The following is a 72,089-nucleotide window of genomic DNA, read 5'->3' on the forward strand; positions in this document are numbered from 1 at the left end:
GCTAGCTATTATCGTCGGTTTGTGAAAGGGTTTTCCTCTACTGCTTCTCATTTGACCCGTTTAACTCAGAAAGAGGTACCGTTTCAGTGGTTCGACGAGTGTGAGGAGAGCTTTCAAAAGCTCAAGACATTATTGACGACAGCACCTATTCTAGCATTGCCTGTGGAGGGCAAGGATTTTGTTGTGTATTGTGATGCTTCACGCTCTAGTTTAGGTGTTGTTTTGATACAGGAAAAGAAGATGATTGCTTACGCTTCTCGACAGTTGAAAGTGCATGAGAAGAACTATCCTACTCATGACTTAGAATTGGCAGTAGTGGAGTTCGCACTGAAAATCTGGAGACACTACTTGTATGATGTCCATTGTGAGGTGTACACTGACCATCGCAGCTTGCAGTATGTGTTCACTCAGAGGGATCTAAACTCCAGGCAAAGGAGATGGATGGAACTGCTTAAGGTTTATGACATCACCATTATGTATCATTCTGGTAAAGCAAATGTGGTGGCCGACGCGTTGAGCAGGAAGTCAGCTAGTATGGGAAGTCTGGCTCGTCTGATTTCTTCGGAGCGTCCGTTAGCTAGAGAGGTTCAGACTCTAGCTAACAGTTTTATGAGGTAGGAAATTTCTAACACGGGCAGGGTGTTGGCTTGTGTTAAGGCTCGATTATCATTTCTGAAGCATATTAAGGCTAAGAAGTTTGAGGATGCTAAGTTGTGTAAAATTCGTGACCAGATGTTGCGTGGTGAGGCCAAAGAGGTCGTGATTGACAAAGAGGGGGTGTTACCAATTAAGGGGTGAGTTTGCGTGCCATGTGTGGGTGATTTAATCAAGACTATTTTGATAAAGGCTCACAGGTCGTGGTATTCCATTCATCCTGGCGCTACTAAGATGTACCGCGATTTGAGACAACACTACTAGTGGACTAGGATGAAGCGTGATATAGTGGAGTTTGTTGCTTAGTGTTTGAATTGCCAGCAGGTGAAGTACGAACATCATGAACCTGGGGGTACACTTCAGAGGATGCCCATTCCTTAGTGAAAATGGGAAATAATAGCTATGGATTTCGTAGCTGGTCTTCCGAAGACATTGGGGAAGTTGGATTCTATCTCGGTTATTGTTGACAGGGTGACTAAGTCTGCCCACTTTATTCTGATGCAGATAACTTATGACGCGGATAAATTATCCAACATCTACATTCGTGAGGTGGTTAGGCTACATGGGATTCCTATCTCCATCGTATTAGATAGGGGAAAACGTTCACATCTCGATTTTGGGGGCATCTGCATGAGGAACTAAGTACTAGGTTGGACCTTAGTACAACTTTCCACCCTCAGACTAACGGGCAGTCCGAGCAGACTATTCAGGTTCTTGAAGATATGTTTCGGGCTTGTGTGATAGACTTTGGTGGTCATTGGGATCAGTTCTTACTCTTGGGAAAGTTCACATATAATAATAGCTACCATTGGAGCATCGACATAGCTCCATTTGAGGCATTGTATGGGAGGAGATGTAGGTCGCCCATTGGTTGGTTAGATGCGTTTGAGGTAAAACCTTGGAGTGCGGACCTTCTGAGAGAGTCTTTAGAGAAGGTGAAGGTGATTCAAGCTAAGCTTCTGGTAGCACAGAGCAGGAAAAAAGAGTATGCGGACCGTAAGGTCGGAGATGTTGAGATGGGGAGTGAGAGTAAGTGTTGTTGAAAGTCTCACCCATGAAGGGTGTGATGAGGTTTGGGAAGAAGGGCAAGCTTAGCCCGAGATTCATTGGGCCATTTGAGATTCTCAAGTGTGTGAGGGAGGTAGCTTATGAGTTGGCTTTACCTCCGGGCTTATCAGGCATTCATCTAGTATTTCACGTTTCGATGTTGAAGAGGTATCATGGTGATGGTTCGTACATAATCCGTTGGGATTCAATTTTGCTAGATGAGAACTTAACGTATGAGGAAGATCCTGTTGCTATCTTAGATAGAGATGTTCGTAAGTTGAGGTCAAAGGAAACAGCCTCTGTGAAGGTTCAATGGAAGAATCGCCCGGTTGAGGAAGATACTTGGGAAACAGAATCGGATATACGTAACAAGTATCCTCAGCTTTTCGCCGAGATAGATAACTTCTCCTAGATTCCTCATCCTTGTCCGTTTGGGGACGAACAGTGTTTTAATTGATATATGGTGTAACGACCCTCCCGATCGTTATGGAAAATCTAGGATCACCCTGCCAAATAGAACTCTTCTAGGGGTAGAACGAGCTAATAGAAACTCGAATGTGTAAGTCCAAGAACTGAAAACTTGACTTGTTTGTGATTATTGTTTGATTATGTTTAGGCCATTGGGGGTGACATAGGAAATTAGAATTTCGTTAGGAATTCCGAGGCCACGGGTAAGTCTGTATGGTGCTTTTATATCAATGTACATGTTTTGTTTGTATTTGTGAGGCCTCGGATGAAGTGTTAGGTGGTAGAGTTGAAAAACTGTGAAATTAGCGAGCTTTCTGGCTCAGTGGTACCGCTGCGGGCACTGCACCGCTGTAGCAATGGCGCTATAGAGGGATCAGGCCCGCCGCAGCGGGTGGAAGAAATTAGTGAGGTCCGCTACAGGGGGCACTTGCCCGCTTTAGCGGGACCACTGTAGCCACGGGTGGACCGCCACAGCGGTCGACAGGGACAAAATCTCAGCTTTTAAACACTTAGTTCTGAATTCTTTATTCATAAAACTCCAAAACAATTCCGAACAAGCACCTAGGGTGAAATTCCAAGCTAGGGCAAGAATATCCTTGAGAGGTAAGTCTCAACCATTCCTTCCATCATTACGCTTTCATCTCTATGATTATCATCCCTTTTATGGGTCTACAATGGTGAATTGGGAATAGTAACCCTAGAACTTAATAGACTTTCAATAGTTGATGGGTTATGATTGTTATTGTGTGTTTATCATCTAAGGGCTGGAGTTATCACTTTTTAATCAAGAATTGAACCATTAGAGACATGAACTAAGTGAATTGAGACTTAGGGTTTCATAAAAATGGTAGCTTGACCATGGAAACTGCTTGTAATAGATGATTTGATTAAATAGCCTTGTAAATTGATAGTTTGTAGTCGTAAGGCCAATGTTAGATTGATTTACACCTAGAAATCATTCACCCATTATAATGGGGGGAAAGGCAAGGGTGTTCATTGAATTGATTTTGTGACTAGAGTGATTGTGATTTATTTAGCATCTTAATTGCTAGACTTTGAGCGTTCAGAGGCTTTATGGAAGGGAAAGGCTATAGCAGAGTAATCTGCATTATTCCAGCGCTACAGTTGAGGTAGGTTATGGTCTACTTGAGTCAGACTTTAATTAGTTGATTGTATGCGTTGTGAAATTAATAGGAGAAAGCATGTCTAGCTTCAAGCATAATGTGTGTGATTGAAATTCCTATATGCTATTGATTAAGCGATTATGTGGGCTTTGTGCCACTATTCGATATGTTGGGACCTACATGTTGATGATGTTGTGGTGAGAAGTTAATATGATCTTCTTGGTGGAATTGAGGTACAAAATGATAAATCGACTATTGAAAGTGATGTAACAGTAAATATGAATATATATGAAAAGGTTCATTTGACCCGGGGTGAGGATAAGGCCTAGATATGAACAGGCACATTTGACCGAGGGTGAGGATGTGGCCTAGTTGTGTAGCTCGGGTCCGAGGAGTGAGTTCGGAACGAGTAGTACATGGACACCAGGGGTCCCCTGCAAGTCATGACTACTGAGCAATGACATCAGTTAGCATGTGTGTACAGCGTTTATTTGGTTGTTGTTGGTAGACTTATTTCTGTTGTTTGCTTCCGTTGACTTGATTTGACATCATCAAGTGGCTTGCTTGTTATTATCATTGGTGGACTTGTTGTTGAGCTATCTAATTTAGTGTTGTTGACTGGCTTGTCTATTTTATTGATTTTATGATTTATGCATGATACTAATCTTAGTCGACCTATGGTATCTGCCGGTGCATAGTGTTTGTACTGATACTACCTTGCTGCATTCTTTTGAGTGCAGATTGTGATCCAGAGACTACTACCCGACCTCATATTTAGCGTTAAGGCCGTTTCTGATAGATTTAGGGTGAGCTTCTAACCATGCCAGAAGGCCTGAAGATCTTCTTTTCTGATGTCTATTTCCATTCCAGACATTGATGGTTATTTATTTAGACAGTATACATTCCTTAGACATGTTTTGGATTAGAGTCCTTCTACGATGACTTTCGGATTTTGGGGTTGTAATAGTTAGGACTTCCGCATTTACGTTATTCTTCTATGGCATGACTATTTATTGCTTTATCTTGTGTTTAACTATTATGAATTGGTTAACTAAAAATGGACTTGAATGAGTAGATGGTTAGACGTATTGGTTCGCCCACTAGGAGTTAGTGTGGGTGCCAGTCATGGCGGGTTGGGTCGTGACAAATAGTAGGAGGATGATTTGGTAAAAATGGATCACGTTCATTAACTGATTGTTTAGACCCTCGTTTCTCAAAGAACCCTTATTCTTGAGCATTCAACTCTACTTTAAACTCTCTAAAAGTGTACTCTTTTATACTAGCCATGCCTTTAGTATTGATTTTCACTTGTGGGGAGAATAAATCAACTTTGATGATGATGTTACAATTTGTAGTGTATATATATATAGAAAAAAAATGTACGTGGGGGTGGGGAGGGGGTAGGGGGAGGGTCTTTGGAGGGTGGATGGGGGCACAAGAGGAATTTGTAGTTGAATTTTCTTTTTGTTTGTATATGGAGAGTGTATACTATGGTGAGTGGTTATTGAAGAGATATCAACCAATTAATTAATGAAGTTAATTTGATTAGCTTAACAAATTTAATTTACTAGAGTTGTGAATAATTTGAAGAAGGGACAAGTAACCATTTGCTAAAAGAAGCCTATAATATAACATGCATAGTAGTCTCCCTTTCTCTACTGAACGAGCTGTCTCATTCTTTTTTTACTTACAAAGAAATACAGAGAAACGAAAAAAGAAAAAAGGCAAATTCATTCATATTTGTTAAGCTTCAAATTTTCCTTAAGAATTTTCAAAGAAAAGTAGTCAAACCTAAAAAAGGCGTATAATAGTTACACTTTTGTAAAGGTGAATGGGTAAAGATTCCCGTGAAAGAGGAGTGTGTAGAGGGAATTTGGCACACAAGATCAGGAGATAAACTATGTATTAGGCCTTATTTTTATACTACTCAAGCAGTAAAATCAAAATTTTGCAAACGAAGTGAGTAGTATTATTTTAGTGAACATTTATATCTCCTCGAAACTTTAAACATTTAGACGAAACGAAGCATATAACTCAAGCATATATATTAAAATAAAATTTGACGACGTTCTAATCAAATTGTCATTCATTATTAATATAATGTTTTATCAAGGTGGACCAAGTAAATATCATCTAAAATGTATTGGCCTGAATATTCCGACTACGTGCTGCGTTGGGTCTATTAAGGGTGTAAATTTTCCTTGATAGGAATTTTTCATTCTAGAACTCGAATTTAAGACTTTTGATTAAGGGTGGAGGGATAACATCCATTCGACCAAACTCTCTAATGGTTTCAAAAAAAAAAAAAAATCTGACTCATATGCAAGTTATCGAAAGATAAAAATACATTAATATAATGTTTTCTTTCACTCATAAGTTTAAATTTTCAGATGAAACCGTTCACAAAATTTCTATCACCTAAACTAGCTAGTTTAGGAATTCAGTGTCTAATGTTGCAAAAATAATACTCAGCATGTAATAGTTATAAGGTTATGTGTGTGTCATATATATTATATTGTAACTATATTTTATATTCAATCCAAAGTTGAATAAAGAATATACTCGGGACCTTAAATCTAACATTACTAGAATGGACTAATATTTGACTTCCACCTTAAATTTAATTTCATTTTGTTCTATATATGGAGATCAAAAGATATTTATGAGATGAGATTTCATCATTCAACATAATTAATGTGATGTGGACTTTAACTTTTGGAGAATAGAGATTAATTAAGGAAGCATGAAGCCTTTATCTTCTGGACTCAAGCTAAGGCCTCAAATATAGTCTCCGTCGCTTCTATTTTATACATGATGATGGTCATCCTTGATTTTAGGCATAGAGTAGAAAATGTTAGTACTTCATCTGATTCAATTTCTATGATACTTTTTGGTTTTTTTGAATTCAAATCATGTAAATTTTGATCAATATCTTAAAATGTATTTTTCATCAAAGTCATGAGAAGAATTGCTTCTTGTAGTTGTTTTCGTACATTATTTTACTATCTAAATTCTTTACTTTAATATATTAAGTTAATTTAATCTAATTTAATATAAAAAATTAGTCAAATTAACTCTCGATAAGCGAAAAGTGTTACATAAATGGGGACAGAGGGAATTGTAACTAAAGAACCCATTAACAAAGAATTGATTGAGCAATTTGTTTCATAAAGAAAATAACCTGATTAAAATGAAAAGTGTGTCGCATAAAAAATATATATTAGAGAAAACAAAATGTTAGAGAATTCATTGGTGATATCTTACCAATGATAACACGTGGAGGTTATTTCAATTCATAAATCAGCTAGAACCCACTTTGTCTTCTAATTAGTTCCCTTCTGATTCCAAGTTCAATAATCTTGATAAGCTATCAATAGAGTTTTTTCATGTGGAAATTTAGTAGAAAATAAAAGTTCTATGTTACTCATCAAATTTATTGGACGTCTTCACTCACTTTTTAACTAGGAGTCTAGGAGTTATAGAATTAATGTTGATCAATTATACTCAACTTGTTCTATGAGAGAATGTGAGGCGGCAAACCTAAATTGGAGGAATAACGATCATAAAGATTCATATAGTTGTCTTCAATTTGCTTGAAATTAAAATTAATATACGTACTTATTATTATTATTATAAAGAATGCGAGGAAAATATGTACTCTCATTCTTCCAATATAATTAGGTCTTTGCCATCTCTTGTGTCTCATGGGCAAGACAAGTTATATTTAGTTAGTCGCATAATTATTTTTGATAAATCGTGAAAATAATATTCCACTAGTATAATATACCACTAGTATATGATAAGCAGATGGCTAACATTCTTTTGGATCAAGATCAAACTTCTTCCTTTTTTTTTAAAGTATGATTGAGCGGTATAACAAGGTGAACTCAATAAGGAGTATATATTTTTAACCTTTTGTAAACTTTACTTCTTCTTTTTTTCTTTTTTTTTTGTGTGGAACAAACATATTTTACTAACACTAAGCAAAAATAGCATACAACAGAGAAGACAAAACTTGCCAAAGTACAACAACCAACCTTAAACTATTGCCTACCAGCCCTTGATCCCTATACAAAGTTCTTTACACTATACTTCTATTCATATAATTTCTATCCACTCTCTATAGTTACACTTTTGTCTTCTCTGTATCATGTCAAAAATCCTATACTTGCTTGCTGATCGTGGAACTAATTGGTTCCACAAAGCATCATTCCTCGCCTTCCAGATAAAGTAAATGAGTGTTGCAAACACTGATCATATTAATGCCATGCTAATCTTCCCTTGAGATCTTCTTGCCAGTTTGCTCCGATCCGTAGCCACTTTAGATCAGTATGCCATGTCTGGATCTTCAAGGCTACTTTAGATCAGTATGTGATGTCTGGATCTTCATATAATTGCTCTGCACACATCTCTACCAAGGCCAGTGTTCACCAATCACCAGACCCTCTTATCCATTGATAGCCACTTCGAATGGTATACTTGCCATACACTTGTAGCCACACATTTTGTCTATATCCATCACCAAATTTCTCCTTGTTATTGCATTTTTTTTTTCAGTACCAACAGCTGTCTTGAGGTGGTGAATACTGCCACCCATCAGAGCCCCTCAAGTATATATTATTCACCCATTTTACCCATAGATTGTCAGTCTTACTTGCAATATTCCACACATAGCCACTAATGCTACATTCCATAATAGGCAATCAGTAACTCCTAGACCCCTTTCATTTTTTGGTGATAGTCGGGATTTCTGGTTGAGATTGTGAAACTTGGGGATTTTCTGGTGTCTGGTGCCCTGCTGTGGCGGCACCAAAACCGCAATGGTGGCACCGCTATAGCGATGGCCATGCCGCAAAAGCGGCCTACTGCATCCACTAGCTGACCGCCGCAGCGGTCTAAGGGAACGCTAAAGTTGGACCGCCGCAGCGATCTCGTTATCGCAAAATCGGATATCGGGCAAATAGGTTCATTAAATGAGTGTTAAAAGTCCTAAGTTTCTCATTCATTACTATTCCAAAAACTGAGTTATTGGGAGCATTTCAGGGCATTTCTTGAGGGAAACTCATTGTGGTAAGTCCCTTCACTCTCCTTTTCATTCCATGATTACATTATCACCTTAGAGATCCATCATCATGCTAGATTCATTAAGAGCTTGAGGATTAAAAGAGGGGTTAATGGGCTCTTCATTTTAGGCTATTAAATCTTGATTTATTGATTCGATTAGATTCATTAAGCATGAAATTGATGATTAGAATCTATTATTGCATGATTCCTTCCTAATTAGTGGCTAATTTATGGAATTGGAAGTTAGGGTTCATATCCAAATTTGGGGGTTTTGCCTAGAATCTGAATTTAAGTGATTTATTAGTTCTCCTAGCCTATAGATTCCTAATTTCATCTTTCTAGTTCACAAAACCCATTCCATAAGTTGGGGATTTGGGTCTTGAATAGAATTAGGGTTTGAATAATGTTCTTCTTGATTCTAATTTCATGATTCGGTTATGTTTAGACTTCCATTATCTCGAAGCTCAAAGGAAGGGAAATACTAAGGTTTGATTATTGGAGACTTTGTTCTTCGGCTCTCCAGGTAGGTTATGGTTTACCTTATGGTGAGACTTCAATTAGCGAAACGTATGTTTAGATGATATTGTCGGAGAATGCATGTAAACCTTCGGGTGTGAAGTTGGGTTGGATATTGTCTTAGGTTGAGCCTTGTTGTATGATTTGGGGGCTAGCCACACCGTTGTGTTGATTTACTTATCTTGTTCTATTTACTTGTTGGCTCGTTGCCACATTGAGACATTGTGTAATTGTGACTAGTGATATCTTATGACTATGGTATTGCGGTCTTTACTTGATCGGTATTAAGAGGAGATTGTGATCCATTGTGGCTTATTGTGTAGCCTTGTTATTGATACTACTTGCGTGCCCTCGGTGGTACTGTTTGGGATTGAATTGGTTGTTGATATTACATTGCATCGTAATCATACTCATTTCCATGATTCATTGATATTGCATGGTTATGGTACTGATGATGGCAAGCAAGAGAGTGTAGCCTCAGAGGTCTTTACCGGAGAGCGTAAAACAGAGATAAGTGAACTTTGCCCGAGGTTTCTTGCCAGGAACGATTGAGTGTCCGATACCCGAGGTCTTTGCGGGGATCGTGAGAGTGGTATATGAACTTTGCAGGTCCCCCATGGGTCATGATCGCCGAAACGTGGAGATATTCCATCCGGAACATGTTGTATAAAGGTGCATACGCATTTCATTCATCATTCATACATTATTGCATTGCATTGTACTTCTGTTTCTGGAAATGTTGTGATACTATCGTGATATACCAGTTCTGATTGATTAGCTGAGACATGGCACAGTTGGGCTTAGATGCTATAACATAAGTGATGACTTGTTATGATATGATTGTGATACACTGGTTCGGATCGATTATACTGAGACTTGGCACAGTTGGGTTTAGATGCTATAACATAGGTGATGACTGGTACTTGTTGGTTTATGTGTTTGTCTTGCTTTGTTGCCTTTATATACGTTAGCTAATCTTAGTCGACCTATGATACCTACCAGTACTTGTTATTTGTACTGACCTGCACTTGCTGCATTCTTTTATGAATGCAGAGTACCAGGTGGGATCGACGTCTACTCCTCATGGCTGGTATTTGAAGATTGCTTATTCGAGTCTTGCAGGGTGAGCACGAAGACGTTCGCTGCCTGGAAGACTCTTCTTTTATTATGTCTTTATTTCTATCTTAAGACATGATTTTTGAGACTATTGATGATTTACTATTATTCCGACTTGTAGTATTTAGTTAGATGCTCTTGTATGACCAAACCAGATACTGAGGTGTATTTCATTTACTTCCGCATTTTCTTATATTATTATCCTAAGACTTACGTTATTCTAACTTCTTCTGCTTTATTTATGTTTATATGATTTTTGGGATAAGAGTTCGCCTACCGAGGTGGAAAAGGTAGGTGTCCGCATGACTTAGTGAAAATGGGTCATGACATAATACTTGTATGCTATGTAGTTTTCACTTTTCACTTTTTATTATCGCTTGGTACACTTTGCCATCTTAAGCGATTTTAATTTGAACAAATGACAATATAAAACAAACTAAGATTAAGAGATGCTCTAAGGTTGAAAATATCATAAAAATCTTAAAAAGAAGAGTCCCTTAAATACATAATTCTAAAATAGAAATCGGGAATTGAATTCATTATAACATCTACTTTCTAATTAATTTAAAACATAAGATAAAACTAAATAGATCCACTTCATTTATCACAATGAATTTTATTTGTTTGAAACATTGTGGTCAATATAAATATTGAATATTGAAAAAAAAAATCAATCGAAAACAATAAAAAGTATTTTTATTTTTTTTTTAAAAAAGGGGTTGTGTTAGATTGGCGCTACAAATCTAATCCAAATAGTAAATGAGTACTTAATCTATAATAGGCAATCAGTAACTCGCAGACCCCCTTCATTTTTTGGTTTGCATACAGTTTCCCATGCAATCAGATATGGCTTTGAAGTGTTTACTTTGCTATTCCATATAAAGCTCCTACATATTGTTGTAATACAATATCATCACCTTCCTGAGCTTTGTGAACTTTGCTCTTGTGAATTTCTTTAGTTAAGTGATTACGGTAGTAAGAAAATTGATACTCTGGCTAGTTAACTAATTCATTGTGGATCGCATTTATTATAGTGATAAATCACACGTAATTTCTCTCCCCAACATGTACTCTGCGTTTGTTATAGTAATTAATCAAACGTAATTTCTCTTCCTATAACATGTATTCACTTGTGAAATGTGTTCGTTATAGTAAAAATCTAATATAATTTTTCTCCTCCCAACTTGAACTTGATCGGGAGAATTTATTTTCCAACCTTCTGTGAACTTTATTTTCTCTTTATGGTTCTTGTGACTTTCTTTAATTAGGTGATTGGTGTAATAAGAAGGTCAGTACTCTAATTAGTTAGTCAACCAATCTACTCGTAAGAATGCGTTTGTTATAATACTTGTATGCTATGTAGTTTTCACTTTTCACTTTTTATTGTATGCTTGGTACAGTTTGCCATCTTAAGCGGTTTTAATTTGAACAAAAGACAATTTAAAACAAACTAAGATTAAAAGATACTCTAAGGTTGAAAATATCATAAAAATCTTAAAAAAGAAGAGTCCCTTAAATACATAATTCTAAAATAGAAATCGGGAATTCATTATAACATCTACTTTCTAATTAATTTAAAACATAAAACAAAACTAAATAGATCCACTTCATTTCTCACAACGAATTTTATTTGTTCGATACACTGTTGTCAATATAAATATTGAATATTGAAGAAAAAAAATCAATTGAAAACAATAAAAAGTATTTTTTTAAGAAGGAGTTGTGTTAGATTGGCGCTACAAATCTAATCCAAATAGTAAATGAGTACTTAATCTATATATGGATTTCAGTAAATTCCCTCCGAGATTCAGTTCATTAATATCTGAACTAAACTTAACCCTTAAGCAATTGAGTTTTAAAAAAAGAAAAGGCAGGAAGTGTAACGAACTAAACACCCATAGAGAAAGAGAAAGGTGAAGAAGATAAATGGATGCTATCGGAGGGATGTATCGCCAATATCTTATATCCTTAACGATCCCTCCGAAAAATTTGCCGTCTCTCTATCTTTCCGATCGATTGCTGATTCCGATTCCGTTTGGGCGAAATTCCTGCCATCCGATTATCGGTCCATCATTTTCATATCACTGACTCCGATCCCCTATTTCCGATCACTCAAGTATTTATATATTTATCTCTCCCATTATCCCCTCTTAATTGATGAAGGTCGCAAGGAAAAAATGAAAAAAACCAAAAAACATAACTAACTTGTGTGTTGTTTTTCGATTTTTTTATTTAGTTAATGGTCAAAAACATATCTGAACTCTAATTTCTTTTGCGAGTTTCATACCCCAACTATCCGTTGTTCTTTTTTACCACCGAAGTATCACTATATATGTATTAAAACACAACTCGAAATTGACTAGGCCAACTATCAATTGTTCCCTTTTCCTACCTGAAATATCATCATCTACTAAACTAAGTGTGTTTTAATACATAGATGGTGATAGTTCATGTAGAAAATGGGAATAACTGATAGTTGACGTGTGAAACTTGCCAAAAAGTAATAGTTCAGATGCATTTTTACCATTATCTTTTTATTATTATTATTTCTTCTTGGACGTAGATCTGAATATTAACATTTCTATCCTCTTCTAGAAAATAATTGACTTTATTATGTGAAGTCATTTTGTTAAGTTGAATCCAAGAAATATATTTTATATCTCAGCTGTAATTGGAGGCACCATTATTTCTTGTACAAAACTTCCTATAAAGCTGAAAAATGCCCTCTCGAATGTCCAACTAATTCTCTATAACATACATTATTATTTTCTGACAAATAAGCTAGCAGTTGTTAACGTTTTCCTAAAATTTTCTTTTACGTGATTATTTCTGTACAAAGGTGATGATCATTAGTTAGCTCTGCTATATTTGTTGATACATTATGAGCAGTATTGTCGTTAGGGGTGGGCATAACAACCAAAAACCAAAAATTGGACCGAACCGAACTAATTCAGTTATTCGGTTCGGTTTCGAATTTTATTTTTTAAAAGCTTCGGTGCTTGATACGGTTCTCAGTTTTATGGTCCCAGTTCTTCGGTCAAATCGAAATTTTATAATATAAGCAAAAAAAATTAAAATATTGAACACTGCTACTTCCTTGGCCCAAACATTTTCTGCAACCCAGGCCCAATTCTCACTCAGTCTTTAGACAATTAGATTTGAGTTTCCTAATTTCTATTTCCTAACCCTAGCCGCTAGCATCTGAGACTGAGGACTGAGCGTGGAGCACCGAAGCAAGCTCTGTGACTGTAATGTTTATGGCTGTAAGTTGTATGGCTTAGAGCATTTGTGGTGCTTGCGGTAAGGCGTATGGTGTAATGAATTTTAATGGGAAAAAAGGTCAAATGTACTTCTCTAATTTATTTTATTAGTTAAATATACCCTTCGTTAGTGAAAGTTAACAAAAATACTCATGTTGTCTTCAAACTTCACACTTATGCCGTCTTCAAAAAAATTACCCACTTTCTTCTATGGAGAAAAAATGAAAAAAGCAAAAACACACCCAAATGATAAAATACCAAATTACATCAAGAATTAAATTTTTTTTATAAAAAATAAAAATAAATAAAAAAGGACAGTGGCAATAGCAGCAGTAATATAATGTCCCAATTCACGAGGAAAAGGAAGAAGTTGTAAAAGCTGCTGATATCTCATCAAACATAGACAAACTTCCTTTTTTTAAAAAAAAAAAAAATTGATGTAATTTGGTATTCACTGTCTGTGTTAATTTTTAAGAACAGGTTGTTTGTATGATTCAAAGATTTATACTTTGTTAATTACTCTGACTTCAAGTATTGACTGCATTAAGATTTGGAGTTGGATTTAAAGATGAAATTTGAGGTGAGTTTTGAGATTTTATCATTTGGATGTATTCTTGCTTTTTTTTTTTTTTTTCTCCGTGGAAGAAGATGAAGCTAGAGCTTGATGATGATGAAAGGCGGGGCGGGTAAAAAAAACAAGTGAGTAATTTTTTTGAAATTGGATAATTTGAGAGAATTTGAGGATTTCCATCCAAATAGGAGCATAAGTGTGAAGTTTGAAGACGGCAGGAGTATTTTTATTAACTTTCACTAATGGAGATATATTTAACTAATAAAACAAAGTAGAGGGGTATATTTGACCCTTTTCCCAATTTTAATACATGTGTGTTGCTTGCTGAGTTGTTGGCTGCACGCTCATGAATCGGATTCTTGCCAGTGTGTGTGGCTTCTAGTTGTGTCCCATTACGATCATTATCATTGCCTTCAAGTGAAATGTTATGAGATGGTTGAATCCTTCAAGTGAAATGTGTAAAGTGAAGGTTTAGTTTACACAACTTCAAACCGAAAAAATTGAACTTGAAAAAAATCGAACCGAGTGCACACTTTTGAAAAACCAAAAATCTTAGAATTGGACTGAAATTTGAAAAAACTTAATTGAAGAAATCGAACGCCTATCCCTAGTTGTTGTTGTACTTTTTTAGACGAGACTCACTTACACCTAGCTAATGAATATAAGACATATATATGCACTTTTTAAATTTAACTACATTTAACTGATATGCATTTGTGATTTTTAAGGCTAGTTGTTTAGTCAGGTGTAAACAACCGATGCGGTTAAGTATAGAGGTAGATGGAGAGTGTTATGAGGGTTCACGGAAGTCTAATAACTTTTGTTCAAACCTTGTATATTTATTAAAATGTTTATGAAATATCTATAGAAATCTGAATGTGAATTCAATCATTATTTTATATTAAATGAGATCATTATGTAATATGTTGGTCATAGCTAACATCTCCAAAGTTATCTAGGCTAAAGTTTATGTCCTCCTCCGTGTAATTATGATTTTTGGTAAATATACAGGTTAGAGTCATGTCCAACTTCTCCATCGTAAAGATGGAAATCTTGAAAAGAAAAAAGGAAAAAAGATCATTGTAGAAACCCATAAACTTTAGATTCTGGATTCGTCTTTAATAAGTATTTACCGATTTCATCTTTGGGTGGGGGGCTTTGAAGATAAATGTTCTTAAAATATATTTTTTCGAAGAATTGAAATTCGTAGTATTTTTCTTATAGTTTCATCGATCTACTTACTATATATTCATTTGTACAACAGAATTTCTCACTAGAAAAATGGAGTGGAAAGAAATGCTTCTTAGATGTGAGGCGTCTTAATATTGCATGGGCTGATCACTACCATAGTCCAGGTTTGCCATTTTTCAGCGAAGAGACTATCCTTTTCTTGAGATAAATGTAGTACATATGCGCGCATTAATCGAATATATGACCATTGTCGTCCCACCACCCACCCACCCCCCCCCCCCAAATTTAGGTTTCGAGAGGTGGCTCAGCTCAACGTTGTTTGGCGGCTTAAAATTTGGGGCACGATAAGGGCCGGGATTCTATGGCTACTGACATTCTACACAGCTTACAAGTTTAAAGATGGATACAGGTTCGATCATCAACCCTTAGAGGTTTCATTTGAAATTTTTGGTGTTGAATCCGGAACGGTTTGCTATTTTGCACCAAATGGTGACCTGAAGATTATGAGCTAACTGGGCGATACCTTGGTCTCCGCCCTCTAGTGCGGATTCCGAAGGGCCTGGGCGATCTTACGGTGATCCTAGTATCATGCAGGTTGATAAACGACTTCCTAAATTTAGAGATGATGGATGGTTTGAGTTAGAATTGAATTATTTTTTTAACTGAAAATAAAGATGATTGCATAGATATGAGAATGCACGATCCGCAACGTGAATTTTGAAAGCGAGGCCTTATTTTGAAGGAATTGAGATAAGACCAATAGTTTATTAATTATTTTTAAGTTCATTTTGGTTAACAATTTAGTTTTACCTCCCAATCGACTTTGTTTTTTTTAAAAAAGTTTATTTTATTGTACAAATTTTGAACTTTATGATACAAGTTGTTCAAAGCTACGTCGTTCGGACTCTTTAAAACTGCTGATGGGTGCGTGTTGGATCCTCTAAAGTAGTGCATTTTTAGAAGATCAATACGAGCAGGACTATTTTTGAATAGTCTAGACAACATAGGTCCCAAAAAAACCTATCCATCTTACCACAATCCTTGATGTTCAATAATATATCCTAGCTAGCATCTCTAACTTTCCTAGCACAAAGAAAATAAAACACAGAAGAGGCAAAATGGGAAAGAATCGAAATATCAAACTAGTTAATTTTAAAAATAAGTATATCATTACTATAATATTTTTGTTGCCATAATTGTTGATTATCCTTTTTTTCCTTTTTGGAGTTCTTATAAAAATAATTATTTTTATCAAGGTCATTTAAGATCGATGTGTTAATGTGCTGCTTTAGCTGAAAACTCAATAGAAATCACTTAAATAATAACGAACGAATTCATTTGTTAAGAGCAATAGTATAAGGACTTCAGTTTGTAGAAGATCCAGTACTGTAGTTGGTGAAATATTAAGTTTATTTAGTACTTGTGTAAGTGTTAGAAAATATAGTATCTCTAAATTTTAAATACTTCTTATATATGATACAATACAATACTTCTAAATATTAAAAGTTTTATTTAGTAGTACTTGTGTAAGCGTTGGAACAAGATCAGTGATCATGTGGATTAGGAGAGTTGGTTTTGGTGGTAGTTTGAAATGCTGTATGAATGATCTTTGAGTTTGTTTAATCCTTCAGATGGATGTTTAGAGATATAAAAATAGAATATTTATGATTATCAATAATAATTGTAGAAATTTTGAACAAACATTTAATTTGATAATTTAATATACTATATTTATGATAGAATATTACACATGAATACCTATTTGTAATCTAAAAAAATCACTATCTTCTATTTTTATTTATAAATCATTTTTAAAAGGAAAAAAATGTGAATAAAGAGTGTGAATCCAATTCTTTAGGGCAAGCAAACAAACAAATTTCTGATTCCTTCTAATCTTTTTAAAATGGAAAAAAATCCGACTCTTTTCTTTGTTATTGTCTATAACATTAAAAAATAAATATATAATCTCTTTGAGGTGGATACATACACACATACACATTCATATACATAGATATATATACGCACATATATACACACACGCACGCATATATACATACATAATATGTAGGGATTTGAACTTATGTTATTTTTCAATTAGAATTTATTTACTTTAGTTTGTATTGACTTCTTTTTTTTCACATTGCAAGACGCTCATTTTTTCGTTAGAAAAGATAAATTATATTTTATCAAATATTTAAATAATGTTATTGCATTATATTTGTAAATATCATTTTCTTTTTTCAAACTTGCAATCCATGTTGTTCATACAAAATGAGGTTTTTAATTTTTATTAATTGATTAAATTAAAATATTATTAATATGAAAACTATATATAAGTGTGTTTACAATATAATAGTTAAATATTATACTATCAAGAAAACATATAAATCTTAAATGACTTCACATACTTGTCAAACATTAACTTTTAATGTATGATAATTAAATTTTAATTTTAAAATATAAAGATCTACTGTGTAATTACATTTATGCAATCAAACAATACGTTGGTAACAGTCAAGTGGTGGGACGCCCCTCTCCCTTCCTTTGAGTCTATGCGCTTCTATTTAGTATGTCGTTTATATTATGCTTCTTAATAAGCAGAGGAAACGATTTCTTCCACTTCTAAATCTCAAACAATTCGATTAGGAGTCAGTACACTAAGATTTAAGGTCATTTCTTCAAATTACTCTCTATTTTTAAGTTCATACCCTTCGTTACTCTATAATGATGTTATGACAAATAAATTTCGGAAAATGACCTTATAATACTACTTAAGGATTACAAAACATACCAATAAAATTACAAAGTATACCAGATTTGGGCTTAATGGGATACCCACGATTTTGGGCTTTGTTTAAGGAAGAGAATTTAATTTTAAATGTAGGCTTAATTTTAGGATAGTTACCAATCAACTTCTTTTCTTTTTAAAAAGATTTTTCTCTCTCTCTCTCCCCCTACGATAGACACCATTTTCAAACATAAAATTCATCTTATCTCCTATTATAAATTTTCAAACCAATATTACAAAGTATTTTTGATTACTGACATGCGTATTAATTGTATATAAATATTGGTTTGTATCGTTTTGAGATATGTGTGATCGTTGTGTGTTTGAAACTTTTATAATTTATATAAACTGTAGTTTTCAAAAATATTGAAAACTAATATATGTATGAAATGTGTATGGAATCTGCTATATATCATTTTTTAGATATATGTGCCACAGTGTGTATGAAATGTGAATAAATTCGATATGAATTAGTCTTAAAAATGTTGAAAATTGATATGTGTATGAAATCTGATTTGTATCAATCAGAAAACTTATTATACATATATATACTTTCTCATAATCTATACATACTTTGATAAGATTTTATACAATTTATATGTACTTTATCATAACCAAAATATACATACAACTTTTATACATATTTCATACATAAAAATTATAACGAATTTATACAGTTATACATATTGCATACAAAAATTTATACATATTTATTTTCTGGTGTATGAACTTTGTATGGAATCTGGTTTGTATCAATTACAAATTTATCATACATATTTTCTCAAAATTTATACATACTTTGATTAGATTTTATACCATTTATATGTCTTATATCATAATCAAAATACACATACAATTTTTATACATATTTCATATATAAAAATTATAACGAATTTATACAGTTATACATATGGCATAAAAAAATTATACATATATGTTTTCCGGTGTATGAATTTTGTACGTAAAAATTACCAATTAGAATGGAATTTTTGAGTAAAAGTTGAAAAAAATTAGGGAGCAATATCTCTTTGAGAGAAAAGTGAATGAAATAAGGAAGCAAAAGCTGGAGAAAATCAGGGTCAATATCTCTTAATATTGAATGGAGAGAGAAAAATGGATAAAATAATGAAAGCAGTTTCCTTACCTTATTTAATATGTATTTGCTTATTTTTAATTTACCTGATCCGTGTAGATTTGTAACAAATCTATTGATATATTTTGTAAACTGAAAAGTATCGTCATATTTTGTAAATATACTCTCTTACTATGTACATATATATATGCTTTTTGCCCAATAAATTTTTTGTTGTAATTACTATTAGTGTAATTTCTATCCCCGTAAACACACCGATTCCAATTATCGGTGATTTTCCAAGTTCCTAGTGTAGCAAGGTTATTTGGGCTTTTAGCGTCCTTCCATTTATGGGCTTAGCTGAAATACGTGAGTTGGTGTTGGAGCCCAGTCCACTAGCAGCCCTATATTTAAGAAACAGAAATTCAAATCCATATCTTAATTACAAACCTTAATAGACGGTTTTCTCTTACAGGTTTTTTTTTTTTTTTTTTTTTTTCCTTCCATTTTAGGAGTATTTATAGTGTTTCCACACTTCCCCTCCAGTGTGACTCGAACCCAGGACCTACTGGTCGTGGGTGGAGGTGCTTAACCACTGAGTCATCCCTCACTTGTCTTTTCTCTTACAGGTTAAGCTCTCCCTTCTAGGGCTTTATTATTATTATTATTATTATTATTATTATTATAAAATTGGATTTAAGCAATTTGTTCGCTGACAAAACATATAAAAGAATAGCTGATATCTTTTACTATGTTTTTGTGAATGGCAGTTAAGTTTGCAGGAAAAGGAGAGATTTATTGAGCCATGAGGTATGAAGGAAGCCAACAAATTCTCTCTTCTTTTCTCAATATCAATATGTTATCTTTATTTATCACTTGATTTTTGAGCCATATATGGGCTCTCCTATTTTCAATTATTGTCTAGCAAACTTGCTTCTAATAAACAACAACATACCCACCCACAAGGTGAGGTTTGGGGAGGGTAGTGCAGACCTTACCCCCAAAGACAGGAGCAAGAATTTTCATTAAAGGGGTTCAAAAATATGAAGAAGTAAATACACAAAGAAGTCAAGGGAGTCAATATCTACTAAAAAATAATTTTAACCTAATATACAGTGTAATTTTCTGCCGAAGGGGTTTAGAATAACCCATCAACCCTACCTTGCTCTGCCCGTGCTTACCCCTACCTCGTGAAGGTAGAAAGGTTGTTTCCAAAAGACCCTCAGGCTCAAGTAACCATATCAAAGCAGTTCTACAAACTTGCTTCTAATATATGAAAAAATCTCATGTTCAGGAAAAAAGATAGTTTTGTTTCTTTCAACTACTTAATTACACGCAAATGGTGATATTTGCTGGAGTATAAATAAGAATTTCTTTAAAATCTAGGATATGGTGTAAATATTTCCCAAGCCGCCATCTTCTTTCTCCATATCAGTCTACCTGAATCCCTAGGTAAAGTTGTTTGATTTTACTGATCAGCTAACACTAGCCATCTGGTCTCTATATGCAGTTGGCGAACAGGAACGAGGATGAAGAAGAGTGTAGAATCTCTTAAAGAAGAAGATCTGAGAGGGAAGAGGGTATTGGTAAGAGTTGATATGAACGTCCCAATGGATCGCGACGGCAAAATAACAGATGATACCAGAATCCGAGCAGCTATTCATACCATTAAGTATTTGATTGAACACCGTGCTCGTGTCATTCTCATCGCTCGTCTTGTAAGTTAAATATCGCATACCTGATTCACCTTTTCTTTCTCTAAGCAATGCCAGCCTAACTATCAATATACCTGCTTAAGCTATTAAAAGCTTTTCCCCTAGCAAGTGGAGATTTCTGATAGTTTTTAGAAAACAGCTTTGTTTCCGTTGTCTCATTCAGTAGTTGAAAGTTGTATGTAGACTCTTTGTGCATTTTCGTTTTTTTTTTTTTTCAATTATTTTAACCACATTAGTGAAAGTTCTATGTATTGTCCATGCATGTGTCTGTTCTCTGATCATCTGAATTCCCGGTTCCAGGGTTTACCAGTTGGTGACATTAAAAATTACAGCTTGAAGTCACTTGTGCCAAGGCTGTCACCGCTATTGGGATTCCAGGTCTGTTTCCTGTTCATCTATCCTTTTTGGCCTTTGTTTCTTCTACGGCTGTCTAAAGAGGCTAGTGTTTACCCATAGGTCACGATGGCAAATGATTGCATTGGTGAAGAAGTTAAGAATTTAGTTAATGCATTACTAGAGGGAGGAGTTCTGCTGCTGGAAAATTTGAGATTATATAAAGAAGAGATTTTCAATGATGAGGACTTTGCAAGTAAGTTGGCGTCTGTTGCAGATGTGTATGTCAATGAGGCCTTTGGGACTTCGCACCGACTATACGCCTCCACAGAAGGGGTTGCTAATCTCTTGAAACCAGCTGTTGCTGGATTACTCATGCGAAAGGTACATTTTTTTTAATTTCAGCACCAACAAAAAATGGGTACAGATTATGAATTTTGGACTGTGAAATGTAAGAAAAAATTTGGTAGGTTGTCACAAAGCATGCTCTGAAAATGTATCTCAATTATCTAGCACACAATTGAATTAGTCAATTTGGTGGTTAAAACGGTTTACATATTTGGCCGGAAACTGTCCTACTGCCTTGTAGGTAGTTTAATTTTCTTGCATTCTTTTTGCTATCTCGATGGTATTAGGAACTTGACTATCTTATTGGAGCGCTAAAAAACCCACCGACGCCATTCGTTGCCATTGTTGGTGGTTCAACACTATCAACTAAGAGTCTTTTGATAAAGTCACTTGTGGATAAAAAGGTTCACCTTATTGCTTGGTGGAGGCATTATCTTTACTCTCTTAAAGGCTAAAGGGCAGTGTGTTGCGTCCTCACTTGTGGAAAGACACGAGCTCAACGAGGCGAAATCAATTATGGCCTATGCAAGTGCAAAAAATGTACGTCTATTGTTTCCTCGTGATGTAATGATGGCAGATAAGCATGGTGCTACGGCCATGACCAAGGTAAATGGCGTTTGGCAATGGTAGCTTTTTCTACATGTATCTGTTGTCCTGACTGGTTCAATTAGTCCTATTTTCTTTAGCTTTTCAGGTTGTTCAAGCAACTAAAATTCCCAATGATGACTGGATGGGTTAGATGTTGGACCTGATGCTATCAAGTCTTTTAGCGAAACTCTTGATGCCGCGAAAACTATCTTTTGGAATGGACCTATGGGAGTGTACGAGTTTGACAAATTTGCTGCTGGAACAAAGATAGAAAGATCTTGCCTATGTTCCGATAGAATTGTTTTTTGGTCTAGTTTTAAAACGGTCATAGATTGTTCTCTTTTGTTAACTGGTTTTGACTGCATCTGTAATCTTTTGCCGTATATAATCCAGGCTATTGCAAAAAAGCTGGCAGAACTTACTGAAAAGGGAGTAATAACAATCGTAGCTGGTGGTGATTCTGTTGCGGCTGTGAAGAAGTTTGGCCTTGCGGACAAGATGAGCCACGTTTCAACAGGAAGGGGTGCCAGTTTAGAGCTTCTGAAGGGGGAAGAGCTTCCTGGGATGGATTGCCTTGACACTGATGATGATGCTTGAGGAGTATCTAATGGTTGAGGTGCTCTTTCGATTATCAATTTTGGCTGTTCATTTTGAAAATAGCTTCTTCTTTTTTTTTTTGGGTGTTTCTACCCTTTCATCAAGTTGAATATGAAGTGCATTCATTTGAGAAAAGATTATCTGTGCGCCCGCAGCAGTCAAGATACCTTTTTTTGTCTTGCTTTTGCCTGGTTTTGGGGAGTTTTTCTTTACCAGTAAAATCAAAACATAAATTGGCTAGTTTTTTCAACTTCATCCAAAGACAAAAACCGACAAATTAAAGTAACAATCTAGATGATAATTGAAAAAGCCACATAATAACTTAGTATTGTTGGATTTCTAATGTCAAAAAATTTAGTACTTGTGCATGCTCTAATTAAAAGGAACAAGTAATTTATTTTATTATATAGAGATAATTTAGTAAACTTTAAATTGCATTATTAATTTCTTAATATACGTGTTTTTGGCTAAAATGACACTAATTTTGGGACGGAGGAAGTATTACTTTATATACATAATTAAATCTTATATATCCTTAATAAATTTCCGACTTCAATTTGCTACGCATAAAACTTGAACTTCTGATTCATTTGTTTGTGAGAAATTAATAAGAAAATGAGGGACTCCGGCGGGGACCAAATTTTTGGTCAGGGTCAACATGTTTAATGTTCAAAAGAGAAAATGTATCAGTAAACACAACAATCCAAACGCACAAAAGCGTGGCTCTCGAAGGGCAATTCCAGAGATTTGGGATTCGGACTATATCACGTGGCGGAATCTAAACAATACTTTGTACTGTCCTATTTGACTTTACAGGTGTCAACACCCTGCAGCTAAATGTGGGTTTGACCTATGAATACTATGACGACCACATTTGGCCGGTTCAGCTAGTTAACAATTGATCAGTCACCGGCCACACCTCAACTCTATAGCCTATTGTATTACTCGTCCTCCCAGTTTTGTCATATGTGCTTTTGCATTTATCCAAAAAATATTTTTTTATTATTTTTATAAATAATTTACCACACAAATATTTATTATTATTTATTTTTTATTCTTCCTTTCTTTTTTAATTCCGTGTCTAGTCAATTTATCACATAAATTGAGACGGAGAAAGTACCTAATTACGCTCTGAGAGGCAGCCAAATCTGTCTGAAATTGATTTTTATCCTCTGCTTTTCCTCTTGGGTTTTTTCCTTTACACAGCAGACTGAGGAGCAATGCGTTACCATCTCTCAAGTTCAAAAATGTCGAACTTGTGTACTGATCAAATCATCAAAAGTGAAATACATACCAGTTTAAATCCCTATCATGAAGAGAGATACTGTGATCCTACTATCCTCTAGGCACAACAAATGAATATTAAGTTGCGCTAAACTGATTTTCATGAGAGAATTGAATCATAAACGATGAATATACGGTGCGACCTAGTGGGAACCTGAGGCTTCAAATTCCAACACGCCAAAAAGTAGATGAATTCTTTCCATTTGCATAAACCTTAGCAGGCAGAATTACCCGATGGTTATATTGGTGAGAGGTGGTCGTACGCGATAAAATAATCAAGGTATGCAAAAGCATGCCATACACTACCGTCATCAGAAACGAAGAAAATCATAAACGAACTTGAGAAAAGGCGAAGCATAACATCGCTGCCATCATTAATGATGGATTCCATAGGTCGAGCATTTTCCTTTCTACTACTAAAGTCGAGTGGTTAGGCTTATATTGAGCATTACGGAAGGAAAATAAGGGTAAACGGTCTAGTGGGGGAAAAGTAAAACATTAACCCCAAAGAAATACATGCAAATCCGATTATACAGCCGTATTCTGATTGTTGTGATTGAATGTCCATGGTAACCATAAACGTTTTCAAGCATTGACACTTGCAAATTGCAACTCAAGTCAAGATAAACCAGGTTCAGTTCAAATCTTCACATTATCTCAAGACATTTCTGTCAGCCAATTCCAGCCACAACATTCGTCCATGTTCCTTGCCTCACTATTCGAAAGTATAGGATCCCACGGTAGTGTACGAAATGCAGATATGCAACAAAGTTATTTCTCACGGTGCCAGACCACCTCAATACACAAATTAGATTTTAAATTACATAGTTTAGACATGTGATCATACTTCTTAGTAGGACCAAAAGAAAACAAACTATATGAAGATTGGAAAGAAAGTTCTTTTATTCAAATATTGGACAGTGCTCTTTTATTCAAATATTGGACAGTGCCATAAATGATCCTTTTTTTTTTCTTCATGCAGAACTCCAGTCACATTCTCTCTCTCTCTTAATCTACTAAATATGGCGTGTTCACTGAACAAAAACTAAAAAAGAGGTAAAGACGATGGAAATCGTACTTGCATCCACTGTTTCTCATATACCAGCAAGTGGCTCCATCCTATCTGATCGAGCAAAGAAAGCTTTAGTTCATAAAGCTTCTTCTTGGGTGGGTTACCATCATCTTGTATCATGTCATTTAGAATCTGTTGCAACAAGCCAGCAAATAATCTCAACTTTTTTTCAAAAATAAGATTTTGCAATTACATGAGCGAACCAGTGTTGAGCAATCAAGTGTTAACAAAAATGCGTATGAAATACTGCTAAAGCGAGCAAGAACGAGAGAGAAGCTCAACCATCTGACCCGAGAAAATAATGAAATACAGAGTGTACTGATGCACCAATTAAAATTTGCTTCATATACAAAACGGTCAAAAATAGCAGTACCTTAAGTGCGGTTCCAAGTCTTCCATGATGCCTCTCACGGAGAACCGAAAGGATACCATATTTAGAAGACTTCAGATCCACCCATTTCTGTAGCTCTTTGAAGTTCTCTTCAAACATATCCGACTGGACATCAGACACTGATGCAGCGTGGCTATCAGCCTTATCCACAGTGCTCCCACTCTGACAACCATTATCACCCCATTAAAAAACAAAAATTAAAAATTAAAAAAATAAAGAAGAAGAATCCTGGACACTTCGCGCAGCAATTCTTGTGCATAATCAATGATAACTGAATGCAGAATGTACATCAGAAGATGAACACCAACTCATAATCTAACTGCATCAGGTGATCATCCCTGTCAGACTAACTTAAATATAATAACATGTGCAGGAACAATCTAATCATACTCTGACCCAGGAAATATAGAAATAAGAAATTCAGTTTGTGAGCTACAGGGTTGTTTTGTTTTTTCTCTGAAGCTATAGCTTTCATCCTACCAATGCTCATTCCTTCATTTATTCTGTTTAGGTAGAATCGACTTACTTATTTTCTTAATTGTTTAGGTCCCGGGGTTAGGGAGTTTCCAACATCCAAGTTTGAACTCAGGGCAAAGAAAGGATACAATATTTTAAACCAGATATATGCACCTCTGTTAGAAGCTCACTAACTGTGTAATTATCCCACGCACAAAGACAAATGGATGTTAAAAATCAAACAGATCCACGTCAATCCTCTCCAGCACATATGCTAGATATGAAATGCCAGTATGAAGTCTCACGAGCCATACAAAATGAACAAACTACTGCCGTCCAGCTTGTTCTGTTCTGTTTATTTTTCTTTTGTTGGATAAGTGTTTCTAATAGCCTGTTTTTATTTAAAGTTCCAGAACTCACAAAGATTAAGCATTTTAAAGATAGAACTTTTCATTCGAAGGCCAATCTTTATTACTATTTGCCTTAGCAATCATCTCAGCAGTCCGCATTCAAGAGCAAGGATAGAAGGTTCATGGCTCCATTAAAGAGTCATTACCTTCGATGCTTCTAGCTCTGCCAAAGCCAATCCCTTCTGGTAGAGTGCTTCAGTTAACTGGTCACGGGTTGTCTCCATTTTCTTCTTCATTTTCTGTCAAATGGAGTAGACTGTTGTTATGACTAGTCTCTTGGGATAAAAACCGTTCTGCTGAGATTCAAGGACAAATCCAGCAGTCCAGCTTTTACAGTTAGCAGAAGGGAAAAAGAGAAAAAGTACCGACAACATTAACTGCTATGACAACTAGTTTTTCTCCAATTGAAAGTAATAGAGGTAAAAACACCAAAAGCTGAACACTCACTTCTGTAGCCTCGTCTTCTGGATCACTTCTGAGGGCACAATAGCTTGCCAATTCATCTCTGTCGATGCTAGCAACAACCTCATCTGCTGCTCTGCTAATCTGGAGAAAACACATGCCTTGGAATCATGAAATCCATGATCACTTACATTATAAGGAAAGACTAAAATCAATTCAATTATTTGTCGCCCGTCTGAGCAAATATGTCTTCCACCAATTTGTTTAACCTACTTCTTAATCTGTCATCTAAAAGAATTGACCACTCTCCTCCCAAAATGAAAAGCACATCCTCCCAAAGAAATTTTAAATAAAATACTCTTTTTCTTAGAATTTTTTTTAAGCTTTCGAGCACCTTCTCCAATCATATCACTTGCATCCTTGTGAACACATTAGTGTACATTCGAAGTTTCTTATCTGCTTACCCATTCCTATCGGCTCAGATAGAAGGAGAAGATGGAATCATGGAATCACATACAACCTAAGTGGTAGCACAGACTTTAACACCTTGTACAAGTATCAGCAGTTACGCAGACTGTTTCCAACTCAACTAGTAGGGCAATTGTATAGCGAGATCAGAACAGGTGTTCACAGCCAAATTGTCAAAACAAAAAACACCTTCAGACTAAGCTCCATCACCTCCTTTTTTTTTTTTGGGGGGGGGGGGGAGGTGGGAGGTTACAAGGTCTTTTTAAGCACATTCAGATCATAGCCATATAATGCAGCTAACAAGTTATATTCCTTAAAGATGTCTGTCTACACATAGTTCCAAGTTAAATTCTTTGAAACAAAGAGTGTCTCAATAGAATTCTTCAATGGTGTACAAGCAGTTTGTAAGAGATTGATCATTCAAATTGCAAAAAACAAATTTAGGACCATAGTTTCCTAACAGGTGTGATAGGAAAATATTTTCCAAAATTCTGCGGTAAAAATGTCATTTCCAGATATATATTTTCTGGAAAATGATTTCAGGTAATGTTTAATTGTTGGTTGGAGCAATAACAAGAAGTTAAAAAGTTATGATCTTCAAAAAGAAAAAGTTGAGAGTTGAAATACTGTGAAGGGGAACCACCTCTGCTCATAAGCCCTAGTGGAAATGCTTTCCTTGGAAAAATAACTTTTTCGCAAACAAATACAAAAACAATGATTTATTACGCATAACATACATGGAAAAACGAAAAGAGCAAGGCTACGCTCTCAAAAGTCAAATACAAATATCTATATTTTAAACAGATTTACCCTGGTTAACAACTCACATGGCCCCAGAAAGAGCAAATTGAGGTGTATACTTCAAAAATATGCTTACCTCTGTGAAATGATGGGCTTTGTCCTCAATATTGCTTCGGGAAAGCACGCCTTCCAATATTTTAGCAAGCAAAGGAGTGTATTCGGGGTACTCTGACTGCACGGTAATTGATATCAACAAAAAATAAAAAAGGAAAACATGGAAACATTGTCATACATGATGAGGATATAAATAGACAGAGCAAGAAATCAGAGCAGAAGGAATGATACAAGGGAAATTCAACAGAAGTCTGGAAAGAACACGAAAAAAAAAAATCATTCAGCCTCATTTGAACAGCAAAATACTCTTTCTATTATTGGAGAAATGAAACTAAGAGATTCCTGTTAAAAAGAAGAGGCAGTACAAAGTTGAAACACAAAACAAACAGCCTAAATCAGAAGCCTGACCCAAGAGGTAAAGGCCAAAAACAACATGAAGCTGACAGAAATCTGCACAACCTCATTAACCCTTTCTGCACACTCTTCACTTGCACCAGTAGGGTAGGGCCACGAGACTTCTAAGTTAAGTCTGTAAGTAGAGTCATCTCAATTTGAAAGCATCTATTTATTCCGTTTTTCTCCAAATCAAAATAAGAGCTTTTAACTTTGCAGACTTCAGAACATTGCAAGTGTAAATGTTGCAACTTTTCAGCAGGTACAAGTGGGATTTGCTTAACCTAATCTGACTTTCTGAGTTAGTACTTCCATTGTCAATTGATACCGCATCAGGTTTATTAGCTCACAAGTTAGGCCTTCAAAGCAGTTGTTGTCGCCTCCTTAAAACAATTTAACAATTACCTTAAGTGACTGAGATAACTTTTTCCATTCTCCGCGTTCCTCATCGGTGCCTTGATTCAAGCTAGCAAGAACCTTTATTTTAGCATCACGGACCTGATTAACCAAAGGAGAGCTACTATAAGGCATGTTAAAATACTAGAGAAAGTAAATGATCAAAATCAAAAATATATTCTTTCTAAGGCAACTACCTAGTAAACAAACAATTGTAAAGCAGAAGCAGCTGATACTCCCCAACTCCATAAGTCAATACCAAAACAATCTATATTTCCCCTTTCAGTATGGTAGTGTACTACTTATCTTGTTGGAGAGGAGAAGAAATGTTATATAATAACTCTAATTAAAACAGCATCTGACCAGATATTGCATGCATCCTAATATTTCTCCAACTCCAGGTAAAAAGAAAAGCAATAGATGAAACAAGAACCAGGAAATCATAAATATTGATGAATGAGAAGTGTTGAGCACAGTGACCTAACATATGAACACTTAAACAATCAACTTGCCAAAAATTAGAATTTGATAAATAAATATGAATACCTCTTCTTCTAGTCTTTCTGAGACGGTCTTGGTGTCAGTCGAACTTTTTCCTTTGTCTTCATCAAGCTGTAATGAAAATATCGTTCACTGAATCTAGAAAGACCAAGCACAGATGGAAATGAAAGAGGTTATCTGTGCATTGCAGAAGGTAAATCTAGACAGAAGGATACAAGGGAAAACCTTAATTGGTGGCACAAAAAAAGATATCTGATAAGATGCAGGACTCTTCTGCGGACTTTTTCCCTCTTGATATGAAATTGGGCCAAACAACACAGATCCTTCACGGCAATTCTGCAAGTAGATGATGTAAATCATAAAATGATAGGACACATAGATGACAGCTCAGAGAAAGGACATGGCAGGATGACAAGTCCTGAGTTAAGCGACAGAACAGAATTTTGGTTGGACAAACCTTCGGGAGCTTGTCCTTCGCTGGAGGACCCACATAAAATGCTTCTTTCACTCTACAAATATCAAGATGTAAAACAATATACATGGTGATATAACAGTAGGAAAAAGATAAACGTCACAAATTGGACTAAACATACCCTGGAACTAGATCTGAAGACTTGAAGGAACCATCACCCGTTAGTGGACCATCAGGTTGAGAATAGAAGTTCAACCGAACGATGTCCTATACAAAAACTTATGCATCACAAACAAAAACTTTGAAGAGTAAGCAGGATAGACCTAAGTTAGCAGTGTAAGAGCAAAGAAGTATACCTTTTCCTCCAATTTTCTTTCAATGAATAACACCAATTGCTTCATCTTCTCTAGATACTGTACATTGTCATGCCTGAAACATAGATATTACGAGCTGGTGAGGAAATTTTTTTTGTTATATTCAAGCTATCCTACTGGGCACACTCAATGTGTGTGCATCTCATAAGATGGCAAAAAAGAAACAAAGCATGGATTGGTTTCACATTACAATGTAATAATTGGGTGTTGGAAGAGTCACAAGCAAAACGGTGTGTTGAGGCCAGACAATCCAATTAAGAAACATCGTAGATACTTTCCTTGGTAAATTTGTTTGCGATGGATTTACAGTTTAAAAAACTTTCGGTGGTTATCTGGAAAGAATATTTAGGAACTTCCAACTTTTGTTTCTTTACTCAATATTACATCTGAATTGGGTGTTGAAAGAGTCACAAGCAAAAAGGTGTGCTGAGGCTAGACAATCTAACTAAAGAAACATTGTAGATAATTTCCTTGGTAAATTTGTTCGCGATGGATTTACAGTTAAAAAAAAATTGATGGTTATCTGGGAAGTATATTTAGGAACTTTAACTTTTGTCTCTTTACTCGATATTGCATCTGAATTTGGTGTTGGAAGAGTCACAAGCAAAAAGCTGTGTTGACGGCTAGACGATCCAATTAAAGAAACATCATAGATAATTTCCTTGATAATTTGCTTGCGATGGATTTACATTTTAGAAGACTTAGACACTGAAGGCGCAGCCTAAAGGTCAATGAAGTGGGTACAAACCTTGGAAACCAGGTTCAAACCCTGCCAGAGACAAAAAATTACTAGGTGATTTCTTCCTATTTGCCACAAACTACGTTGGCCGAGTTACCCTGTATGTGTGCTGGTGTGAGGCATACCCAATGAAATATTCGAGGCGTACACAAGCTGGCCTGGAACTCCAAAATCGAACAGACTTTGATGGAAGGAACTTGCAAACAATAACTAAAGCCTGAAGTTGCAAGACTTCCATTGTTCTAAGAACTATATATACCTATCTTATACTAGTCACAACTCTTGGAAACAATCCAGAACATGGCCATGGAACTGCATTAGATAACGTGATCGTAGCAATAGATTTATCAGCATTTAATATGCTCTATATGTGCTTAAAAAGTCGACAAAGAAGAACGGTTCGCAAGGAAACACATGTATTTAATTGAGAAAGTGCTGACAACTTTGTTACGGTTGCAGCTGTGGTAGAAGTTACACAACCTAGATTTACTTTTTTTTTTTTAATAAGGTAAATAATTTTATTAGCAATTGGGGAAACCCCAATTATAAACCATTTTATCTTTTTATAAACCATTTATCTAGGAGAGAATGGAAAAGTTGGACAATTAGAAGAGTTGGACTCTAGTATGTTGTCCCACACTGGACATATATTCGTACAGCTATACTGAAATGTCTTTTATATTTGGCCAAATACATAGACGGCCCCTTAAACTTGGTTCCAGTTTCCATTTTGACGCTTCAACTACAACTTTTACCTATTGGCTATTACAGATTCCAAAATCATTCATACTGTGCCTATTAAACAAAGCTTGTATTGAATGGCACAAAATCACACATCTATAGTTAAGAGTAAGTGTTTGCATAATCTGTATGTCTGGTGTAATAGCAATATGTTAGTAAGCCTAGATCGTAGGTAGGAAAGAGTAGCAATTTATCTGGTTGGTCTCTATATGAATTTTTGAATTCTTCTGTACTATCTTGGTACTCTATCAGAAAAAGAAAATATAAGTGTGCCTCGAAAAAAGTGTTTCTCACATCCCTTGGGCAGGTAGAAAGATTCAAAATCCAAATTTCCGCATGCTTCTCGCCGGAAAATGTGTAGTTCTGACAGAAAAGCGAATTTCCAGCAAACTTTTCTTTTTTCTCCATCAAATCCGACTGCCTCCACTAGGGGCGGCGAGGGGGTGCGGCAGTGCAGGATGGGACGGTGCGGGTTTGATCTTAACCCACAACTTTTTCAACCCGCCCCGCATAAGTTTTTTCTTTTTTCCATTCTTTTATATTGCTCAAGCAGAATACTTCGAAATTCCAGCGAGAGTCTTCAAATTTGTGTACATACAGTGAACTTCCGTCCTAACGCCAGCTATTTTTTTATTCTTCAATATGGTTCAAATATTGTGACTGCTGGATCATATTTCCACTGATGTATCTTTTTGCTAGAAAGTAAGTTAAGAAACGTACACCTGTATTAAAAATTAAGCTTGAATTGGATGAACAGAAAGTACTCCAGCAATAAAATGCATGCAGGGGATAAGATAATTTTATTTGGTGTTATATTTCCTTTTTTTAAGGAATAAAGTATCATATTGGGTTATAAGAATAAAAAATCATATTGATATTCATGTTGTTAATTGGACGGATTGAAGTTCAATCTTGATGGCCAAAAGCATCAACTATTAAGCTGGCAAAGTCGCAGTAGTTTGTTCCAACAAACCAAATCACAAACTAACTATAATATATGATTAAAACAAAATTATATATGCATGTATAATTAATTAATATGCAGAAATATTAACATCCAAATTTAAGAATGGCAAAGTTAGCCCCACCCGACATAATGTCAAACCCAACCCGCCCCGCCCCGCTGCCATCCCTCCACCAACATCAACACCTTCTTTCTTATCTTTCAAATCTGGCCACACCACCACCTTCTCCTCCTTCAAATCTGGCCACCACCACCGCAACTTCATTTACCCAGCAATAGTATATACGATTTCTGAAAATGGAGTGCTCTTGCAATAATAGCAACTTTCAGCAGCTTAGTCAAAAGAATCAAGCTGCTCTTCATTGGTTCCTTTATCTCTTGTCTCTCTACCTCTCTTTTCTCTTTTCCTTTTTCTTTTCCGGCTTTGATTTTCAAAGAAACAATGACAAAAGGTTTCTAGTTACAGAAAGGACAACCAAAGAAATGATTGTGCACTCTGATGACAGAAGGATTGGCCTTATGTTATGTGGTCCTATTATTTGATGAGGATCTCCAGTTGCTGGTTTCAAGTTTTCATTTCAAAGTGAATGGTTGTTTCCTCTGGGAAATGAATATAGGTGTGGTTTGGGTAGTTGGAAAATAGGAGATGCATGTGGGGAGGACGGCGATATGTCGGGGACAGCGACAGGTTGCGGATGGTGGTAAGAGTTCAGTGACATGCCCTAAAAAGAATTTCTTCTTTTCTTTTTTCCTCAAGATTCTTCTTTTTATTAATTAAGAGTCAATGACACATAACTTTTTTCATTAGTTATTCTAGCCACGTCACCATGCGTGAAGTTCCCATTTTTTATTTATTTTACTGGTTAGTAATGAGTGGTTTAATAGGCACACTTTGAACGGTGTTGGGGTGTCTAATAGGTGCAAGCTTGAGGTGTCAAAATGAAAACTGGCCCCAAGTTTAAGGGTCCGTTTATGTAGTTGGCCTTTAAATTATCATCAGATTATCAGTATATTCTATTCTCTTCTTACTTTGCTGTCAGTTTCTACAACCTTGGTACAGACTCAAGTAACTTCTTCCTACAGGTCGACGGCCATATCAGAAAATAAGGACTGCAATATACTGATACTATGATATCACGAAGACAAGTCACGCCTATTTACAAGTGTTAGACACAATACACATGATATATGCCCAATGTGCCGACAAACAGCTAACCTCTTCTAGCACACTAATTCTAGCATTCTAATACTAATGCTGAACTTTCTAACATATCCAAGGATATTGAAAACAAAATCCAAGGTGGAAACCAAATTCAATCCCTAACTTAATAACTTACGTTTTACGTACTAGTATAGACATGGAAATTTTACAGTCTCAAAACTCAAGCCCAGACAACCGCATGTCCCTGGGTCAACATGGGGAAAGAACCTTCCTCAATGAGTTAATATTTAAGTCAAGATGCATGAGGAAAATAATCAGCACGCTCTTACGGCACATCAAATAAATAATGTTGGAGCAATCAGATACCTCAAATATAGCTGTACAGTATATTCACCCTTCGGAAGTTTCACGGAATCTGGATAAACATCACCCATAGCATGCACACGCTACAGAATAAAAGGAGAGGATAGCAAGCGAAAATGGTCAGGATTGCCAGTACATGATGATCACAATACTTAAAAACTTTTTTAGGATAAGCAAAAATGGTCAGATTCATGATTACAATGAAAAATGAAATAATCTAGCATTGTTAAACTAACAAGCTTGCATCCACTTCTTGAGTTAAACAAAATGCACGATGCCTTACAATTGTCGTTTTATATTTTTTCAGATCATGTATACTTGCAAAAAGAGCTCGTCAACTATTACGCAACTATATATAAGTTTATGCTTTTCAAAGACTTTGCTTTATGAAGAAAGAGAATTAAGGCTGTGAACTATGCGCCCTGAATGAAGTACTCCATTTCTTTCTAGTAGTAGCTCCATTTAATACCAAGCTTTCTTGTCACACTCCACCAATGATGTTTTTAGCTTTCTCAGGCTACCTGGACCAATTGGTACAGTTATTTCCAGTTTTTACTTATACAAGCTCAGCCACATTCAAGCATATTGATGAATTCCTTCTGAATATTTCAAGTACGGTTGCTTGTACACGTACAAGCAAAACAATGCGATGCACAGCACAGAAGGTCTTCTGATGTGCTGCCCCATTCACACAAAATATTAACAGAAGATTACTCCCTACATACCCCCACCCCCAAAAACCCAAAAAAAAAAAAAAAAAAAACTCCTTAACTAAGCATTCATATCTTCCCCTCCAAGAGCCATGACCTCTTGTTAATCCTGCTACAACTGACATAATTCTCAAACTCAAAAGGAAGTAATGAAAAGTTTTCCTTGAGATACTCTTGGTTTTTTTTTTCTGGGGCGGGAGGGCGGGGGATGAGGAGAAAAAAGATGCCTCAAGAGCCTAATTGATGGATGTTTTCATATCAAAGAAAAGTGACTCCATACCTTATTCACATCCGATATCATATAAAACTGAGACTCAAATTTGTTATCATAGATCCGATTGTTAAGTAAGGGAATCTGAGGCTTCAATTCAGCATCATCCTCCAGTTTAAATTTGTAACTGTGGACAGAAGAGCTGTAAATGGTTATTATCCAAAACGTAATCAAGCAAAGTATAACTCGTTGCAAGAGATCAAACCCACGTTAATGTAAGAGCCAGAATCTGTTTTCCTGAGGGTAATTTGTCCCGATCTGCTGAAAGCGCGTGAAGTTTGCAATCAATTGGACGATACGAAACTCTTATCTGAAAGCATATTCCAAAGGGAAGAAGGGATCATGTAAGCATTCCACCCTCCAAAGGAAGTCACTCAGAGTGGCTTTCATTCCAAAAGTTAAAGAAACAATTTGACCTCGTTGAGCACTGCAGAAGGGACAAGTTTTTCAGTTGACATAAGAGCTTCAGCATCAATCCTCACGGGTGCTTCGCTTCCATCAAGAACTATTTCCTCTTTGCTGATGTTTATACCACGGAATGCGATCTGAGAATTTCAACCAAAGACCAAGCAAAGGCATCATTGTCTTATTTGTATCCCCATATATTTAAGCAGTAAAGCATAATTTTTTCCTAGCACATGTTCTTTTCCAGCAACTCCAGAGGATTAGATTGTCCAGGAAGGGGTTGGGAATTTTACTCGTAAAAAAATAATTACCATGTAGACACGCAGTAAACCCATATGGAAGCATCCATGAAGAGCATTCAGTAAAAAGGAATACACATCTTTATATGACAGAAGGAAAGAATATCAATCAACTACACCTTAAGGGGGTATTTGCTATCTAAGTTGCGCGGACTCTTCATATTTGCTGCTGCACCCGTGTCGACACGGCTCGGGTGCGAGATTCATGTGGGATTCGGTCAATCCACATCGGATACTTTGACCAGAGTCCATGGACAAATTTGGGGGGAAAATTGAGATTTTGATTTCTCAATATAAAAGATAAAACAGAATCATCAAGACATGGGAAATGGCATATCTTCAATCCTTTTTAGCTTTTCCTTTTGGTCCATATATGTTATTTATAAATGTTTTCTTTCTCATAGAAAAGAAGGATAATATTAATTATTAGCATGTTGATCTTTTTGACAATTAAGTTATGTTTTTTAACGCCCATATTGGAGAATGAAAAACTGAATTCTACAATATACAAGTAATTTTTCCATACAATATCTCTCAAAATTTAGAATATCTTTATAGCTCTATTTCTATAATTTTGAATTTTTTTTGCCGAATCCTGGCACACATATCCATACCTCGATCCGAACCCCCGAAACTTGAAATATAGATTTTGCCGAATCCAACCCTCAGATCTGCATCCGTATCGGATACCCGCCCCCGAGTCCGAGCAACTTAGTTTGCTGTATGAATCTTCTATATCCGCTCCGCACATTCGAACCCATTTTTTTACTAAAGAACTATGCTTTTAATGATGAAAGAAAGTGCTTAGTTTGCATTGCACCTATGCATTCCTTCTTAATGGAGAAAGCAACAAGTATTCAGCCTTCTGGATAATACAAGAACATTTGATTTGCTAAATTAACTACTCCGTATTCCGCTTTGCTACATATAAGATGCATGACTAGGGAACACAATTCAATGAACAGTTATTCTGCACAAATATGTGAAACTCTTTGCTTAAATTTAGGGGTAAGGTCTGTGTACTGCTACCCTCCCCCGACCCCACTTGTGGGACTACACTGGCATGTTTTTTGTTTTATTTTTCTTTGCTTAAATTTAGAATAAAAGAATTATGGTACTCCAACTATGTAAAAAAATTCCTTTATTAACAGAACTCGATCCTCTTAACAAGAGGAAGTCAACAACCTCACCTTACACCATTCAAATGGCAGGACTCCACATTAAGAAAGTCTTTCCAAAACCAAAAGGTGGGTGCAAACACTTTAATTGTTCCAAACCCTCTCATCTTAACATTGGAAGCGTTCGGTTCAGGGAAAAAAAAAGAACAAAAATGCACAAGGCAAAAAGAAGAAGAGAACAAGAACACGTCTCCTATTAAGATCCTTTGGTCATTGAAATTTAATCATTCATAACAGTAACATAAACATACGAGTCAATTTCAGTTAAGTTGTACTCTAAAATAACTAACCTCAAAATCAACCACTGTGGTTTCGTGACTGCCTATGCCGCTGGACCAAAATTGGGCTACTGCTAGTTCCATTGTCTGACCACCCTCCACTCGAAACGAGAAGCTTTTGGATGAAGGGGATGAAAATGTGGCCACACTTTCCCATTTAATGGGCCTTTGCAATGGGGAGAGCTGTAGATTAAGAGCACGTGAATGGAGGTAACTGGTACAACAGACCAACACAATAAAGCAGGAGATATTTTACCTGAACAGTATCTATGAAGAATCTTCTAGCTGTATCAAATCCATATGTCCTCATGGTGGCCTCCACCCAGGTAGCACCAAATGGTACCTCAATAAATCTCCTTTCAATTTGGCCTGAATACAAGTGTACATGCAAACAAGTTGGCAAGTAGTCAAGGGAAGAACATACAACATTGACCTGAAAATGATTATGAGCAAACAAAGTGAAAGTTTAGTTTGTGTCATTTGATTTTTTGGCTTAAACTCTTAACACATTCACGAGAGGGGATCGATAGCTCTATACCCTGCTCAAATTTCTGCCACAACTTTCTCCAACTTTTTCCTTTGGGTTCTTACCCCCAAACCACATCTGTTTACAACACATGATTGCAGTCAATTTGAAGGTATAGATTTTCGCCAAAATATCTGGTCCAGATCATACTAACACTATATAGTCAGATTTTTATTATCTGTATCAAAGTGCATCATGGAAATTATAGATTATCTGTTTTTCCATGGTTTGCAGCTAATAGTTTTATGAACCGTTCAATCTGTCTGAACATCATTAGTCTGATTATCATTTTTCAGATATGCATCTATTGCATCCTACTGTAGACCACCATTCAAATTGAGTAAACTGAGTACAAACTATTGAAAGAAGGATGCACATTTTCTTAGGACGAGAAACTCTACAGTGATTTATGCAACTTAACCAACAAGACAATCTTCTATCAGCACCAAACCTTCAACATAAGAGATCGTACTTGCAAAACCATCAGTTTGAAGAAATATTGTCAAGAACAGTTTGAACTTTATTAGAAATATTAGAAACAGAATCTCCCTACCCCGTCCCTCCACTACTGTTCCCTCCCTCCTCTCTCTACACACTCACACCAAAATATGCCAGTGCCAATCTAGTCTACAACCACCACTTAAACGTCACAGCCCCGGTAGTTGTTCTCCACACTTCAGCTGTACAGTTAAAACCCAAGCTCCTAAACCAGTTCCAGTTCAGTAAATATAACCCAAATCTTAAAGACATGACGTTTTAAATAAGAAAGAGATAAAAGTTGACTGGTACTTCATTTTGGTAAACACAAGTATATGAGGGCATGCAACCTGTTGGCTCCTACGGCTTTGAAGGTGTGGTGTGTTGGTTAGGCACAGACCAGAGGTCCGAAACCTGCCACAGACAAAAGCCTGGTATTTAAGTAGAGAAGGATATAGGGTGGGGTTCATTATCCACCAACTTTCAGAACGTGGGCCACTGGCACACACGGTTTTCAATCACCAAAAAGTGGGTGGAGAAAGAAGGGCATGCAACCTGTTGACCAAAATACATGCCGCAAAGTGGACATCATAGGAGTCATAAACTCATTAACAGGAACACGAGCATCAGGACTTTTTTTTAAAAAAATAAAAAAATGAAATTCAAACTAAGTGGAGGACGGGAACAAATGAGTTAGGGCAACATATAGTTCAATAGGAAATCAAGCAAAAATAAACTAGTAAATAAAACAAGATATTTCTCCTCTCAATGTTCACTGTTCTCTTAAAGACATGATGTTCCAATCATAAAGGGACAAAAATGGATTGGTACCGGAACAGGATGTAACGAAGCAAAATGACCCATAAGACCAAATCCTACTGGTAATCCTGACACAAGTATAGAGACATAAAAGAGAGACACAGAACAAATTGCACTGACAGATTAGAAATATGATAATCACCTGGTACAAATGAAATTCCTTGGAATGAAATTAGAGGGGGTCTACTCTTTACAACAGTGGGCTTTGTTATAGTCACTGGAATTCTGAAAAGTGGTCCTCGCCATGGTGCTTTGCTGTCTATGCCATATACTTCATAATAATGCAAGCCATCACTTAAACTGGTGGGGTCAACAACTATGCTGGAAGAATGAAGAGAAAAATATGTAAGTTTTTTCCCATATTGTACACCAGACTAATTATCCAATCTCATTTTTTCTTTCTATATCCATTCATATCATGATTTAAAAAAAAATGTTATTGATTTGTTAAATCTAGACGCAAATCATATATATGCTATGTAAAAAGAAATTGGAGCAGCAGTAATGGCAATAGCCATGATTTACTAGAGAATTCCTGAATCACAACACTCACTTCCTAAAGTAATAGAATAAATTATCACTATATCCACCTTCCAAATAAGAGACTAACATGATTGAATCTTATGACATATTTGGACTTCACTGCATCTTTGGCACAAAATAAGATGTTTGTGCCAGAATAAGTTCTACAAATATGTGGAGGAGAATAAGCTACCAAGCTAGCCTTGCACAAGTACATGACCTACTACTGAAGCTGGTCACCGAAAATCAATTCAACCCAGAAACTTTGGTAAGCTCAAAATTCATATCCGATTTAAGGAATATAAATTATGGTGACATGTTCATCAACAAAGATTTGACAGATACCAGAAAATGTGAGAAGTGGATCATGAACTACAACCTCTTAACTGAAATTATCATAAGAAAATGGATTTTACTGTCAAAGAAGGGGAAGGAACGGATGTCTAGTCAAGCCAGTCATTTGATGACTGCCTTGGCACTGGCCATAAGCGTCCAGTGTGCCAAGGCAAACACAAGCTGTGTTGTTACCACAATATTTATCATCTATACCACCCCAAAAAAGACAGCTTGGCTATGACATAAACCCAGTCACTCAATATCCAAAACTCCATAGGTGAAAACAGGGACGGCGTAAAAAATAAAACATAAGACAAGTGGTCCTCAATTTCTCCTTAGCACTTCCACATGCACATGTAACACCAATGAGAACCCTCTTCAAAAAAGTGAAAAAGCACACCTCCTTTTGGAGCTCTAGATATCCATACCAAAAAATAAGAGAACTTTGTGTCTTCGCTCCATGCTTAGCTATGGTAAAAAAAAAATTATCCAGAATTACTTTGTTCACGTTCTCATCCGGTTTCGAAGCATCCGTTTCCAAGCATCCTTTGAGTCACTGTGATCTGATCTTCTAATCTTAAGTGGCTCTTTCATCTCTATTTTTTTCTAAAAGGATTTTTGCTTGTGTCCTTACTGTTGTATACTTGAGCAATTGCTTGATCATTTTTTAGCTCAAGATATTGAAAATATTTAGGAAAGCATTGAGGAGTATGAGATCCAAACACCACATATGATCCCAAAAACTATCCCCTCCGCAAAACTACTTCCGTTCCTTCATTATGCTCTTCCATAATGAATGTCCATAAGAAGATGCGATTAATTCTTCCCTCCACTCCCTTCTTTGATCCCAAACTGGTCTGCTATCATTGTTCATCAAAGAGTCCATACCTCGTTAGTAAATCTCCATAGAGGGCCTTCTCGAGGACCCTTAGATTTTCCCCGTGCTTTCCATACAGTATTGGTGATGTGACTACCTTCCAACTTATCAAAGTGAGACCTTTTTGCCTCATCCGTTTGTGTCGAAAAGAAATTCCTCTGAAGTCTTTCCATCTCCGTAGTAACACTTGCAGGAGATGGCATAGGAGAGCACATACATAAGAGACGATCCCTAGAAAAGGTTACTACTTACTGGGCCAGGTGCATAATAGGTAAGAAGTGGACTCAAGGTTGGATTTCCTATTACAAACTCAAAATTGACGCCATTGTGCGGAAAACTAACGGAATGACGTTACCTGCTAGCTCTTAAGATATTCCTGTGGTTATATGACATCAACTGGTTTTGAGGTTAGTTGATTAAGATACAAAAGTTTAAGGGCCCGCAGAGCAATCTAATTATTCATATGTGCACCATTATTTCAGTGCTGAAAGGCCATACGCCTTGCTGCAAGGCAACTACAGATTATAACTCCCCATCTTACAAACTTTGCCTTTTTAAAGTAGTAGCATATTGCTTAGAATGCAAAGATATTTCCAGCACTTTCCTAGGTTGAGCTACAAATCTTGTTGATCACCCGCTAATACTCAAATTTTGCATTGGACAATTCAAAAGTAGTAATGAAGAATGTTGCTCGGACTCTTCAAAAATGTTGACAGGTGTGTGTCGGATCCTCCAAAGGTGATGCATTTTGGAGGATCCGAGACGGGTGCGGCAACATTTTTGAAGACTCCGAGCAACATAGGTTATGAAAGATCACATATTCAGAGAGCTCTAAAATGGACAGAGGAACAGGAAAAATAAGAAAATAAATGATTTATATTAATCATCAAATCAGAACAGTTACAAAAAGAACAGTAAGGAAAGCTGAGTAACCTGAAGCTGCGCCCATTATGGGTGAGAAGGAGGTACTCAGGAGCTCTCACTACTTTCTCTCCAGTAGAATGCAACTCAATGCACTCTTCAAAAGGAACCAATTGGTCTAAATTATTTGCATCTTCATGGAACTTCGGTGCAATTTCCACTGTCCACTGAAGAAAGAATGTTTTCAGCCTTTGAGGGGTGGCGATATAATAAATAAAGTTCATGACTGACTAAATGACATTCACAACAAATGTCCTTTCAGCTGGCTTTGTATTTAATGGATATGAGCAGCTTCTTTTCTTGCATCAATTTACTTAAAATTGTACAGAGAAGTAGCTCAAAACATTTACAAGAATTTCATGCGTTTCTCTGAGATCGGCAGGATCGCTATTGCCATCGGATTCTACATTTCTCCATCACACATAATATGGTTTTATTCTGAAAATATACATTAAAAGGAGGCAGAGACTCATAGTAAGATGACTAGTTATGTAGTAATACGGAACCATACGAACGCATCAAAGTTGACTGCCTTGACACTGAAAAAGAATATCTAAGAGATTATATTATTCGGTTTCGCCTCGCTCCACCTGAAACACCCAAAACCTAACTCCATCCAAAACCCAGGTATTCACTAAATCTATTTGCAAAACTTTCATCCAGTTGTTGGTCTTTTAAATCTTAAGGCATACATAGATGCCTCCAAAGAGGTAAAGAGGTTTCTCCGGGGGCAACTCTACTCTAGTTATTTCCAGTGTTATCAAAGGCGCGCTTAAGCCCTGAAGCGAGGCTCAAAACATGTTGAGCGCTTCGCCTCGCTTTATGTGCGCTTCAGTGTCGTCATCAAGGCTCTAAGACATACTTTTCCTTGCCAATGAGCCTCTCTTGAGGAGGTGACACTAGATGATTGATATTTCCCTTTATCTTAATATTTTTACAATTTCTTTGTCCATATATTTGTTATTCATGCTTATTACTATTAATCTTGGACTAAACATATATATATTTGTATTTTTGCACCATTGCGCTTTTTTTCATTAAAGCCCACGCTTTATATGTGCTTCGTGCTTAAAGCCCCAGCTGACCTTAGAGCTTTTTTCGCGCTTTTCGCTTTTGATGACACTGGTTATTTCCTTTTCTTTTCTTTGATCACACAGTTATAGAGGACTAAAAATGGCAACATAAAATATATTTTTCTAGTCTGGCTGTGGAACTGGGAGGGGTGCTGGCGACAAAAAGAAGAAGAGATCACAGATCTGTTTTTTTAGTGAAGTGATGCTGAAGTGGATAGTAATCTCACCTCTGTGGATTGGTGACAATATAAAGGCTCCCTAAGATAGATGCCTCGCGACGTAGCAGCTGCAAAAATAGCATTTCAGATCAGAATGAACACATTCTTTGATCAGACAAAAAGAAAAAGCAGCAACAATAAAACACTAGCTTTTTAAGTTAAAGAGTCTAAATTAACCACTAAAAACCAAAAAGATAACAGCTATTCATCTTTGATACACCGTTTTGTTTTGGAAATTCACCATTAGTAAGAACTCAGGAAAAATGGTTTGCGGCATCATGGAGAGCTACAAAGAAATACATAAACGCATGAAACACAGATACGAGCACGCACGCACACATACAAGAAGTTGGTTTACTTGTTACACCAGCCTGCTTGATCTTTACTTGATACCACACAGAAGGAAGATTTTGCACCTTTTGCATGTACTCATAAGCCCTGCAACGATATCCAAGACATGAATCATAAAGGGATCAATGGTCATGATAAAGATCAAAAGTCAGAAGCAAGCAGTAAACCTAACTTGTCAACTTGCATGAGACCCTGTCCAGCTGTTAACTTTTCTTCTGGTAAAGCACCCACAGGTATAGATGTATTCTCAAGAGCCTTCCGTACACTGTATGGACTAACAGGAATACCTTCCGGCTGCAGGTCTCAGACTTCAGTCAAAAGGAAAACAAGAGAAACCGTATAAAAGGACCAGAACATTTGAATTACCTTCATAGCACTGACAATTAAAGCCACACCCCCACAAGCAGATGGAGATGCCATCGATGTTCCATTCATTAACATGCGTCTTTGAAGGGTCCATGTGGGCACAGGGGCCACAGCACCACCAGGGGCACTTATGCAGACACCAAGATCACCATCCATAGTAGGTCCCCGACTAGACCTGCAATCTCTTGGCACTAATTTTCAAACTCCAAATTTTAACCAGGATACAGGCTCAAAGTATCCCAAAAGTTCAAACTCTTGAATTCGGAAAGGGAGAAACCATTAAATAAGGTACATACCAGGTGTATTCAAGGCCTTCAGCAGGTGGCTCAACCAATAAGTGAGCACCAGCAGCCATAGCTGGAGAAACATATGCCCCCACTCCAATTATGCTTGAACTGGTGCCACCAGGTGCACCCACAGTAGACAAAGCAGGGCCACTATTGCCGGCACTACTAACAAATATTAGACGGTGTTTGTTGACCACCTGAATATTTTTACCAAATGGTAAACCGATTAACAGATTTCTCATGCACTGAACTACCAGAGAGTCAACATACAAAGGCAATGAAATATTACCTCATCGACAAGGTCAACAAAGCGACCATAGTCTGGCAGCAGAGCGGGTTCTCCATAACTCATATTGATGAGATCACATTTATGCTGAACACAAAACAGAAGTATGCACATTTCAACATTGATTAAAAATCAACTTAGAAACTACCCCTAAAAACACAGCTTTTTATTGGCAGTACACATACAGTCCGAGCATATAAAGTTGCCACTTGACAAGAATGAGAACCTCAGAGGTAATCTACGGTCACATGACACTTATCAAGGTTGTTAGACGCAGAAAGTCAGATATTATAGTACAGACATCAACTTGCAGGTGTATGCTGAGCGATACAGGCACTTTAGGCGAAAAGTACCAGCCTTACAGAAAGACGTAGCAGTTAGCATCTTAAAATTTGTTAGAACAGGATTGTATATAGTCTCCTACATGGAATAGGATTATAGTGTACAGTCTTTAGCAATTAGCATCTTAAAATCTGTTAGAACAGGATTGTATATAGTCTCCTACATAGAAAAGAATTGTAGTGTACGGTCTATATGGCTCAGTGTAATAATGTAGTTTACATATCTTAATAATATTTCCCGAGTCTTTATTTCCAGGCAAAGGACTAATCTTCGCCTCGAGGCCATGAGCAGATCGTTGGATATACAGACATTGATTGGGCAGGATCACCTTCTAATGGATGTTCTACATCTAGATATTGTGCTCAAGTAGGAGGCAATTTGGTGTCCTGGAAGAGTAAGAAGCATAATGTGGTTGCTCAATCTAATGCAGAAGCAGACTATCGAGCCATGGTTGTAGCAACTTGTGAGCTAGTTTAGATCAAACAGTTTCTCAGAGAATTAAAATTTGGAGAAAGATGGAACTTGTGTGTGATAATCAAGCAGCCGTTCATATTGCATCACATCCGGTATTTTATGAGAGGACTAAGTAGATTGAGATTGACTGCCACCTTATCAGATACTCTCAGGAGTCGGGAGATATTGTTACAAAATTTGTGAAGTCAAGAGATCAGCTGGCAGATATTTTAACCAAGTCCCTCACTGGTCCTCGTATTAGACTATTAGTTACATATGGAACAAGCTCGGTACATATGACTTATATGCACCAGCTTGAGGGGGAGTGTAGAATAGGATTGTATATAGTATCCTCTATGGAAAAGGATTGTATATAGTACCCTATATGGAGAATGATTGTAGTGCACCATCTATAAATGGGCTCAGTGTAACAATGCAGTTTACGCATTTTTTTAATATTTCCCGATTCTTTATTTCTCACAAAATCAATTAGCCAATTAGCCAAAAGGAATAATTCCAAAGTAGAAAAATATTTTACCGATATAGTACTAAATTCATGTATGTTTGGAATTTTTAAAATCCTGTAAATTGTGCACTGCACTTCACTTTATGCTTTTTTGCTTCAAGACGCTACCTTGTCGCATTTTGTGTTTTTTGCTTTAAAAAATATTGGCAAAGAGACCAGAAGGATGTAAATCACCTCTTGACCAACTGTAAAGCAACCTCTAAATTGCGGCAGCTGATGCCAAAAGCTTGCACGAGTTGTACCACGCCTAGAACCATTGAAAGACTTACTATGGTGCTGGAGAATAAGAAGCAGAAGAGGCAAAGGAAACAGGGCATGGTATTTCACTCTACAAGCTGTTGTCGATAATATTAATAGGAGCTTGCATGCCACAGAAATTAGAGCTAAAGACTCTTGAGGAGCTGGGATCCCCTTGTCCTATAAGCCTTACACTCATAACTGATGCAAAACCTCAAAACTCTGGAACAAACAAGTAACTCAATTGTAGGAAGGCAGCCACTGTTGGGCAATATTAACCACCTATCCCACATCTCTATACTAAAAGATTAGAGAACAAAAAGGCAAGGACTGCGATATCACTTTGCTTCCTGGAGTTAACACACTAATCTAGAAATAGGGATAACCAGGTCCTTGTCATTGCAAAAGGTACTGTGCATGCAAGTTAAACTGCCAGTTCCAAACTCAAGACCGGATGTCTGATTAATCTTTTCACCTGGGTTAATCGTACCCCTGTATATAACCCAGACACATTAACACATTTTTGGAACTAATCAGCTCTTTGGTCTTCTGATAGGTATAACCCAGACACATTGACACATTTTTGGAACTAATCAGCTCTTTGGTCTTCTGATAGGTTTTTTGTTCTCTATCTCGAGCTGGTATTTTCTTCTCTTTTGTAATCTATGCATCTTCTTGATGCTTTTGTTAATAATAATCTACTGACTTCATCAAAAATAAGGTACTGCAAATGCAAGACCTCCTTTAATAAGATTATTCACCTATTGTCATTTAAAGTGAGTATGGAAGTTCTGAGAAATTACACCGTCCCTCCAAGACACAGAAAGAATAAATATAAGCACTTCTGTGACAAAGACAATTAATCTGTCAGATATGTACAGCAGGACTATATTGCTGGTATATGATCCTTGATTTCAACCAAACCATAACTTTGCACCTATACAGTATTAAATACAATTAGCACATCTTTTTATATGAGCTCTGCACCCAAAGTACAAGTTCCTTCGTAGCTAGATTGTGAAACTTGTGGAGAAACATATGAAAGTAGAGTACAGTAGCGACCAAGTAAAGCAGATGGCAACAGTCAACTCCTTGTTACTTATGTAGTGGACTTCTTTAGTTCAGGTACTTTCTTCGGTACCACAAAAGTAAGACCCAAATACTTAATCTAATGTTGCATAGAAGCACACCAAATGTATCAGCACGTGTATGCCAAAACCAAAAGAAGAGAAGCATGCGATAGTCGTATAGAAATTGCATTGGTGAAAATGTTGGAAGAATTTAGTTGTCAAAACAAATATTGGATTAGTTTGCTAAATGGTGGAGAAGATAATTATCAAGTTTCTACAATTAAAGCATAACACCCACACACAGAATTTAAAGCAGGAACCACCGGTAATTTGTGAACTACCATCGCAGGAAGAAGAGAAGGAAGAAAGGGGAAAAGCACATTATGCATGGAGAGATGATGACCTAATAGTGAAAAGGATATATTGGTGAATAGGCCCTACCTCTACAGCAGCAATCAAGGCCCTAGTCAAACCAGTTCCTGTTTCCATAGAACCCAATCGTGCATCGCCAATTTTACAAGACACGATTTGTGCTCCAGGTGCAACTCCATTTAGCAAAGGTTCCTTCACACAGACATGCATAATATAAACCCATATTCATATAGCATCAACATAGCTAAATCTAGTGCCAGAAAAGCACCAGTGTAATAGAAATGTTGCCAGCAGAAATGCTATTCTACCTCCGGGTGGAAGGCGGCAGCAATACCAGCAACATGTGTGGCATGTGGCGAGCAATCTGTTACAATACTTAAAATATTCCCTCCATTGTAGACATTAAGCACAAATGTACAGGCATCCAGTTTACTAAAAACTCCATGCTTTTGTTCAAGCCTACAAGGTTAGTAACTTAAACCATGAAATTCCAAACAGTAAAAGCGGGTAGACATTAATGTCGCCATTAGAGACAATCATACAAGTCATATATTTTTTTTATTAAACAAATTTTAATGTATGAAGATGAAGTCTAATGAGATTTAGCATATAACATAAACATATGGTAGTAACTATTGCATAATATAGGATCTTAAACTCCAGATTAGCTACATCCATCTTGCAGTGTAGCTGGACCATACAAACTAACAGCGGATCCACATTTGAAGGTTTTGGGTGCACCAGTACTATGTCATTGCCGGCAAAGTTAAAAAAGAGTATACATTCTGGTCATTCTTGGTTAATTCAATTAGATTTAGTCAGTTTTATATTCGTACATAGACAAACCAATGAATGAACCGGAATGAGTTCGATCAACAATATCCTATATATACCTAAAATGGATCTTTTAATGATTTTGGCAAACTACAAAAGGAAGCCACGTAACTTTAGAGGTGTTGGAGTAGCGCTATCTTAATAGTAGTAAAATAGTTCTGATGTCTTGGCTTGATTGAAAGAGAGAAGGAAAAGTAAATAACAAAGGGAGGAAAAAGAAAAAGAAAGAGGAAGCCCTTGCCTAAATGGAACAAAATTGTGCTTCTGCGACTAGAAACATTTGCTTGACGGCACAGTTTCTTTAGCCTAAGGTAGGCTGCGCTGTGGTTCTATCCATATTTGATTAACCAATCAATTCTGGATAATTAGTCGAGGTGCGCCCAGACACCACGGTTATTAAAAAAAAAAATTGTCACCCAATCTTCTATACAAAACGGGGAATTTCATGGGTGCATCAAATTCTCTAACTAAATTAGCTTCTCCTCAAAACGTTTCTTTTCTAACTAAATTTGTTTCCCCTCATAGCGTTTCCGTTTAAATTGAAATAGCCTCCCAATTTTTCCCCTTTCCCGAGAAAAATTAAGATAAAACATGTAACCACAACCGCATTGCTTCATTTTTCCCCCTTTCAAACGACACAGACAAATAGCTCATAAGGACCCCTTCATATCTTGTTCTCCTAAGGCATGGTTCCATCAACGACACTGTAACATATAAGATCCTACCTACAGCATTAGACCATTCCATCCCTCCTTGAAGTCGCTTTTCTGATAAGGTATCCCTCTTGAAGTTCGTTTAAACCAATCCTTATCAATATATTTCCTTTTGAAATCCACGGAGTTCCTTTGAGGCTCTGACAAGCCCAACGGTAAAAGCACATCCAATCAACTTCTAAAGTTCTCCAAAGGCAAATAAACTACACCTTTGATTCAGTACACATACGAAAATTACTACTGTTTCTAGCAGCCATGTCACACCTGTAATTAGTTAAAGGAACAAACTCTGCAAGCTTTCCACATCCTGATTCATCCTCAAGACTCTGTGTGTCCAAAGCAGCTCTCCAAAGTTCCCCGTCATGCCATACAACAGCATCAATTACGGGTCCCTTGTCATCGTAGCTCTATGACAGATAACAGATTTAGCAATGGAAACAGACAATATAACTGTGAAGAACTGAGGAAACGAATCAGTACAAAAAGGTACTGACGTCAGCTTGCTTGCGCAGGAGATCAACTCTATTCTGGAGGTCTTCACGGACCCTTTTTAAGTGCACATCTTCGACTTTTGTGTGTTTCTGCAGAATAGGTAAAATTATTATCAGCAAAATTATATCAAAGTAAAACTAGATAACTAGAACAACAAGCTTGAAAAAATGAGAGCACGCTCCTGCATATTATAAAGCAATGGCCACGAGTTAGAACATTTTAGATAAAGTTGTCAACTTTAAACCGATGTTTACTAACTTATACAGTTGAGTGCTTAAGGACGTATGTGCCAAGTGAATTAATGATGAAATGCTTTCACGACTACTCGAATTAGATACAATTAATAGCACCACATTTTTATTTTATTTTTGAACTTTAATAAAATGAAAAACATTTTGTAAGTACTCATAATAAACTGCTAGTTAGAATGTCAGACGAAGATTTTAAAGCAATAAAGATCCTCGATTCATTTTCTAGTACGATATTTTCAGATCAAAGCCAATTTCTTGACATTTGTCATATCATACTTCAGAAATTCTATTAAAGTAATCCAACTGCATATAACAGCCTCATCTCATCAGTGTCATTGAGCAATATAATCAGTTCTTACGTTAGTCAAATTGCTCCAGTTTCACCAGTTAAGCTTTCTGATGGAATGACATAATCAACTTCACATTAGACCTCAACTAGGCAGAATCAAGAAAATACTAGGCTAGGCTGTCATCATCTGTAAGGAGGCTGAATCTGGCATCTGTGCAAATTAAGTTTCAAAACCATAGCTATAGCTTTTGAGATTTGGTGAACTTGGTTTCGTTTTGAACATTGACACAATCCATGTCAATGGTTTTTGCAGCTCTTTGACAAACTAGGTGAATATATGATCTCTGGAACGCACACCTAAGTCGCATGGTTTATTTTCTTTCTTAAGGGATTTTTTTTTCGAGATTTTACCTTCATAAGTTACAACAGGTAAGTGGCTACCTTTTCTATTTCTTTTCAATATCGTGAGTTGACACTGCAATAGTTTGGGTCTTGAGACTCACCATCTCATCTCTAGCATTAATTGGTTAACACTCCACATGCTTCAATCATAGAACAAAGATCCAACCAAAACATATGGTGGTTACTGGTTACTTAAGAAGTAATTATGATAGTAAAGCCATCCTTTCTCCCTAGCATGGTAAGAGCTTACCTTTTAAGATATAATAGAGCTACCTAATTTGACATACTCAGAAGCAAGTTCTAATGATTTCTTTCCATGTAATATACTGTTTTTATCTTACTTTATACTGCTGCTTAAATGTTAATGTTCTTTAAAGAATTTACAAGTTTCTTCATTATTCAACTTGTCAGACATACATCTAAAGATGCTTACTGCAAATAACTTAATTACCTCTACATCTGCATTTTATCAAAATATGAGGTTATTGAAGGAAATAATCACAGAGATGGTGGAGAACCTTATCAAATTCATCAAGCTTCTTTACAGCCTCTGCTATTGCTTCTTGATTTTTCTCATCCCACCTTTTCTTTCGTTCGTTCTGCAAAGAAGAAGAGTTAATAGAGAGAGAATACTTTAAGTCCTACAAGAACGAAACTTTGAAAAAATAAATCAAGAAAGAAATTGTAATACTTTTTTTTTGAAATTGGTAACTGAAAAGAAATTGTAATACTTGTATAAAGCAAAGAACCCAGAATATAAGGAGAACGGCAACCAGATTCACCTTTACTCGAGAAGTCAGCGTATCAGTAAAGAGCTCATACACCAATTTGCAGCCAACATGCCACTCACCAGATGGATTCTTCCATGACGAATTTATGACAAGAGAAGCCCCTACAAGAAAATTAATATATAAAGCATTAATGATGTATATAAATGAATCAAGAATAGGTGGACTCATAGCACCTTCTACTACTTTAAACAAGGCAAGCAAGGGAGTGCTGTAGAAATGTAGATGTAATGGGGCCTTCTCATATCTTTTCTGAAAATGTAGGAGCAATGCAATTAACAAAAGCCATTTATAGAAGGACGGGGGAGAATAGTATATTTCCCTATCAAATTCTTACAACTCAGATGCGATCACATTAGCAATCAAAAGAGTTGAAGGTATACCCGAATCTGATTAATAGCCTGTTTGGCCAAGTTTCTGCGCAGCCAAAAGAGCTTATTTTTTTAAAAACAATATGCTTGTTTTAGAGAGTTGAGGTGTTTGGCCAAGCTTTTAGGAACAAAGTAAGTGTTTCTGAGTAGTAGCCAAAAAAACAAAAAAACAAAAAAAAAAAAATAGCAGCAAAAGTTGTTTTTCAGAAGCTAAAAAAAGTAACTTTTCCCACGAAGCAATTTTGGAACGTTGACCAAGCGCAAATTATTTCTCTAGAATTTTCAAAAGTACTTTTAAAATTGATTAGCCGAACACAAACTGCTACTCTCCATAAGTACTTTTTATGAAAAGCACTTCTCAAACTAAGAAGATTTTAGAAGTTAAAGCCACATGCTATAAATCTTGACATAATAAAAAATGATATAGGTCTTTCTTTTCTTTTAAAAGTTCAGAAATGATAAAGGTCTACAACATTATCATCATTGTAAACAGCAATGGAAGATACAACTCATTCTGGAAAGACTTCTTATAAATATTGAAGATTAGCTATACCCTCATTATTCAGTATCTCCCATATTGAAAAAGTGTCATTTGGGATTTCCGGTCCAAAGGAATTAGCATCTAAACCCTAGTGACGTTATGTTAGAAAGATTTTGACTGACTGGGGAAGTTTCAAGCATTCCATTAGTTAGCAGATGATTTAAGATTGAATTGGTCAATAATAAATATAATTTTTAAAAACTGTATTGCTTTATCAAGTAAAAGTATTTTCATTCATAGACATAGCCAAACCGGCCGTATACAAGGGATATACATATACCAAAAGATAAAGAATCTACAAAAAGATATGATTCTCTAAAAACTCCACCTAAGTCGGAACTTTCTGCGTGCACCAAAAGAAAATAAGGGAACGGAGACTACTCCTTAAAAAAAATGTTTCAAGGTGATCAAACTATATCTTAAGGAGACAAGTTAAAGACTCTAAACAATAGGGCCCAAAATGGAAAAGTTAGACGTACCAGAAGCTCCACGAATACAACCATCGTCATCAGCCTTCACCACTGTAGAAGTATCAACATCTCCGCTCCCAGTACTGCAAATAAGATAATCATTACCAGTGAAAATTAAATAATCAACTTGAACAGTAGTGCACGGTGGAGTATTTTTTATAAATTAAAAAATTAGTACTATATCCGGAACTTCAGATTCTCAAGCTCACCAATCTATAACATCAATGACCTTCGGCTTTCCATCAGAGGTAACTCGTAATCCAGCCGCAGCAGGATCAACTCCAGAATCTAAGACACTAAATATCATAAGCAGCAGTATACACAAATATGACTCAAAAATCACAAGTTACAACTATAATTACTAGTTTCTGGTTCATCTACTAGGTACTCCATTTATGTGAGTCAACTTGACTAAACCTTTGAAGTTAAATCAGATTAGATTAACTCAATATTTTAAAATTAAAATTTATATATTTGAAAAGTAGCAACTTTTCTGAATAAGTACACGTTAAAATGTTAGGTCAAAGTTGGTGCAGTACAGGGAGTCCTTCATTTAGATACAACGGGATTGTAGGTATTATCGACAATGAAAAGAAAGGGATGAAATTGAGAAAAACAACCGAAAATAGCAATAACGACACCACGACCGTCATATTCAGGGTGAGCTTCAATGAATCGATCAGCGCCAATCTCTTTCTTCGGCATTTGAGCAGCAAGGAACGTTGACTCTTTCAGTTTGAAGTTCCTCACCGCTCCGTTATCATCACTCGATTTCACTATCGAATTACAAGGCATCGCCCTATTATTGCTCTTTTTGGGCACAGTGATGCTAAGAGAACGAGAAAGTAATGAGTGAGGAGTTGTGAGTGGAAGTGATTTAAATATTATTGGACTTTGCATTTCAGGGGTGTTTTGGTAAGTTTGTTAGAAAAGGGTGTTTTGGTAATTTGAAGTAGGGAAATGGTGGATTCCGGTAGTGGCCTGGAAGGAGAGAATGCCACCTGCCGGAAATTAAGGGGCGTGTGTTGTTGGGTTTTAGATGAGTGTTGAGATTGCTTGTTACCCTCCATGTTAAATTGCCTTATCCATCCTTAATATTTGCCCATTTGGGAATTTGCTGCTCCACCAAGTACCTAAATAAATATCTCTTCTGGAAAATAATCTACGTAATTAAATTTACAAAAAAGAGAAGCTATTTTATAAATAGAAAATTGTGTGACGAAATAAGTTGTTACGTCCATGTTGAATACGCGAAGCTAGATACCTTTTCTTTTTCCCTTAGGATCATGTTTGTCATGTGTTAGGCTAGACACGTTTTGGACAAAAAAAAAAATGAGGATTCTAGCAATATTGATAGAAATCTCATTTCCCATATCAAATATTTTTTGTTATATAAAATGTTTATACTGCGAAAGTTTTAACCCCCCCCCCCCCCCCCCCCGCTCATTTCTCGGCACTCTTTTTTTTTTTTGAGAAATAAGCATTCCTATAATTATGAATTCCTATTTTATCCAAGATTCCAATCAAAACTATTAAGGTAATAATTGAGCTCATTAATTTTAAAATAATTTATTAATTGTAGTTCAAATATTACCATATAAGAATAATATCATAGTATAATAATAATAATAATAATAATAATAATAAAAATATCTATATATATCTAAAAGGAGGATAGTCTAGCTTGATTTTACTCCTATATATAAGAGACAATCAAAGGACTTTTGTAGTCCTCACAAAAGTTTTCAAATTAATGTCAAACTTTTTAATTAATTACTTTTAGGTCCTTTTTTATTTTATAAGATAATTTTTTCATGAATGTAATTTTAGTCTAATAAAAAAGTTATGGACAATTTTATACGTCGCCTTTGAAATGTCTATTATTTATTACAAAAACAGAAAGTAAATTTTTTTAAATGATGTCATATACAGTGGCGAATCCAGGATTTAAAGGTAATGGGTGCTCATCTGCGTTTAGCGTATAGTAGTCACAAAATCATAGTAGAGAGTTATATTTTGGATTAATTTGGTCTAATTTATTCAATAACTTTTTCCTGCTTTCTGTTTCATTTCTACATAAGTTTATTTTTTCACTTAGAGAAATTGGTGTGGCTCTTAATTCAAAACCTAACTAATAATGTTTTTACAAAGAAATTGTAAAGTAATTCGAGTATATTAATCAATTTAGAAAATAAAGGTTTTAAAATTATCTTAAGAACAAAATTGGCACAACTATTATCGATAAAAGAATCTTGACGTATTAAACTGCAACCTACTTCCACAACAGTTATCTAATAAGTTGGATTATTTTTTTTTCTTATTCTTGCGTGAAAGTAACTTGTAAAGTAGCCAAAAAAAAAAAAGATAATTTAATTTTGCCAAATTCAATCTAGACTAGGCAAAAGTAGAATAGAAAAATAGGGAGGAAAAGGGGAAAGGAGTAATGTGGAAGATGGTAAAATTTATAGGTGATAGAAAATGGAATATTGAGGAAAAGTTCAATGATTTTAAACGAGAGTTATAAGAAAGAAAAAGAAAAAGATTGAATATTGCTTAAAGACATGGACTAAAAAGTAAAAGAGGTGGAAAAGAAATAATTGATGTTGCTTAAAGTTAGAATCGAACCTTTGACGTTGAGGACAAAAATTGGGTCCAGACCAGAGCACCCAACACTCATCGTTGTTCAATGGGTGCTAACATATCTATTATCTTCATTTGTTAACGAATTTCTACGTAATCATTGAAGTTTCAGCCGAAGTTAGTGGGTGCTTAAGCACTCATAGAGTAAACGTGGGTCCGCCCCTGCACTCATATAGTGTTGAAAATGAACCATGTCATCCACTGAGGAGATCGGGTTATCTTTAAAATCTCTTGTTTGGTTAACTATTTTTTTTTTATAGAGAATACCTGAAGAATTACATTTTATTGAATCTTGAGGTTCAATTTAATAAATATAGGTTATTTCTTGAATTTCTTCTAAAACTAAGGTGAAAAATCACATTTAACTAGCATAAACCCTTGACGCAAGATAATGAATGAAAATTTAATAAATGTCAAAACAAATCGATTTTTATCTATGAATAAAATCACACACTCACAAATTCACAAAAAGACGGGAATATTTTTTGATTTATGAGCTTTGCAAGTTATAATTATCATGCTTTATCATAATCAATGTTAGTATAGGACATCGAGTCATTGTGTCCCTTTGAGATTTGTTAATTTTTCTACTTAACTTTCTTCCTCATAAATATTTTTTTTATTAAAAATCATCTAATTGTGTGACGAAGAAACTTTAATAATTATAAAACTTATTAATAAGATATCATTAACCTGTAAATACATTAAATTAATTATGCGGTAGAAAATGTGTCACGTTATATGTATTTAATAAGAATTTATATTTTTATATTTTGAGTTAGCTCAGGCCTTCCGTAACTAGTATATATAAAAGAGCTCGGGCCTTCCGTAACTAGTATATATAAAAGGAGGGTAGTCTAGCTTGACATTAAGCCAAGTGGCGTGATATGAACAAGCCACTTGACAAAAAATTCTATTTATATTAATTTAAAAAGAAGTTATTAATTGTAGTTCAAATATTACCATATAAAAATAATATCTTAATATAAATTTAAATAATAATAATAAAATGAAATCAATTTAGATTAACTTCTATTTAGAAATCAATTTAGATTGACTCCTATTCTCGCAGTAAATAGATTCTGAAATTAAAACTTTTGAGAAATAAGCATTCCTATAATTATGAATTCCTATTTTATCCAAGATTCCAATCAAAATCATTATAAGGTAATAATTGAGCTTATTAATTTAAAAATAAGTTATTAATTGTAGTTCAAATATTACCATATAAGAATAATATCATAGTATTATAATAATAATAATAATAATAATAATAATAATAATAATAATAGTAATTGATTATCACATTTAATTGAAATTAAAATTGAATGATAACAAATTTGTCCTCCCATTATTTGAATCCCAATGGGAGGACAAATTCCAATCAAATAACATTAAATACTTGCAATAAATTATATTCGCGTTAATTTTAAAAGAAATTATTTGACATTATTTAAAGCTAATTTGTACTTGCTTGTTTTGGTGGATATAATTGGAGAGGTAAATAAAATCCCACATTCAAAGATAGTGATTATTTATATATATGACAAATAATCTTAATGATTTTTATCAGATTCTACAATTGAAGATTAATTTCTTAACTGAAAATAAAGTTTAAATTTGACTTCAAAGTTAATCGTACAGCAGTACTATAATATTATTAATTTAGAATATTCTTACTCCTAATATTTAGAGTATTTGATACTTACTATAAATAACATCCAAGATAAAATAAAATAAAGTTGTTGATATAAAAAAAATGCTTATTTATCTAAAAATATTATTACAATAGTTAGGAAACTGGGTAGCTATAAATGTGGAGCAAGAGCCGTGTGGTCTATATTATTTATTTTCCAAGAATTCTTATTTCAACTAAAAGATATTATTACAATAGTTAAAAAATTCAGTTGCTATAAATAAGGAGCAAAATGCTGTAAAAGGAGCTGAACAGTTTGCTCCATAGACGGAGTTCTATATTAATTATTTTCCAAATAAGGAGTTCTTATATCAACTAAAAATATTGTTACAATTATTAAGAAATTTAGTTACTGTGAATAAGGACCAACAAACTATAAAAGGTACCGAACCATTAATTGCTCTATACATTTACTAGTTATGTGAGGCCCTTGCTAAGTCCGAGCCCAAACTCAAGATATAAAAGTAGATATTTTAACTAAAAAAATATAATGTGTGTTAGTACAAGTGTACAACAACAACAACAACAACAACCATATACCCATTGTGGTCCCACAAGTGGGTAATTATATAAAAACAAAATTTTCATTCCACTGCTTTAATATTTTAACTTCCATTTTGATAAAATTATTTACTTCAAATCAAATGCGGAGCCAGAATTTGACATTTATAACTTATGTATCCTAATTTTCTGAAGTTATTTAGTTGTAAATAAATAATTTATACATAGTTAATGAACTTTTAAGACAAATACATAATTTAACTTGTGCAGCGGATGGAGCTGCTCCTCTCTTAATTAGGGATTAGGGGTTCGAACATGGATATGGAAAAAATCTTTGGAGGAAGCGTTCCCTCCGAATAGGCGCGATACAGTGCTAATTATCTAGATTAATTGGGCTTAAATGCGGATATCGAGCACGAACCAGAAAATCAAAGAACATGAAAAATGAGGTAGAAGGTTCGATAGCTTTTAAAAAGTAGACCTTAAAAATAAAAAATAAAAAAATTGACTTAAATAAATAAGATTAGGACCTAAAAGTAATTAATTAATTTTTTTTTAAAGAATTAGAAATTATTGCGAGGACTACAAAAGTCCCCAGGTTCGATAGCTTTTGAAAAGTAGACCTTAAAAATAAAAAATAAAAAAATTTACTTAAATAAATAAAATTAGGACATAAAAGTAATTAATGAAAAAGTTTTTAAAAATTTGGGAAACTCTTGTGAGGACTACAAAAGTCCTCACATTCCCTCTTATATTATATAGTAATTTTCCAAACTATACGTGTGCTCTATACATTTATTTTCCAAATAAAGAGTTCTTATTTCAACTAAAAAATATTATTAAAATTGTTAATTATTTTAATTGCTATAAATAAGGAACATAATACTATAAAAAGGCTGGAAAACTAATTTTCTATAAAGCTATCTTGACAAAAGAAGCCAAACAAAGATATGTAGAGCTTCAAATCAGTATAGCATTTGGTCAGTGTTTTGTTTGCAAATTTTTCATTCGATTTCTCACTTCACAAGCTTTTGCTATAAGTTCTTTTGACATACTGTTTTGTTGTTTTAGTATTTTGTTAATCGCAATTAAGATTGTTTATAAGCAATTTTCTTATTTATTTATAAAATATGAGTTGCATTTTTCAGGCATTAGTAAAGGGGAAAGCTCCATCAACTTTAATCCTTAATAGAGACCATATGCTAAAAGTTCTCAATTATTCAACGGTTAGTTTCATGTCTTTAAATGCCTCTATCTTTTACTTCTGGATTGACATTTTATAACTATTAATCCATTCGTGATGTTAAAGGTACATTTTGAGTAAATTATTGTTTGAATTTTTGTATGGCGTACCAGTGTTTTAAAAGGCGTTTTCGGGGCGAGCCTCGGGGCGGGGCGTATCAAAAATGCCCCAGGGCGATGGTTCGAAGCGAAAGTCTCAAAAGGCGTACGATTCGGGGCATACGTCTGGGCGTTTGGGGCTAGTTTTTTTTGTTGGGGCGTAAGCCCTGAAAACTTCTTCAAATTAAAACAAAATTTGTTAAATAAGTCCTCAATATAATGCCCAAATTCTCAAAAGTCAACTAGTAATTACTCAAATATTTTAAAAAGGAACCGAAACATTAAATTTAAAAGTCACGATCTTTTTTTATTGCTAGAATGCCTAATATATGTTCTTTTCCAATTACTTATCTTGTCTTCTACTATCTCAAAAAAGTAACGAGCAGTCACTTGTGCTTATAAGTAGCGCATAATAGATTGTTCTGATTAGTTTTTTTGTGGGGATGGAGCATATATTTATAGTTTTCTTCAAAATTTTACGCTATTTTACCTATTTAAAAGTATTTATTATAATTATATCCTTTTATAAATACTAAAAATTAAAGTCCCATGAGGCTTACGTCCCGTGCCTCGGGGCTTATGCCTCGCTGAGGCAGACGTAAAACGCCTCGCCTTACGCCCCTGCCTTTTAAAACACCGGGCGCATCCTTTTATTGTCTTTCTCAATTATTTTAAGATGAAGTTTATATATGTTAATCTAATGAGTAGTAATAGAATTATTCTTTATCTTTGAAGAGAATTGGCAGGGCATCTTCTATTAGTGGTCACGTTATTGATATTTATAATTTTCTAAAACAAGGTACGATGCATCATTCTGACCGCTATACTTCACATTAAATTTGTTCATATTCTGCTAAATTACAAGGGATAGATGATTTTAGGAATTTTAGATGTTTAAACTTTGTACATAATCATATAATTGGATTGAGCAGAAATATTTAATATATAAGGATAAAATTTGCAGAACTACATAAATTTTTATTTGTGCATTCATTTCAATCATACGAGCATAAATAAAATTCATATAACATTTGACACGATTGGTAAATAGTTTAATTTGAAGACTCAGCAGGGATAAGTTTACATATTTGATATTTTAATATATAACATTTGACACAATTGGTTCTTTTAATACAACCCGCGCATCGCGCGGGTACGAATACTAGTTCAATCTAAAAAAGAATGACACATTTTTATATTCATTATAATTTATTTTTAAATTTTATAATGTATAGTCACACAAATATCTTTGACTTATTTTAGAACATAAGTTTTAAAAATCTTTTTTTATTTATTCTTAAATTTCATGCTCAGTCAAACACTTTCACATAAATCGAGATAGAGAGAGTAGTTCTTTTGAAACAATATTCTGATTCCCCCAAAGTGACTTTGCTTATATATAACGCGTTAGTTAATTAGGGATTCCTCATTAATATTCTTTCTTAATTATTCTAATTTAATCTAAAAAAGAATGACACATTTTTATATTTATTACAATTTATTTTTAAATTTCATAATGTATATTCACACAAATATCTTTGACTTAGTTTAGAACATAAGTTTTAAAAATCTTTTTTTTATTCTTAAATTCCATGCTCAGTCAAACATCTTCACCTAAATTGAGATAGAGGGAGTAGTTCTTTTGAAACAATATTCCGATTCCCCCAAAGTGACTTTGCTTATATATAACGCGTTAGTTAATTAGGGATTCCTCAGTAATATTCTTTCTTAATTATTCTAATTTAATCTTAAAAAGAATGACACATTTTTATATTCATTATGATTTATTTTTAAATTTCATAATGTATAGTCACACAAATATCTTTGACTTATTTTAGAACATAAGTTTTAAAAATCTTTTTTTATTATTCTTAAATTCCATGCTCAGTCAAACGCTTTCACATAAATTGAGATAGAGAGAATAGTTCTTTTGAAACAATATTCTGATTCCCCCCAAAGTGATTCCCCCCAAAGTGACTTTGCTTATATATAACGCGTTAGTTAATTAGGGATTCCTCAGTAATATTCTTTCTTAATTATTCTAATTTAATCTAAAAAAGAATGACACATTTTTATATTTATTACAATTTATTTTTAAATTTCATAATGTATATTCACACAAATATCTTTAACTTAGTTTAGAACATAAGTTTTAAAAATCTTTTTTTTTTTTAATTCTTAAATTCCATGCTCAGTCAAACATCTTCACCTAAATTGAGATAGAGGGAGTAGTTCTTTTGAAACAATATTCCGATTCCCCCAAAGTGACTTTGCTTATATATAACGCGTTAGTTAATTAGGGATTCCTCAGTAATATTCTTTCTTAATTATTCTAATTTAATCTTAAAAAGAATGACACATTTTTATATTCATTATGATTTATTTTTAAATTTCATAATGTATAGTCACACAAATATCTTTGACTTATTTTAGAACATAAGTTTTAAAAATCTTTTTTTATTATTCTTAAATTCCATGCTCAGTCAAACGCTTTCACATAAATTGAGATAGAGAGAATAGTTCTTTTGAAACAATATTCTGATTCCCCCCAAAGTGATTCCCCCCAAATGACTTTGCTTATATATAACGCGTTAGTTAATTAGGGATTCCTCAGTAATATTCTTTCTTAATTATTCTAATTTAATCTAAAAAAGAATGACACATTTTTATATTTATTACAATTTATTTTTAAATTTCATAATGTATAGTCACACAAATATCTTTGACTTATTTTAGAACATAAGTTTTAAAAATCTTTTTTTATTATTCTTAAATTCCATGCTCAGTCAAACGCTTTCACATAAATTGAGATAGAGAGAATAGTTCTTTTGAAACAATATTCTGATTCACCCCAAAGTGACTTTGCTTATATATAACGCGTTAGTTAATTAGGGATTCCTTAGTAATATTCTTTCTTAATTATTTTTTTCCTCAAGACGCCAGTATGGAGAGAGAAAATGCCATGTAACACCACATCAGCAAGACCTTTTACCAGTCGCATGGACTATGCACCTGCATACGATTTGTATTAAGGTCGGATATTCGGATATTCCACAAAAAAATGCACAAAAACAAACAAGTCTTGACAACAACCGCATCAAATGCAAGAAGAGAGAACAGAAAACTATTCAGGGGATTAACAGAACAATAATGAATATATTTTCTTGGCCCGACATTCGAACATGAAATTTTCAGCTTCAGCTACACAACGTTCTGCATATCATATTAAACTGAAAGCTGGAGAACTTGATGGATCTATACCCAATCCTTTGTTAGACGATGACGTATACATTTGCTCTGTAAACCTCTCTAAATAAAAGAATGCTGCTTTTTTACTCTGCAACATATATTTATAAAATCTTATAAAAATGAACACATATTCCTTCACTGTGTCCCACACTCCCACTTCTAAATGAATCAATCTGCAGTATGTAACCAGTATTGTCTATGGTTTGTATAGCTGCTGAGTTTCTGGGTTCCAATTACCCTTTGAAATCAGCTTATATATAGCACCATTGGATCTCTGCATCAGCCTATATCATGTTGTGGCAAGTAGTATCACAGGGATATGCACTATCAATCTCCTTGCTAACGTTTCTACTGAAGTACCAATCGCCAACTGTCTGCGCAATTGTCTGGATAATAGAAGTTTCAAAATCAGTAGACACAAAAATCAAAAAGAAATCTCCTTTGTACTTGATAGGTCTGTTAGTTGCATCAGATTGTATAATGACTTGTACATATCTCGTGAACTTCAAGCAAAACAACGTGCAGACAATCATTTACTACTTACATTTAGCTTCCAAGATTCTGAAGAACTATATGAATTGATGAAACTCATGCATAGTAATAAACTAGTAAAATTGTTGAAGAAACTGAAAGGGGCAAGATCACTTCACACACTAAAACATAAAATTTTCATGTTTGCCATTCCAGCGTTACGTTTGCATTTGCATTAAGTACTATGCCACAGCAGAAGATGAGAGAAGTTTATTTCACTAACCTTCTTGTGTATTAGAGGGGAGTCAACTGCAAACCAGGTATTTTGTGTCTCACTCTGACAATGGGTGAAGCAAGAGTTTATGTACATCCCACCTCCTCTTGAATAATAATAGAAAACTCTCAACGCTTGAAGCATATCTTTCCTGAACCCTGAAAATAGCCGGGTAACCGTGGTTACTGCTATCGATAATGATAGAAATTGCAAATTCTAAGAACGGTAAATATAAAGATAAAACTAACAAATGTACCATGATAACAGTAGCATAGTGTAGTATGTTACTTAAGATTGCTATAATCTAGTAGTTGAATATTTGAATACTTCATGATTCAGTTAACATTTCTTTCTACAGACCCTCAAGTTTCGAATCTTTTGCCCAACTCCACCCCCTCCCCAGCCTTTAAACTGTCTACCTAAGGACTTACGTGAATTTCTTCAAAGAGTATAATATAATAATCTTTGTCAACCTTGCAAAATACTTAGTTGACTCGCATTGCATGCAGTAACATTATTCCTGCAATGATTCCAGTGCCCTCGAGGATCGGAAGAAGGCGGCACCAATATGTGATGGAACTGCAGAAGCACAAGGTCACATTATTGGCGCCGTGCATAACAAACATTACTCTGAAATATGCCTAGTTTATAACAAATTGCACAATGAACATACTTGGTACACGTCATATGCTGAATTTAAGATGAAGAATGGCGTTCTGATGAATGGTAATGCGTACTGTGGAAAGAGGCACTGCATGAACATCACAAGAATTCTTAGAGAAGTGCTTAGTTTCATGGCCAGCTTATGAATTAAATAAGAGGAGACTGCTCAGATCGTACCAGGTGTGGATAGTAGAGAGTAGAAGTGCAATTTTGGTTGAGATTTGGTTCTACCCCCTTCAGAAAACCAAATTTGTCAGAATAAGATAGCTCAGTATAGACATTCCTGATAGCCATGATAAAAGGATACCTGTAGGGTAATAAGATCTTCATAAAAAGATCTTATAGTGTGGTTCAGACTTAAATCTCTCCTGAGAAAACAAATGCAAACATGCCATTAAGTGTAACGCGGAGATGAAAATCATATTTGCCTGTCAGTTGCAGAAACATACTCATCTAGAAAAAATCCAGCATCACTCAAGCATTTCACACTAGCATTCTTTGGAAGATAATTGGTGAAGTTGTCACAATGCAAAAAGGTTGCCAGACCCCCAGCAGAGCAGCCAGAAAGCAAAGCCTAAAAAGAAATGCATCAAATGTAGTTTGAAGACAACATATCTTTTGTAGTAAGGGAGTAAGACAATGAAGTTAAAATATTTGTATGAAATGTAATCAACAAACAGATGATCATGTTCTATGCTATGTGTGTAACAATGTTCAGTAGGCTATTTTTTTTACTTTTACAAATAAATGACAATTTAACTCAGAAAGGCAAGATCATCTAATTACCCTCTTTATGTCCTCACAAGAGACTAATATTTGTGTCTTGGGTGGGAGGGGGAGTGGGGATGTGCAGTGAAGGAACCAATTGCTGTTTTATCTGATTGCATTGCTACCCCAGTTAGTCCAAAGCCTTGATGGTTATCATCACATGTTCTTTAAGTGGAAAAGGAGTAGGTCTAATGTCATTACCTTCTTCGCGTGCCCCAGACCTTTTGGGAGAAGATCAAGAATAATAGCTTGCCAAATTCTTTGCCCTCTGAAATAAAGCAATGATGTCTGCTTCATTTAATGCAAGAAAAAGGACTCAGTTAATAGAAAGGGCAGGGTACAACTCAGACCGGATACAACTTTATCAAAGGCCATAATTCTTTTTAACTAGTCCAAAGGCAAAGAAGTTGGCTTGAGACGTCTAATATGTATGCCACCAGAAATCTATCAGCAATTTCGTACTTAATTATATTTAACTTGACATCAAGGAAAAATGAAGAAAATTCGGAGTAACGCAAATGGCAGTCATATGATAGAATCCAAGGCATGTAAGTTCATAATAACTGGTAGAAAGAGCAGGGCTTAAGATAAAAATAAAAGAAAACAAAAAAAAATATTTCGTATTGGCCTTGATCCAAGTCAGACCATTCTTTTCGAGCTCCAAGGTTCTGAAGTAATGTGAATTACACGTACACATTAATTGTAAAGCAAATGAATGCCGCTCCGCAAATTATGAATCTTTTCCATTTTTATCTGTTGATTTTCAATAACGTTCCACAAAAATGTTTTGAAGCATGAGTTCACAGATATACTGGGGAACTTGTAAACAACGCTCTCTCTGCATCACTAGCTGATGTGATTCCTAGACTTGCAGTTCATTTGCAGAAACACGTGAATAGTTTGCTACCATTAGTCATGTTAAACAATACCTCCTAACCACAATGTTGTGTCTATCATTTCTTAAAAACACATCATTCTTTTTCTTTCAAAAAAATTAGGAATACTTCACATATTACATATTACCAAACATAGTACCTAGCTCAAGTAACTACAAATGAACCAAAGATGGGCTGACGAAAACGTGAACAAAACAGAAATAAAGCAAAGAAGTTTGCTCATTTCGCACTAGGAAAAAGAAAGCACCTGACTAAGCTGAACTGTTATGGATAATACTCTGGATAGGTGACTATCAAACAATAGATTTATGGTGGAAATGATGGCAAACTACTAGGACATGAAATTGATATTTTTCATATAATAACCGAACAATGATGATGATTGGAAAAACTAATTTCAATAAAGTGGACATGAATGTAGTACTCAAAGGCAAAAAATTTCGCAAAGTAGGAATGTTTAAAAGGAATAAATACTGCAAGAAACTGATGTGTGTGCAAGTTATAGAGAATTTTACGCCATTATAGAACTCAGCATCACCAGCAAATGAGGCTCCATCACAATATCTGATTTTCACCCGATTCCAGTTGTAGAAATCTGCATTTTTTATTGGTTTTCTCCGTTAGTTATTTGCAGATTTATAAAAATCTTTTGAACCATATTACTATAGAACTTCATTGCAAGGGAAAAGGAAAATTTAAAAAATATTATCCTGGAGGTGCAAAAAGGATGATAACTGTAAAGAGAATAGTTCCATCAGATTAAGTCAACCACACTATATGCAAAATTTAACTGCGTGTAGTTTCTTTCCAATTAGGGCTAAACTCTCAAGTTTCAATAATGAAAGGCAAATTAAGGAGAAAAAAAATACTAATTGAACAGACCCACTTCTGGTTTCTATTCCTTTTCATTCTTTCTTTAATAACTTTATTTTAAAGAGCCTATTCTGACTACCAAATGGTGTAGGTGCTAGTGTAAGTTTCATACACATTTTACATCTGGAAACAAACTGTTCTAAGTATTAGGTACAATGTGTAGATTGAGGTTCCATACTCGATGTTTGTTGTTTAAGGTAGGCAACAGTATCGATTTGTTCATAATCCCCTTAGCTCAAGCATCAATCACGGCACCAAATAAGAACTGGATTCTCAATAGGTACCCCCTTTCCCTGGGTTTTACTGGAGAATACTATGGGAAATGCAGGGCAGGGGTCACAAAATGCATAAATCATGTTGGACCTAGAGGTTTAAATCCCCATTGGAAGACAAAAAAGAATGAATGGTTGATAGTTTCTCATTTCCCTAAATTTTGTTCACTTGAGCCGGTGAAATTTTCCCGATTAAATATATGGCTGAAATATCCGATATTGTTTGTAATCATCTTTGATCAACATGAAGATTATACGGTCCTTTGAGAGTGTAATATTTTAGGAATTCCTACAATTTGTTTCACCGATGCAAATTGTGACACCGATGTGACAAATATTTCAATTTCAGCTAATATTGACATCAGATTTCCAATTCAATTAATTTTTACAAATTAGTATACAATTTGTGGGGGGTCGTCTAGCAGATAAAATCAAGACACAGCCAAACTGATCCGGACATACTACCGTCATAAGAAATACCATAAATCATGTTAATTAGAGAAACTAATCTATTAATAGGCTTTGCTGTTGCTGTCCTCAAAGTTCCAACTGGCTGTCGGTGCACCCATTAGCCTATAATTTTCCTCTTTTAGCATACATAATTGACATTTGTTTCCCGCCAATTCTAAAACAATATTACTCCACATTAATTAAATATAGCGACTAGGTTAGTCACAGGCCAGAGTCTGTAACTTTGGACTATAAACAAATCTAATTAATAGGATGTCATCGGAGCTAAGACTGTATCCAATGTTATAAATTGGGAGGATAGACAAACCAAAATAGCTGTCTACTTTGGCCTCAAAAGATTGATCACGTGGAAAGGAATAACATCAAACGTGAGGAACATGGACTTTGTCACACAAGAATACTACATTGACAGCATTGTACATGTACTCCTGTACTTACCACATTGGCCTTTCACATGCTTCCGGTAAATTGTACTACTATTTTTTAAGGGTGTTCCTTCGCCGGAAAATTGCATGGTGTATATTGATTAAATACTGTCTTTATCAGATAAATAACTTATCTTGAACACCCTTGCTATTTTTTTTTTATGAACACTTTTCGTGGCCTTTTGCTGAATTATCAATAGGATAGTGAATTACCAGGATTAAAAGACGCATTGTTGCTGAGAATGCCGGAGAATACCTCCCATTTGTTCATGTAACGAGTTGATCCACGCCGCGATTTGGCTCTATCCAAGCATGATTTGATATCATTGCACCACCCACCACCCTGTTAATTAGTTCAATAAGAAATTAAAAAACTTGTTTGTCAGACATTTCGCCATCCGCTCACTGTACTTCTTTCTTGGACAAAACTTGCTTATTCATTTATCCTTTTCTTTTTTCTTCATTTTTCTGTTAGCGTGATGTAATGTGACTTAAACTTTGCACCAAAACAATCAACAAAGCAATGGAGTAAAAATAAAAAAAAAAGACACAAATTCCAATTATAGTGTATTACAAGTTCTAAATTCAAGTACTTTCTAATTACTACCTAATTAAGTTTTTTTATATATACAGGAAATATAATCTAATTGCCCCCTAAACTTGCATAAGATTTTCAAGTCGGCCTATCAACTTGTTTCCCTCTACTTTGATAGAATGACTATTAAGAAACGTCTGTGACCATTAACGGCTTTAAAATTCTGTATAAATTTTGGGGTAGTTACTAAGGCTTTAAAATCCGTTGCAAGAGCAATTCGTGCATCTTCATAGATATGAGATAACTCTATCAATAAATAAAAAGAAATTACCAAAAAATTTGTAGAGTTTGAGTGGTGGAATAGCTAGAATCTTTTTTTCAGAAATAGGAGAGAGGATACAGTCGATGGTGATAGATGTGTCCTTTTTCGATACAGTCCATTGGAAAGGTTGAGGTCCTAGTCTTAGTCCTACTTATAACATTATAAAAATACTCCGTAAAATGACAACATTGACTCTCATTTGTGGTCCACACGCAAGTTGTCATGCCTAACTGGAGATCGTATTCAAGCCGCCCTGTGAAAACTAATTGACAGGATAAGCTAGCATTGCTACTATTCTAACCTATTGTCACTAACAAAGAGTAAAGATCTAATTATTGAGAAAGGGAAATGGACACATTGCATGAGAGAATGGGGTCCGTTTTCGGAAAATGGACAAACATGTTTGCTTTTCGGCACACCAACCTTTATCCTTTTTAGGTCGAGGATGAGTCATAAGCTCCTCTTAGTGGACAGTTCATTACTAGAATCTTTGCCTACACTTTTGCCATGTTTTGGACTCGATGAAAAGAAGGAAAAGAGAAGATGCAAACCACTAAAGTCAAAAGATGAAAGAGTGAATACGAGTGACAACGTCATTTTATTTTTGAAAACTATTCACCAGGATAAGCATTGTTGAAAAAGGGAAATGGAAATTTCATGCATAGTATACTCAAAATTCATTTTATTATTTTATAGAAGTCATTAATCATTTTTTTTGTACAAAGGAGTCACTTAATTTTATTTAAGAAGTCACTTAATTTTATTTAAGTATCATAAAAATTACTAATCAATTTCTTTTTATAAACAAAAAGTCACTCAATTTCACCCAAATATCGCAGAAAATATCTCAGTTTTGTTTATTCCTAATAATATTCTGTGATATTTAAACAAAATTAAATGACATTTTGCACAACCTCCCCCCCCCCCCCCCCCCCCCCAAAAAAAAAAAAAAGGTTCATGACATAATCCTTAATTTTATTCATTTTTCTTTCTTTTCCTCCCTAAAAGTAAGAATTCAACTTATCTCGTACAATTGATATTAGTTGTGTGAGGCTTCTTTTTATGAAAAAAATTAGACCCAAAAGTATAAGATATGGGTCCAATTTTTATCTCATAAAAAAAAGTGTCACACAAGGCACTTATCCCTCTCCTGATCCACCACTTCCTTTTCCTTTTCTTAAATCCAAAGCACCAGACGGCGAATTCACTTTTGACTTTTTCACATAATACAAAGACTGTATGCATGTGAAAACAGAGAAGGGGAAAAAATAGGATAACATGTTACACATTAGTACATCATAAATGATTCTGTCACCCTCTTCACCATTATTTTTGCCTACTATTGGGACCAATGTAGCCCACTATCACAAAGTTTTCATTTGCCTAATAATTTTTTTTTTTTATCTAATTCTTTACAATTTTTTTTTATTATTATATGATCTTTTTATAAGAGATTTTTGATTTTTACATATAAGAGACTTGAAAAGGTTATATCTTTTATTCAAATTGTAAGAGAAAGAGATTTCATTTCCTCGTTAGTTGAAACATCATTGAGACATGTTTCTCAACAAACCAAAACATTGTAACAATATTAAATTCTTCATTTGATAATTATGTTGGATCAATATTAAATTGTGATATTAGAGAATTTTACCTTTTACCCTAATACACATTTGAAACAGATGGCATTCAAATGCACTAAAAAAATGGGAAATCTTAATAGCTCATTGGCTACCTGAATTTTTAACTTGTTAGTGAGGGTTTAATTTTTCACCTTATAATTTCCTCTTCCCCTATCTCTATGTAATAATAAAATTTAATAACAATGCACTAACATTGTTTAATTTAGAAAAATTTACAAGCAGGAGAGAAATTTTTATTTTTTGTTTTAGTAACAGTGTCTCCTTTAATACTCTATATGAAATCAATCTGAAGCGAATCGAGTAAGGAATTTAATGTGATATTTCCCGTGTGGATTTAGATTTGAAATTGGCCCTACTTTGGTTTCTCAAAAATAATGATGTGCATTTTGGGCTGAACATTGGAAGAAATTCCTAGAAAACTTGTGCATTTTATTTAGGCTATAAATTTTAAGAACATAGTAATAAGTCCCTAGAACATTGCAAGCATTTGCATTCGATTAAGAATTAGAAAAATATCGGATATACGTCTTTTTTTGCCATGTATTAAACGTATTTCAAATAACTGAAAGGGAAAAAAAAGCTCTTTTTCTAGGTACATTAGCCAAACACGGAAAAAGCGAAAATAAAAATGAAAAAAACTAGTCATAAGGTTCGAAATACTAGGACGTAAAAAGATCATTTTTTTAGAAATAAATGATACAAGACCTGAAAACAGCATTAATGTTGTTTTCTAACTTCCAAAACCAACATCAAAATGTGTTTTAACCGAAACCCCACGATCTGTTTTGTCACCCAAAGCAAAAGTTGAGAGAACTTTTTTTAGTTTCTCACCTATAGTTGAGTGGTATTTGTTTCGAGAGGCGAATTTTACTTTATGAATTCCAAATTTTAAGATGGTCATATCACATACTCCTATTACAAAGTAGTAACTGATATTTTAATTTAATTTTATACATACCCTATAGGTTTTAGGCCTCAAGTAATATAGATTTGCACTGAAAAATTCAACTTGAAGGGTAAGGTTATCTACCAAAGAAATACTACTCCCTTTGTCCTAATTTACTTGGCACTTTTCAAATTTTGATATTCATAAAAAAAAAAAATTGACTGTAATTTTTTCATAATTTTTTAAAATATTTTGAATATCTATTATTGCGACTTATAGTATCTTTTACATAGTTCTCAAAGATGTACATTTTATTTCCAAAAATTTAAAAATTTCAAGCTCGATTTCACGAACAAATTTAAACTTTTGACTTTCGAAATCCGAACTGTGCCAGACAGGTTTGTTGGCAAGTCAAGTAAGGAAAGGTTTGTTCATTTGTTTAGAAATATGTTTTCGGCCTATCTATCGAGTGTTTCGATTGAAGAGGAAGGGAGACAACTCAAATGCTAGCACAGAAATAGTAGGCCCGTTTGTCCATGAGAATTATTCACTTTTTTTGGGAATATTTTTTCACTTTATGGTGTTTGACCATAAAAAATTTAAATACAACTTCAAGTTGTATTTGAAATTTGAAAAACAACCAAAACTTATTTTTCACTTTTTTTTTTTCAATTTCAATCCATTCAAATAACTAAATATTTTTTACAAAAACTATAACCAAATACAACTCCATCTTCAACTCCGACTCTAAAATACCAAATAAAGTGAAAAATATTTGATTTTCATTGCCAAAGCCTACTAAATTTTTAGTTAAACACCAACAAATATTTACCATCCACCGCCATTTTTTGTGGTGAGACAGAACTTTATTTTATTACTCTAAAGAAAGGCTGCAAAGCACGTTGATCGAGAGCAGGAAGTAAAGAAAAACAAGCAAGCAAAGAAGTCCCGGTAACTACCCAAATGACAGAATCTTTTTTCCCTTTCCCCTTCCCAATAGAAAACACCAAAAGGAATTGATCACTACTTGCCTCAAATTGCAAAAGCCAATTATTTGCTCCAGCACCATATCCTCTGTGCAGGTGATACGCGGGCAAACTTCCATCCAAACAATCTGCATATCAAAAATCAACGTTTAACCATACCATTAATTAAACTACACATTTAATGGAAATTCAACGCATTTGTTTGCGTTAGGTATTGAAATTTAAGAGGTATTATTAAATCATTGGTAAAAGGAAATTAAAACTGTCAATTACGTACATGCTCCTAAAGCAGAAGCGTTATGGACCATAGTCATGTTGACTAGTAACCGACCATGTTCTCCTTCCGAGTAAACCAGACATGGCCAAAAACTAAGCAGAAGCAATTTCAACACGACAATTGAATTCACATTCATTTTTACTGAAAACGAGATAATGCAGCAACCGATATTTATAATGAGACTGTATAGTTCAAAGAAAGAATGGAGATGTGAAAGTGATCCACCGAAAAGCTTATTGGATATGAAGATTCTGAAAATATAGAATGAATTAGTATTTTTTTTAAAAATGAATGGAGGAATTAGATTCTCGCTGTTGGAAAAAGAACAAAAAGCATTTATACCACAAAAGGAAAGGAAATAAAACTCAATCAAGTTCTGAAGAAAAGGATGAAAACAGCTCCGAAGGGAAATGTAAATAAGAAAGAAGAAAAGGGAAGAGAAAGAGAGCACCAAAACGGGGAGAGTCGGAAGGATTTGAAGTTGAACAAGAACAAGAATTGTAGTTTATGTAGGGAACTCACGAGGGAGGTAACTAAATTGGGAATGTCTTAATTACTCGTTTGGTTCGGATACAAAAGTTATATAGTAGTAATACAGTGTACTGTTCATTGTATAATGTATAAATTATAGTAGTACTATATATTTGGCTATTTTTATCAAAACAAAATAATTATGTTAACGAGGATATGCTGAATGTTTGAGTTATTTTAGTT

The 72,089-nt window shown here is 34.9% G+C and overlaps 2 protein-coding genes and 1 pseudogene across 6 annotated transcripts; 1 reads left to right on the forward strand and 2 right to left on the reverse strand.

Moving 5' to 3' along the window:
• The first annotated feature begins 19,544 nt into the window (after positions 1-19,544).
• On the forward strand, positions 19,545-22,803 carry LOC132631916 (phosphoglycerate kinase, cytosolic-like; annotated as a pseudogene).
• Positions 22,804-24,615: 1,812 nt separating this feature from the next.
• On the reverse strand, positions 24,616-53,280 carry LOC132631915 (tripeptidyl-peptidase 2). 3 transcript variants are annotated; one of them, XM_060347650.1, is made up of 34 exons: positions 52,807-53,280; positions 52,396-52,474; positions 52,196-52,269; positions 50,799-50,908; positions 50,535-50,615; positions 49,077-49,163; positions 48,847-48,989; positions 47,344-47,494; positions 47,105-47,227; positions 44,039-44,122; positions 43,759-43,946; positions 43,463-43,637; positions 43,269-43,390; positions 43,083-43,183; positions 42,755-42,813; positions 41,467-41,621; positions 38,941-39,119; positions 37,233-37,345; positions 36,989-37,159; positions 35,233-35,361; positions 35,026-35,126; positions 34,826-34,943; positions 33,839-33,918; positions 29,849-29,921; positions 29,674-29,759; positions 29,538-29,589; positions 29,306-29,416; positions 29,126-29,191; positions 28,589-28,681; positions 27,813-27,908; positions 26,513-26,611; positions 26,212-26,304; positions 25,182-25,361; positions 24,616-24,940 (listed from the first exon to the last, which is right to left on the reverse strand). In XM_060347650.1, the coding sequence occupies exons 1-34, from the start codon at positions 53,084-53,086 to the stop codon at positions 24,782-24,784; spliced, it is 4,011 nt and encodes a 1,336-aa protein (XP_060203633.1). In that variant the 5' UTR covers positions 53,087-53,280; the 3' UTR covers positions 24,616-24,781. The 3 variants fall into 3 exon arrangements, with proteins under 3 accessions (XP_060203633.1, XP_060203635.1, XP_060203634.1); XM_060347652.1 differs by having other exon boundaries at positions 43,104-43,183; positions 52,807-53,279; XM_060347651.1 differs by having other exon boundaries at positions 43,089-43,183; positions 52,807-53,279.
• An 8,220-nt stretch (positions 53,281-61,500) lies between these two features.
• On the reverse strand, positions 61,501-71,879 carry LOC132631917 (pectin acetylesterase 9). Of its 3 annotated transcripts, none has more exons than XM_060347655.1 (12): positions 71,376-71,879; positions 71,144-71,226; positions 66,940-67,069; positions 65,201-65,280; positions 63,991-64,077; positions 63,471-63,595; positions 63,329-63,389; positions 63,199-63,255; positions 63,032-63,109; positions 62,832-62,937; positions 62,368-62,516; positions 61,501-61,999 (listed from the first exon to the last, which is right to left on the reverse strand). In XM_060347655.1, exons 1-12 carry the CDS (start codon positions 71,509-71,511, stop codon positions 61,898-61,900), a joined length of 1,194 nt encoding a protein of 397 aa, XP_060203638.1. In that variant the 5' UTR covers positions 71,512-71,879; the 3' UTR covers positions 61,501-61,897. The 3 variants fall into 3 exon arrangements, with proteins under 3 accessions (XP_060203638.1, XP_060203636.1, XP_060203637.1); XM_060347653.1 differs by having other exon boundaries at positions 63,991-64,057; positions 65,160-65,280; XM_060347654.1 differs by lacking the exon at positions 61,501-61,999 and having other exon boundaries at positions 62,378-62,516; positions 62,790-62,937; positions 63,991-64,057; positions 65,160-65,280; positions 71,376-71,654.
• Between the last annotated feature and the right edge of the window lie 210 nt (positions 71,880-72,089).

The sequence above is a fragment of the Lycium barbarum genome, chromosome 3, assembly GCF_019175385.1.
Source record: "Lycium barbarum isolate Lr01 chromosome 3, ASM1917538v2, whole genome shotgun sequence".
Lineage (NCBI taxonomy): Eukaryota > Viridiplantae > Streptophyta > Magnoliopsida > Solanales > Solanaceae > Lycium > Lycium barbarum.

Bases quoted from the DNA above. Each gene is read 5' to 3' on its own strand.
- LOC132631917 (XM_060347653.1), bottom strand. From the start codon at position 71,511: ATGAATGTGAATTCAATTGTCGTGTTGAAATTGCTTCTGCTTAGTTTT. The intron at 65,281-66,939 runs GTAATTCACTAT...TAAAAAATGCAG, and splicing joins CAATGCGTCTTTTAATCCTG to ATTTCTACAACTGGAATCGG. The intron at 63,596-63,990 runs GTAATGACATTA...ATTTCTTTTTAG, and splicing joins GTCTGGGGCACGCGAAGAAG to GCTTTGCTTTCTGGCTGCTC.
- LOC132631915 (XM_060347650.1), bottom strand. From the start codon at position 53,086: ATGCAAAGTCCAATAATATTTAAATCACTTCCACTCACAACTCCTCAC. The intron at 37,346-38,940 runs GTGATTATCATA...ACTTGTATTCAG, and splicing joins AGGAATTTCATTTGTACCAG to GCCAAATTGAAAGGAGATTT. The intron at 27,909-28,588 runs GTAATTGTTAAA...ATTACCGTGCAG, and splicing joins AGTTATCTCAGTCACTTAAG to TCAGAGTACCCCGAATACAC.